This window comes from Tenrec ecaudatus, chromosome 9 (assembly GCF_050624435.1).
Source record: "Tenrec ecaudatus isolate mTenEca1 chromosome 9, mTenEca1.hap1, whole genome shotgun sequence".
NCBI lineage: Eukaryota > Metazoa > Chordata > Mammalia > Afrosoricida > Tenrecidae > Tenrec > Tenrec ecaudatus.
In genome coordinates this window covers 148,525,931-148,585,753 of record NC_134538.1, presented here as the reverse complement: position 1 = coordinate 148,585,753, position 59,823 = coordinate 148,525,931, and the positions used below count along the sequence as shown (strand labels likewise).

Here is a 59,823-nt window from a genome sequence, read left to right as displayed (position 1 = left end):
GGAGGGGGGAGCGGGGAGGGAGGGGAAAAAAGAGGACTTGATGCAAAGGGCTTAAATGGAGAGCAGATGCTTTGAATATGATTAGGGCAAAGAATGTACAGATGTGCTTTATACAATTGATGTATATATGGATTGTGATAAGAGTTGTTTGAGTCACTAATAAAATGTTAAAAAAAGAAAGAAAATACGGTAAGATGCAAATGACTCTGAGGGACAGACTATGGGTGGGTTTCTTCTCTATTTCCAGAGAAACAGAGGCAGAGAGGACCTTCTTTGTTATGACTGCTCCGGGAACAAGCCACAGGCCTGACAACCTCACAGACACAGGACAAGTCTTTGGAATAACTTTTCCCTAGCCCCTGACAAGAACGGAGAGTGAGGAAAACAACACAACACAACACAACACAACACAAAAATCACCGACTTATATCTCCTGAGCCACAACTACCTTGGAAAGATGGCCACTTTTTAAAGTCCTCCTACCCTGAAGAGTATCTTTCATGTTCCCATCTCCAAAGTTGTGCCCCACTCTGTCAGAAGACATCTGAACTGGACCGTTTCTACTAAGCCCATATGTCTGCCAGACTCAAGGGCTTCTTAAGCTTTCTCTTCACACTCTGGCTTCCAGAATTTCCTTCCTGTTAAAATAAACCAGCGTAGCGCTGCATCCTCCAGCTGTCGGGGCAGAGATTAGCGGCTCTATAACTGATTTCTTTCTTCCCCCTAATGCGCAAGGGGCTGTGATACAGACACCTGGCATGTGTTGGAGGTCTGAGGCAGCAGCTGCCTACCTGGACTGCCACTAGAATTACTAGAATTGAGGGGATGAATTAAGTCTTCCAAGGGATGTGGTTACAAAACATAGTGAGTTGGCGCACTGGGAAGAAACTAATATTAACCCTTCCTTTATGCAGGCACCAGTGGCTGATTGTGGTCAAACATCAAGGCACATGCCTCCCCTATTCTCAGTCCCATCCCTACACCCTGCTGCTCCTAGTCTTACTGCTCCTGGGGGACAGGGGCCACAGTTGAAGGTTGAAGTATCATACTGGCAACAGGACTGTCTGGACTACAGGTCTTTCTTCATCTGGCTCATTCAGTTCCCGAACTCTTGACAGGAAAGCATGCATCTTCCACTTAGGAGACTGGGAGAACTTCTCCAAGATATCTGACCAGCCCAAAAGGAAAAAACAAAAGCAAACAAAACCTGAAGATACAAAAAGTGAGAGTGACCCAAGGAACTGCCCGGCTGATTACCTCACAGTGAAGTCACCCCTTGCTCAGAGAGCTTCCGGTAGAGACCATTTACTGCCACATTCATAAGCAGGAGTAGAGTCCCCAGAAGGTGAGACAATCCAGAGACCAAAGTAAGAACACGGTGAAAAGTAATTACATGACGAAAGCAAGCAAGCAGACAAACCTCACTACCGTTGAGTTGTTGCTAACTCAGCAGCCCCTGTGGGTTCCTGAGACTCTAACTCTTTATGGGAGTAGAAAGCTTCATTTTCTCCCAAAAATAAAACAAGACCTTCCCTGTGCGGCCAAAAAGTCACTGATATGCCTAGAGATTTAAGAGACTGACTGCACTGGTGAAAGGAGAGTGCGTGTTGTACATTCAGAAAAAAATACGGGGCCTGAAAATGAAAGCACGGTGGGGTGGTGGGAATGAAACACTCAATAAATGAAAAGAGAAAGAGATTCAAAATAGAAAAGATAAATAAATTATAGAGCTACCCAGGCATTCCAACTTCTGAATAATGGGAATACCTGAATGAAGTACCGAAAAAAACGAAGGGCTGAATTTCATCCAAGAGTTAATTTTTTAATTTCCCAGAACTGAAAGACAAGTATCGGCAATGAAAGGACTCACTAGATGCCCAGCCTAATGGATGAAATTAAACCCCTTCCCATTTAAATCCTTGTGATGTTTCAAAATACACAGGACAACGAGAAAATCGTTCAAATGTCTGGAGTCAATGAAGGATGCATTTTTACACGAGCTCAGTGGTTCTCAACCTTCCTCAGTGCTGTAACCCTTTGATACAGTTCCTCATGTTGTGGTGACCCCCTAACCATAAAATTATTTTCATGGCTACTTCATCACTGTCATTTTGTTGCTGTTATGAATCAGGTGACCCCTGTGAAAGGGTCTTGACCCACAGGTTGAGAACCACTTCACAAGCTCAAGAATGGGAAATACATCAGACTTATTACCATCAAACCTCTTGGAAAATGATAGGCAATGCCTTCACATTTCTTGCCTTCTCTACACAAGAAAGCAACAATTTGCCAATATTAGGAGGGCCACTGATTTGACAGTGGGGAGCTGGGTGGAGGATCAGGGGATCTACTTTCTTCTGAAATTTTAAATCAATCCTCCTGCTTCTATCTCCACCCTCACAATACCTGCTGTCTCTGATTCAGAGCCTTTTGTGGGTCCCAAATTTTCTCCACCTCTGATTAAGACTGTCAAATCGGCCTGATAACTTAGCATTCATCACTGGCTCCTCTTCCCCACCTCTTCTTTTTTCTCCCCATCTCATAAGAAACCAGCAAAAAGAACATATTATTTAGCCTCAGAATTGGGGACTCAAATGATAATGTCGAAAGTGAACATTCAAGAGCATGACTAAGCATGCAATTCAGATATACAGAAGCAAATATGTAAACTGGCAGCATTGCAGGCTGGCCAGCTTCAGGGTGAGGAGAGGGCATAACAATGAGCAGCAGCCCCAAACTGACCCCGATGAGGTAGAACTCAGACATAGCTCCACTCTCGAACCTCTTTACCAATTCCCATACCAACCCTCCTCTTCCCACCACCCCCACACACCTAGCAGAGTATATTCAGATGCGTAGTTTATCAGGGAAGCAGCTGGTTACAGTTTAGGATCAGGATCCACTTGGAAGTTACAGGAACAACTCAGGATAGAGCCCAATCACAACAGCTTCTTTTAAAGAAATAATCTATTATTAATTGGGAGTTAATACATGTATCAATCATTCCATAGTCCAATCACGTCAAGTAGAATTGTACAATTGCTACCATAATCAGTTTCCACACATTGTTTTTCTTCCTGGACTCCTTGACATCATCTTCCCCTCCCCCAATCCCTTATTCTATTTGTTGTCCCTGTGGGTTCATCAATCCTGGGTTTCATATACTGGAAAACATACAATGCAACTTCAAGAGGATGACCCTCGATGGCATAACACCGCTGAGATACACCCTAATATGAACGAAAAAAAAAACACAAAACAAAACAAAAATACAGAAAATGTTCAAAACTAGATCAGGTTCGGTGTGCATCAGAGGGGGAAATCAAAATTTTATTTTAACCATTCAAGTCAGATTGATGCCTTTGATCTTCTATCCTCATCTTTCCAATGCCCTGCCCTCTGTTTAGTAACCACTTTCCCCCATCCCTCTGTTGTGGGTGAAAGGATTTCACTGGAGGCTTATTTCCTATATAGATCCCACAAATGAATCTTGGGCACTGTGTTGGACAGGGTTCTCTAGAGAGACAACACCAGATTGCTAGTAATTATATATAAATATATTTATAAAGATAGATATATAATACAAGAAATGAACTGTTAAATTATATACAGATAGATAATACAAGAATTTAACAGTTAAATTATAAAGCAGTGAGATGCTAGCAGTCCTTTAAGGCTTGAGAGCCGCCAGTTGCCAGCCCTTTCTGTAGAGAGAGCTGGGCTATATATACCCAGGTAGCAAACAGCAAGGCAGGTCACCAACTGTCATCAACTGTCGGTCCCCAGCTCCAGAGATGAACATTCCAATCATGTGGGCTTAAAGGGACCTCAACTTACAGTGACACAGTCCACAGGCTAGGCATCCCACAGGTAGTGTACCCCTTTAAACTGAGGCACAGAACAAGCAAGGCGAGGCTCACCGAGCCATTTATCCCTCTGCCCTTCAGTTAATCCTACTTGTGTTTGTCGGCCAGGCTGGCACAGTCAACTATTGCAGGCGCCCATTGTCATCCATAGCCTTCTACAAAACGGATTCTCACAATTTGGGCTCTGATAGTAGTCCCTCCTTCGACTTCAGATTATATGGTTTACAATCTTTCAGTAACCGATACTGGTGTGCTTCTTCCATGTGGACTTAGTTGACCTCTCACTTAGATGGCTGCTTGTTTGGAGACAAGGCTTTAAGACCCTGGAAGCTATTTTATCTGATAACCGGGCACCATCTAATTTCTTTGCCAAGTTTTGCTACACACCCATATCTTCTGTGTTCCCTTCCTGAGAGCAGGTATCCAGCAGGGTCATGATGTAAGAACTAATTGCTCATAACTTGGAGCTAGGATTTAGTGTGAGCCCAATGCCCATTCCTAGATCTAGGTTTGTGTGTGTGTGTTTTATTATTGTCTTTTTTTTAAATCTGCCTTTGGATCCCTTTCAAAACTTCCTTGTGAATTTATGGTAGAGTCTTATCAACCATCCTCCTGGAGCAAGAGAGCTACTTAACTGTGCCTGCAGGCAGCCCTTGCCGCTGGGTGCTGCTCAGGCCTGGCCTCTGCCTGTTCCAGCAAGTGTTACAGGTCTTCAGCTCTGCTGATAAGCACTTGCAGACACCCTCCTCCTGCCCAAAGGCACTCGGCGCTCTCATTCCACAGGGCAGCAAGCCTTCAGTCATTCCTTCCTACGGGCTTGGTCTTCTGTTTCTGCTGCTGCTCTCTAGGCCGATGGATTCTATTGTGCTTGTTGCTGTTTCTTGCCATCTTGTGCCATCTCCAGTGTTGGAGTTTGACTCCTATGTCTAGAAGTACAGGCACCCTGGGCCCAAGGGACATACTCTGCTCCCAGCTCTTCTTGATGGTAGTGAGGTCTTCCCTCAACCTTTGGGATGGGCTTAAAAATTTTTTTATTAAATTCTTTTATTGGGGGCTCTTACATCTATTATCACAATCCATACATTCATCCATTGTGTCAAGCACATTGTTGCCATCATCATTTTCAAAGAATTTTCTTTCTACTTGAGCCCTTGCTATCAGCTCCTCATTTCCCCCCTCCCTCCCCCACCTTCCCTCTCTCATGAACCTTTGATAAGTTATAGATTATTATTTTCATATCTTACATCATCTTGTCACCCTTCACCCACCTTTCTGTTGTTCATCCCCCTGGGAGGGGGTTATATGTTGATCCTTGTGATCGATTCCCCCTTTCTGCCCCCACCTTTCCCTTTTCCTCCTGGTATCGCTATTCTCATAAACCCTGAGGGGTTTATCTATCCTGGATTCCCTGTGTTGTGAGCTCTTATCTGTAGCAGTGTGCATACTCTGGCCTAATCCAATTTGTAAGGTAGAACTGAAGTCATGATAGTGGGGGGAAGGAAATATTAAAGAACTAGAGGAAAGTTGTGTTTCATCGGTGCTGTACTGCACCCTGACTGGCTCCTCTCTTCCTTGTGACCCCTCTGTGAGGGGATGTACAGTTGTCTACAGATGGCCTTGGGGTCTCCACTCCTTGTCTCCCCCACTCCCTCATGGACTCTTTTTAAGCCTAGCAGGATGGTAAAACTGATCAATTCCCTACAGAGGCACCAGGCGCCTTATTTGCCTAATCCCACTCCCGCAAGGACTCCACACACCTTCTTTGCGGACACCTGAGTGAACACTTTAACAAACTGTCTAAGCTCTGCAAGCTTCCACACCTTATTTGCAGAGTCTTACCCAATTCTCTTGTGGATGTTACAAAAACGTGGCTAGAAAAGCCATATAATATAAAATTGATTCATAGCAGCACCACAGTGTGAGTGGGTTACCAAGACAACTGTTTTAATTAGCAAGACTGTTTAGCTTTTCAGACGACAGCGTGTGTAACTTAGATGAAAGTAAAAACTTAAAAAAAAAAAAAAGAAAGTAAAAACTTTCAAAGCGGCGAAGACGATGCTCTAAGTTGTTTGTAGATGCACAGATGCCCATATGTACATGGGAGCATGAACATGAAGAGCTAAACATTTATTTGTTTTCTCTAGAAGAGGAGAGGAACAGGAGGGAAATGGGACTAGAGAAATCGGTAACAGTAGACTTCAGCTTAGTTTGTCAGAAGCCATCCTTGTGTGAGGCTCCGACGAGCAGGTCTCCGTTCTGTGAAAATCAGCATTTTGAACACACGGAGGAGGATCACATCAGGCCCCAAAGTGAAGGCTGCCCCCATCATTCTATAGCTGCCAAACCACTGCAAATCGTGGTCCAGCCGAGAGACCCACAGCATCACAGACTCCATGGTGCTCACCTCACAGCTTGGCATTCATTATGGCCCATCCACATGTTAATGCTCGAAGCAGTCTGCTAGGAGGTTTTGCCATGATGGCCGGAAATGAGGAGTGTCAGATAAGAAGGTATTCGATCAGCGAGGAGTAGGTGCACTTGAGGGAACCCTGCTGGCGTCGTGGGTCCCTCGTGGGGCTGCTAATCGATGAGCAGTTTGAAACCACCAGCTGCTCCTAGGAGAAAAGTGAGGCTTTCTTCTCCCACAAAGTTTCAGTCTCAGAAACCCACGAAGGCCGTTCTACCCTGTCTTATAGGGTCGCTGTGAGTCGGAAATGACTCAACAGTCATGAGTGTGGTTTGGTTTGGGAGGTGTACTTAATTGAAGAAGAAGAAAGAAAAAGAATGAGGGTGAATATGAGAAAATGACCAGTTACTAATTATGAGTGGTGGGAAGCTGTTATCAAGTTTATTAGCCCACTCTGTGTTTTCCTGTATCTTTTCAGCTCCTTAGAATAAATTAAGCAGGCAGAAGAAGAAGAAGCGAGGCATGGACCACTGGCCTTTGGAAGACACCTGGAAGCCCTGGTAGCGGAGTGGTCACATGTTGGCCTGCAATCTGCAAGGTCAGCAGTCTGAAACCACCAGACCAGCCGAGGGAGAAAGACCAGGCTTTCTACTCCCATAAAGAGTCATAGTCTCACAGGCTGGTGTGCTTCTTCCTTGTGGACTTGTCGCTTCTCTGCTTGTTCAAATTTCAAGCCTTTCTGACCCCAGATGCTATATCTTTTGATAGCCGGGCATTATCCGCTTTCTTCACAACATTTACTTATGCACCCATTTTGTCTTCAACAATCAGGCAGGAAGGTGAGCATCACAGAATGCCAGGTTGTTAGAACAAAGTGTTCCTGCATTGAGGGAGGGCTTGAGCAGAGACCGAAAGTCCATCCTCTACCTCAGTGTATTGCCATATAAATATGTGTACATAGACCAATCCTCTACTTTTATAAATTAGTGTATTTACATATGTACACACCTATGCGTATACCTCTAGCCATAGCTGTGCTTCCTAGATCTTTCCTGTTTCCTTTTAGCTTCCTCCTGCTCCACCATCACGCTCGCCCTTCTTCCACCTCTTAGAAAATCCTCTCAGCTAGATTGCTGTTGCTCCAACATCCACAGGATCTCTGTCCTCCCCATTGTTGATCTTAGTTCCCTAGTTGTCGACGGGATAGGGTAACAGGCATCTGAAGATCCAAAACAAATGAAACCATATTGCTGAGAACAAGGAGGGTTGGAGCAGAGATCCCAAACCCATCTGTAGACAATGGACCATCCCCTCACAGAAGGGTCAGAAGGAAGGGATGAGTCAACCAGGGTACAGTGTTGCACTGATGAGACACACAATATTCCTCCGGTCCCTTGAAGCTTCCTCACCCCTCACTATCATGACCCCAGGCTAGACCAGAGCATGTAGACAGGTACACATAAGATAAGATCTCATGACACATGTAATCCAGGAACAGGAATGGGAGGAGCAAATCCAGGAGGGTAGGGAGATGGTGGGGAGAGGAGGGGAGGAAGGGGGAACTGATCGAAATGATGGACACATAACCCCACCCCCAGGGGGGGACAAACTACAGAAACTGTGGAGGGAGACAGCAATTGGCATAATAATAATCATTTATAATTTATCAAGGGGTTGGTCACGAAGGTGGGAGGGGCGAAGGAAGGTCAAGAAGGAACTCCAGTAGAATGTAAATGTTTAGAAAATAATGATGGCAACATATGTACTAATGTGCTTGATACAATTGATGAGCTGTAAGAGCCCCCAATAAAATATTTTAATTAAAAAAAAAGTCATGGCCGCAGAAACTCTGAGCGGCAGGTCTACCCCGTCCTGTAAGGTTGCTATGAGTTGGCATTCACTCGATGGTAGTGTGTTGTTTTGGGACCATTCAAAGCAGGTCTCTACACCTAGGCGGCTGGACAACTGAGTTTGTGAGAGTGACAAGGGGCCCAAGGGAGCAACTGAGAGCTGAGACACTGGGAGGGTCAACGGGGTCAATGGGGTCCCTGCTCTCTAGGTAGCAACTAGAGACAGGAGGTCCCACAAACCAAGAGTTTCTTCAAGAATGGAGTCCAGGAGCTTTGGGCAGCAGGGTGGCTCTGCTACCCAGCCTGGGCAGTACCTCTTTGATATTGCTTAGACCAGCGGTTCTCAACCTGTGGGTCGCAACTCCTTTAGGGGATGAACGGCCCTTTCACAGGGGTCACCCGATTCATAACAGTAGCAAAATGACAGTGATGAAATAGCAACGAAAATAATTTTATTGTTGGGGGACGGTCACCACATGAGGAACTGTATGAAAGGGTCTCAGCATGAGGAAGGTTGAGAACCACTGCCCTAGACTCAAAAAAACTAAACTCACTGCCATGCGTCATTGCTGACTCACAGGACTCTATTGAGCAGGGTAGAACTGCCTTCGTGAGTTTCCAAGACTGTAACTCTTTACAGACATAGATAGCTAGCCTCATCTTTCTCAAACTTGCCGAGACTTAAGACTGCAGTATTTCTCTGTGGGGGAGACCTTGATCCTGGAGCGTGTGGTCAGGCTAACAGATGCCATCTACAAAGGTGGACTCACATTGCCCTCTAGTGGTCACAGAGTGTCAGCCTCCCTGCCACCGCCATTCTGACTCACTACCCTGAAGCCATCGAGTTGATTCCGATGTCGGGTTTTGGAGGATGTAAATCTTTGCAGAGGCAGACAGCCTCATATTTCTGGTGGGCTTGATCACAGACTGGGTGGTTAGCAAGCCAACGCCCCCAGACAGGGCTTCGTCATGGCCATGCAGCTCCTCTTTTCAAGGCCCAGATTGAATTCTTTTCAGTGACCTCTCCTCTGCACAAGTACTCCCACCATGAAAAAGAGGGACGGAGAAAGAAAGAAGTAAAAGGAATGCAAAATATAACCTTTCTCCGTATTCCAGAAAAGATGATTAGACATGATACATTTTATCGATACAGGCTTAAAACTAGCTAGGAGTCCTGGTGGCCTAGTGGTTACTTGCAGGGCTGCTAACTGCAAGGTCAGCAGTTTGAAACCACTAGCTGCTCCTTGGGAGAAAAATGGTACTTTTTGCTCCCGTAAAGAGTTCCAATCTCAGAAACACACGGGCGGTTCTACCCGTCCTCTAGGGTCACTATGAGTCGGTATCAACTCGATGGCAGTGAGCTTGGGTTTCATAACGCCGCTGACAAGAAGCAGTGATGGCAAGGTGGGCAGATACCAGGGGACCCCAGGTAGCCAGAGGGAACACAAGGGCGAAATTTGGACAGAAATCAACTTTAGGGACCAGAACTAGGCATGGAAAGACAAGAACTTGGAGGAAGATCTTAGCGCCTGCCCCTTACCCGCTGTGAGGACCTGGACAAGTTCCTTTGCTTCACTGAGCCTGGTGCCACATGAAAGTTTCTCTTGGCGTTGTTCCCCTGAGCCCGGTGGTCAGGAACAGACTTGAGCCAGACCGCCCTGGTAGACTCCCAGGACCACCACCCATTGCCTGGCCTGGGCAAGCGGTTTCACCTCTCCACCTCCCCGTCTGGAGGGACATTAGCAAAGCCTGGGAGGTCGGAGGCTTCCATGAGTCACCATCCAGAGTGCCCGGAAGAGCAGCTGACACCTATCAAGCATTCAGTAAGAGGCGGTTAATAATTCCCGTGATTGAGGGGATTCCTACTCACAGTGACCCTGCTAGGAACCACAGAGCTGTCCCATAGGAGTTCTCAGGGTTGTGGGGGCATTGTTAGCTAACCCACCAGCCACTCTGAGGAGAAATCCCAAGACACACAGCTTCAGAAAGCCTGTCAGGTCAATAGCAGTCAGAATCAACCTGACAGTAGTGGGTTTTCATCTTCACAGAAGCGGATGGCCACAGCTGGCCCCTCCCTTTCCTGAGTTAACTGGTGGCTTTGAACCACTGACTTTTTGGTTAGCAGCCAAGTGCTTTGACCTCTGGCTACAAGGGTTCCTGACACATAGGAAGTACCTAGAATAGAATCAGGTGTTCGTTCCTTTTCCTCGTCTCGCATCGGGTTCTAGAAACATGCACGTGTCCCCATCACATGGGAATAAGGGAGAGGATGCGTGCAGTGATTACATAATCTGGCCCTTTTAGCCATGCAAGGTCGTATGACTCTCACCCAGTGGGTGGGTGGGACTATGCACATCGTGTTTGCAGTTCACAGAGGGGAGTGGACCATCTGCTAATAACATAAATAAGGTGTATGGAAAATATACAGGGGCAGGATCATGCAAATAGGGTATATGGAACTCTAAGGAGGGGATCGATCAGTTTGGCCATCTTGCTAAGCTTAAAATGAGTCATCCTAGAGGCAGAACCAAGTGGACCTTGCTATGATCGAGGAAGAAGAGCCCAGGATGGAGAGTCTCCCCCAGACCTGGGATCTCTGGCTAAGAACTTCCCAGGCCCAGGAAAGAGCAAGCGAGCTGCGGTTAAGAAGTGTAGCAAGCATGGCAGAAACCAGCCGCAGAGAAACAGCAGCAGCAGGACCAGAAGACACAAGACCTCTGCGGTGGGCAAGCTGACCCACCGAGGGAGAGAGAGCAGCATCTTCAGGCAGGAGGCTAGTTGCCAGAACTAAAGATATAGAATGCTTGTCTGAAGAGGCCATGGCTCCCCTTTCCTCCACAGACCTCATCTCCAGTAACCCCCAGTCCTTGTAACCCAGCCCTTGGCCTGTTACTACTATCTGGTTGGAGGAGATGGGATAAGGGATTCCCCACAGGAAGTCGGGATTCCTTTGGCCTGGGGTGAGACCTGTACCTGGCCTCCTGACAGCCCCTTAGCAGTCCCCACAGGTGAAGCCCAGGCTTGTACTCAGGAACCATGCCCACCTAGCATCTCATTGTTACGAAGAGGCCAGTCACTCGTCTGCTCAGTTAGCTATCTGTGACCCAGGCAGTTTTGGTCATAAAGAACTTCTCTCAGGGTTGAGGCACCTGGCCAGGGAGGCCAGAGAGCCAGCACATCACACGGACTGCTGAGAGTTGTGACCTTATTGGTGCCCAGCTCCTGGCTTTCAGAACAGCCCTGGGAGGAAGTGGAAAACACTGGACTTTGAGAGTAAGCTCACAGCCCATGGAAAAGCAGCACACCCCGAGTTTATACAAAAGCCTTTTATTTACAGTATTCCTTCTCCCCACCCCTCTTCACACCTGGGGCCCAACCAGCTTCTAAGGTTTCCTGCAGTCTGGTTCTTAATCGTGGGGCCTTGGGGACACGGCCAGGGGGGTGGTCTAAGAGGTGGGCATCCCCTCATCCCTGGGGCGTGGAAGTTGAAGGAACCTTTCCTGCCTGTCTGCTACTTTTAAGGAAAAGTCCCTCAAGTCAGAAGGTCCACCCCCCAGTGGTGGATGTGAGGGAATCTCACCATGGGTCTCTGTGTGGCCTCTCCTAGGCCACACCAGGCCCAGCCTCTCCCTGGACAGGGAGCCCAGTGCAGGGGTGGGGTGGGAGAGAGGGGACGCTGCAGCTCAGGGGCCTAAATCAACAAACAGGGCAGGGGAGTAGGTTGGCCTGGGGAAACTAAAGTGGGGAAGAGGAGGGTGCTGGACAGCCAGGGTGGGGTTCTGTCTGGCCTGGGGTAGGGAGGGTCAGCAGGGTACCTTTCCTGAAAGAGGAAGCAGGAACCCTGCCCTCACTAGACAAAGGGCTAATGAGCCACTAAAACTTTTGGTCTGAGCGAGCCAGAAAGGGTCCCACTTGGTTCACCTGCCAGCCACCTGTCTAGCTACCACAACCCATGGGGGTGGGGGTGCTGTCACCCCCGCTTCCGATGCCTGCCCCACGGTGTAAGCTCGGCGTTTCAGGACCCTGCCAGAAGCTCCGAAGACCCGGCTGATGGGTCGAAGGCGGGCCACAGGGATGCCTCAGCGTCCTAGGGTCTCTTCTCTCTGCCTCTGGGGCATTGGGTCCTCGGGGTTCCTGGAGACCCAGCTCCCCAGGAAGCACTAGCAGCGGAGCGGCGGCGCCTCCAGTAGCTTCGGCTCCGTCCAGTGCCAGGGAGGGCGCTCCAGGCTCAGAAGTCCGAGTCCGCGTCCATCAGCTCCGCCTCCATCAGGTTGGTGCGCGAGTGGATGGGCCCCAGCCCCTGCCCCTGCCCCTGCCGGCGGCCCTGAGCCCAGGCCCCCGGGGCTGGGGCGCTGGGCAGAAACGAGTCCTGCAGCTCCGGACAGAAGGGGTTGGCGACCAGGGTCCAAGTGCCCTGGCGGCAGGGCTCCCCGGCTCCCCAGGGTCCCGCAGCCACCAGGCATTTCTGGCGGGGCAACTGCGGCAGCCGAGGGACGGCGCTGGGGGCGTGGCCGGCCGCGGGGCGGGGCAGTTCGGTGGGCGGCCCCAGTGGACACACCTCCTTCTTCCTCTTTCTCCGCTTTTTCTTCCTGCCCAGGCGCTTCTCCAGCTCCGGGGAGATCTCTGCCTCCACCAGCCACAGGTTGGCCTGCTCCTCCGGGGGCACTGGCGGTGGGGGAAGGAGGCGTGAGAGGCGCCCCGGCTTTGCCCACGCCACCCTGCTCCTCCTCAGACCCCCCTTTTAATTCTGGGGCCCCCAACTCTAAACCTCCAATGCCTCTCCTTTCTTCCCTTCCAGAAACCCAAATCCCCGTACCTGGGGTGGCCACTGGGGTGACAGACACATCCTGGGGCAGGATGGCTCCTCTCCGAGCCACCATCTTGGTGACATGCTGGGCCCAGGCAGAGGACACGTCTGCAGAGGGCTCGTTGAGGTCAAAGGCCAAGCCAGCTGTGGGGTTGCGGGAGGGACATGCAGGGTGAGGCCACAGCCCCTGGCTGGCACCGCCTCATCCTGCACTGCTGACCCTCCCACCCAGCCTCTAACTAAAAGTTCACCCTGGAGTCCACTTTCTGAATCCAGAGAGAGAGAGAGAGAGACAGAAATCCAGTGTCCGGCCCTGGCTTGCTCTGGCCTTTGTGGAGGGCGGCCCTCCAAGCGCCAGGGTGGGCAGGAGGGGTGTCAGTGATGAAGAGGCAGTGGGTGTCTGTTCTTGACGGAATCGAGGGTGGCCGTGAGTGCTGGTGGGTGGGGGTACAGCATGATTCAAGTAGGAGGGTCACTACCTCCTCCGTACACTCCTCCCACGCTAACTTCCCAACGTGTGTGTTCACATGCAATAGTGATGAGAGAAAAAGCCCAAGCGAGCAGACCCAGGGGAAGAAACAGAAGGGACAAGTGGCCAGGGGACCCCAGAGGCAGGAGTGTGTGAAGTAAAAGAAAAGCAATCAAACTCGTTTCTAAGGAGTCCATCCTGCCTCACAGGCAGGGAGAACTGGCCCCAGCGGCTTCACAGAGGCTGACCGCCACGGCGCTCTCTTCTCTCCCTGAGCTGCAGCTGAGCTCCGGCAGCCAGCCGGCCCTACTGGGTTGGCAGCCCCGTGCTTAACCCACCCAGGCACCGGAACCACCCGGGGAGGCGGGCCAGGCTCACCCACGGGCCCGTCGTGGGAGACGGTGTGCATGCTGAAGGACAGCTCCTGGCCCGGGTTCTGCAGCAGCTCGCGCCGCTTGGAAAAGGCCTTTGCGATCATCTTGCTCTTCTTGATCCGTTTGGGCTCGTCGTCACTCTGCCCGGTCAGCCTGCGGGGAGTGGGGAAGGGAGAGGCAAGGGGTGGAGGGTCAACAACCACTGCGGAGTCCCTCCTGGGGCCTCATGGATGCTGCGGGGCCAGGCCTCCTCTGCAGAGCGGGCTTCCCCTAGCTCATCCCTTCACCTAGCCAGCCATTGGCAGCGACCAGAGCACTCGGCCCAGCGTGACACCAGAGGGCAGTGGTGAGCAGCAGGGAAAGGCTTTCCGCGGTCCAGCGCAGGTTCCGCCAGGGGACACTAGGGGACGCTGACGCTGTGCAAGTAGGGCGAGCGCTTTGAAGGGGCTGGCAGCTGACCCCACCTGCACCAGGTGCGCCTCCAGATGAGCAGCGTGGCCTTGGTCCAGACCCAGGTGCTCATGGCGATTCCGGTGCCAAACATGGCAAAGAGGTTGATCTTCTCCACCAGGAGGCTCGGGCGGTTCTTGATCTCACAGTCGGGGATGGGCTTCTTGGTGGGCAGCCCAATGGTCACGTTGGCCTGGCACCTGTGGTGAGGGTCAGAAGGGTAGACAAGCTTTCAGGTCTTCTGGGGAGGTACCCCGACCATCCAGCCTTTCTAAAGCAATGGGCACGGATTCTCATCCCTGGCTGGTCCCTGGAATCACCCGGGAGCTTTTAAGGAACTCCTGGCGCCTGGGCCCCATCCCAGGGATGGAGAGTCTCTAGGAAGCACCCACTATTTTTACAAGCTTTGCACGTGAGTGAGATGGTGCACAGCCAAGCTAAGACCCACTGCCCTGCAGTCCGGGGTCACAGAGTGGGCAGGAGGAGGCCAACCAGTCATATCCTGGAGTCCTGTGCAAGTGGTTAAGCTCTGCCACAAACAGGAAGGTTGGTGCATTCAACACACTCCGTGGTGCCTTGAAGACAGGCCCGGCAGTGTTGCTCTCAAAAAGTCACGACCTTAAAACCTGGAGCCCAGTTCTGCTCTGCACATGTGGGGTCACCATGAGGCGGGTCAACCCCGCTACGGCAGCGTGCTGAATTGCTGTTCATTGGAACACCAGGCGTCTTCCGCGCTCGGACTCGCTGTCCCGGGGACACAACGGAGCGGACTCAAAGCCAGTACCCAAGACTCACTGAGAACTGTGGGAGAGAAGCCACGCCTCCCATGCGGGGGTGGACACTAGACCCTGTAAAGCAATGGTTCCCATCCTTCCTCACGCCGCGACCCTTTCAGACAGTTCCTCGTGTGGTGGGACCCCCCCAACCATCAAATTATTTCTGTTGCTGTTTCATCGCTGTCAGTTTGCCACTGTTATGAATCGGGCGACCCCTGTGAAAGGGTTGTTTGCCCCCTCCAGGGGGTCACGACCCACAGGTTGAGAACCACTGCTGTAAAGACCGCCTAGGAATGACCAACCGAGAGCAACCAGAGAAGCTCGAACAGGAACTGGCCGCAGGGCTTGCAGAGGGAAGTGCGGCGGGGAGCAGACCCGCGGAGGCTGCCGGCCACGTTTGGCAAGTTACAGAGCCAATGATGTCTTGGGCACTGGGAGGAAGGCAGCCAGGCGGCTGGGTGGTTCTCTCACTCACAGCACGTAATCCCGGAAGCTGCGCTCCCACTCCGCCTGGTTGAAGAAGTCGTAGAAGTGGCAGCTGAAGGTGATCAGCACAAAGCCAAAGGCCAGGAAGCCAAAAATGCCTGTGGACGACAAAAGCCATTTCTCCAGGAGACGCGGATGACGGACGAGGCGCTTCAAGTCCACACCAAACTCTGGTTCATTCAGCAATCAGGCACTTTCTGTGTACGGAGTCGCAGGCCTGGGGGGTGTAGTGGTTCTATGTTGGGCTGCAAGCTGCAAGGTCAACAGTTCGAAACCAGCAGCTGCTCTGCCCGAGAACGAGGAGGTTTTCTAATCCTGTGAAGAGTTATATCTTGGGAACCCACAGGAGCAGTTCTACCCTGTTTCAAAGAGTTGCTGTGAGTCCGACTCGACTCAGTGCCGGTGCGTTTGGGGTTTGTGTAAGGAGCCCCCAGAGATTAAGCACTTGGCTTTAATGGAAAGTTCAGCAGTTCTGTGACAATTAGGTTTTTGTGCCAACACGGCACCTGTCAGAAGATATGGGTGGAGTTTAGCCTATCAATCAGGTCGCAGCGTGATAACCTCATTTGCAGGTGCCCCTGAGATAAATAGCTCTCTGGAAGTGAGCCACTCTCTCTCTCTCTCTCTCTCTCCTTCACCTTACTGCCGGCGAGCCATGCTGAGACCTGCAGGAGTCTTGTGATGTTTCCACCACTATCAGAGCCACAAGACTTTGCACCCACTGGCCTGTGATCTTCCTGCATTCTGCATCATTGCATGTGACTGTTTGAGTCTGAAGAGGAACTTATGGACTAGTATCGGACTGAAGGACTTGAGTTGGACTGGGCTGGGATAGTCTCACCATATAAAATTACTCTTTGATACAAAGCTCTTTCTTATACATACATGAGTGTCTCTGGATTTGTTTCCCTCGTCCACCCAGCCTAACAAGTTACTACCCACCAGATGCCGCAGATGTGGCTGTCTGCTTCTGCGAAGACTTACAGCCCTGGAAACCCTCTGGAGAGCTTCGACTCTGCCTGTCAAGTCGCTATGACTCACGGGCACAGGGTGTGCCAAGCATGGGGTTCCTGGGTATTGCGAATGCCGAAGCTCTGGGTTAGTAACCAAAGGGCTGGCACTTTGAATCTACCGGAAAGGGCCTCAGAAGAAAGGCCTGGCTTCCTGCTTTTGAAAGATCGCAGGTATGGACAGCCCTACAGAGCACAGTTGTACTTTGAAACATCGCCCTGGGGTCAACCGTGGAGCAAGTGAAGGAGCCCTGGTGGCTCAGAGGGCAACTGCTCAGCTGCTTCCTGAAAGAGGGACGGTTTGAAAACACCTGTCACTCTGCGGAGGAAAGAGGTGGCCATCGGCTTCCATAACGATGAGAGATTGGAAACCTCTCTCCGATTGGTTGCCATGAGTAGCAATTGACTTGATGGCAGTGTGTGTGTGTGTGTACACCTAGCAGTGTGTACAGTGAAAGACAAGGAACCACCAATGGCCGTGTCGTCTGATATCTGGAAGCTTTATACTCAATCAAAGGGGTGACATAGTGGGGCTGCTAACTGCAAGGTCACCAGTTTGAAGCCACCAACAGATATGGTGGGGAAAGATGAGGCTTGCTGCTCCTGTAAAGACTGACCATCTCAGCAACCCACAGGGCAGTGGGCGTAGTTTGGGTTTTTATGTTAAGTCAGAAGGTCTGTGTGTGAGTCCTTTGCTTTTCAATAACTTTTTTTTAACTACAAAAAAGCATGTTCTAGTGCTACAGCTCTTTTAGAGTTTGTCTAGCAGGTTTTCTGTTTTTTTCTGGTATCCCCCACCCCCACACACAAAAAGCATGTTCCGTGTATGAAGCAAAAAAAAAAAATTGTGTTTTTAAATACAGTGGAGTGGATTCCGACTCGTAGCAACCCCACAAGACAGGGTAGAACTGTCCCTGTGGGTTTCATGACTCTGTTTATGGGAGTAGAAAGCTTCCTCTTTCTCCCTCAAGGTGGCTGGTGATTCTGAACTGCTGACCTTGCAGTTAGCAGCCCAACGTGTAACCACTCACGACCCACTCTCTCCATTGATAATCTAGCATATCTCCTTTTCTCTCTGCTCAAACAAGTGCTTGTAAAGAGAGCAACAGGCTTACTGTACGTTAATGAGCCCATTCAAGAAACACTATCCCTATAACTGCTTTCCTTCCCCAAGGTTGGGAAACACATGGTTGTGGAAGGCGGGGCGGGAGGTTACTGAGCGCCTGAGGGATTGGGGCAGCAGCGGGGCGGAGAGTGTTGGCCCCATGGGACCCCCAAAGGCAGCTGAGGCTGGGGAGGACTCAGGCTGAGCTGCACTGCCCACAGTAAGACAGGAAGGGGAGAGGGACATGGGCGTGAGGAAGCAGTCTTTCCAGGGACCCCAGCATTCTTCTACCTGAAAAACCGCTCTCGGACATCAGCACGCACACACCCATTCACACGTGGGTGCATCAGGCCCTTGTTTCCATGACTGCTGTCCCCACTGAGCCCTGCAGTCGGCGGCTTGTGAGCCTGTCCCCTTGCTCACCCAGGCGCAGCATGGTCTCGTTGATCTTGCTCGCAGCCTTCTCGCTCAGCAGCCCAGGGTGGTTGCTCTTGATGGAGAACAGAGTCATGACTCCTGGACAGGGGGAGACCCCAGACGTTAGCAGGGGGTGAGGCCATACACCAAGGGACATGGCTGGGTGAGGGCGCAAGGGTCCCCCGGCCCTGGAGCAATGGAGAGCCAGCTGGTGGTCAGCCATGGACTGGACAGTCAGTTGAGAAGAGCGAGGGAGACTCGGTCCCAACCTTGCCACCCCAAGGATGGCCTTGAGGTCAAAGCTGGGCTGATGGAAAAGGCATGGCATGGACCGGAGAACGGCGCCACCTGCTGGGATTCCATGAGCTGCATAGAGTAGCTCACAGGTTCCGTTTTTTTTTTAAAAGACATCTGTTCGGAGTGAAACAAATCTTAATGTATTTTATAAACACAATAAATCCAACGCGTTATCATTGCAACGTGTGATTGGGATGACAACTTTATGGGCGCTTTGACATCCTAGTTCTGGTGCGGAGTCTCTGAGGAGTCCTGGGTGTTTGCAGACAGACAGACAGCTCAGTGAACAGATCAGTTTCCCTGTGGGGAGTCAAGGGGTAGGCTGGGGTGGGGTGGGGGGTGGCACAGAACAGATGCCAGAGAGCAGAACACAGCGCCACCGAGAGGGACAAGAGAGTACCGGGTGTGGAAAAGGAAGTTTAGAAACCAATCTCCTACAGACATGGGCTCTGTGGGACCAGAGGCGTATGGTGGAGCTTGGTGGCAGGAGAGGGACACCAGGGGACAGGGAGCCTGTGTGTGCACGTGTTGGAGGTGAGCAATGGCCCAAGGCCTGGAGTCCACAAGCACCTCACATGACTGAGTTCAGCCCCACAGCGCTTCGCAACTGGCGGGGTTTCTATGACCCTGCGTCCAGCAAATCTGTGGGCGCCCATTGTCCCACAGCGCGTGCTCATTTTGTGTCTCAGCGCCACATCCTGGCCATTCTCACACCGTTCCAGAGCTCTCCATCCCACATGGTGACTCGACGGCAGGAGAGTGTTACCATAACTTGTCTTTAAACTGGCAAGAAACCGGAACAATCTGCGACTCACTTGACTGCCTTGTTTGCTTTATTGGGATGGTCTGGAATTGAATCCCCACTGTCTCTGAGGTCTGCTTACACACACACACACACACACACACACACGCACACACGAGCTGGACTGTGCGAACGGGGCAGGGGAGCCTCTACACAAGAGCACTTGGCTAAGGGGTGGCCCAGGTGGGAACCCACGCAAGTTCCACTCACTGAGCCTCCCAGCTTGAGACCGGCTCTGCGGTAAGGGGTGCATTTTTTCTGGCCAGTGCCTGCAGCCCTCCCGCCACTTACACCAGCAGGTGCTCTGCATTCTGATGGCCCACCGGGCCCGGCCTGGTGCCTGCTCACCTCGGATGAGGAAGTAGCCGCCCACAATGAGCACCAGGCCGATGGGGGCCAGCACAAAGCCAGCGCGGTACCGGTAGTTCTTGTAGCCCACGAAACAGATGCCGCTCACCGAGTCCCCGTCCACCTGCAGCAGGAAGCGGGAGGGTGGAGGTGGGTGGTCACTGGGCCTGTGATGCCCAAGCCCACCCTGCTCAGGCCCCGGCCCCTCCCAGGGACTCACCTGGGCCACGGCGAGGATGGCCACCGTCAGCACAAAGGGCAGTGACCATGTGAGCAGGTGGAAGTAGGAGGTCTTGCCCGACAGAGGCTGGTAGGTGGTGCCCAGGGCTTTGAAGGAGGTGTGCCAGGCGTAGGTGAGGACCACAAACCAGACCGCACCGGCCATCAGCGCGTAGTAGACGATGACAAAGATGGTGACGCAGGACAGGGTCTCGTTGGAGCTGCAGAGACAGGTGGGAAGGTGTAATCTGGGGGGTCATTCTAGACTGCCCCCTCTGTGAGGTTCCCCTATCCTGTCCCCAGATCCTTGGATTCTAAGATCTGGGGTCCCCTAGGAGATACGACCCAGGTCAGCATTGAAGAGGACTCAGAAGGGGTCCTTCTGAACAAACCACCAAAACCCAGACGCTTGGGGAGACTGGTGGTGGGGAGGCCGAGTGGAATCCTACACTGGGCTCAGAGACAGGCCATCTCCCCCTTCTGTGGTAAACCCACATTTCAGCCCTCCCCTTCTCCCTCTCTTGCCCTTCCCCCCAGGTCCCCTAAGACACCTACGTGGGCTCCCCAAGCCTCATGGTGCCATCTGCCCGGCAGACAATCTCCCGACGGGCCCCGTCCATGAACTGGGCCAGCCAGCCAATGCTGCCCACGAAGAAGCAGGCATTGACGTAGAAGAGGATCACAGCGGGGTAGCGATTTGAATTCCGCCAGTCGGCGACAAACGTGGCCTAGAGAGAGAATGTGGGGCCTGCCCGGTGAGGCTGAGCTGCCACAGCCGCCTCAGCTGCCTTATGCTGACTCCCCCAAACCAAACCACCCAACTGGGGCTGAGTAACACCCCCCCCTCCCCGACGTGTGGCAAGCCATGTTTCTGATTGTCTTCCGGGAGAATTTCCACAGCTGTGACCTTTCAGAAGGAGCCCTCCTGGAGGCCTGGTTCCAAGTTGGGCTTCGATCTGGAAGGTCAGCAGTTGGTAACTGCCAGCCACTCTGTGGGAGGAAGACGGGGCTTTCTACTCCCGTCACGAGTGATCTCAGAAACTCTCAGGGGCAGTGCTCCCGTCTTATAGGGTCACTGTGAGTCGGCATCGACTCAATGGCAGTGAGTTTGTTTTTTCCCTCCATTTTTGGTGACCTTTTTGGATGCAGATCACCCAGCTTGGATTCCAAGGGCATCACTGTCACTCCGAGGATTTGAACCACTAACCCTTCTATTAGTACCCTGGTGTTTAGCCCTTGATGCCTCCCTTCCTGCCAGGAACTCCCAGAATTCTCTCCCTGGGGAACCAACTCCCCACCCCCAGATCCTGCCTATCTCCCCGACAGCCGGCCCCCACTGACCAGGGTGAAGAGCGTGCAGAGGCCCGTGACGGCTCCGAAGCCGGCGATGTAGCTGTGCATGTCTCGGTGCTCGTCCTCCGTGAAAAGTGGGTTCTGGCACCGGATGCCGCAGCCCTCCACATCCTCGTACCAGCTCTTGGGGTTGTCCGTGCGAACTAGCGGCGCCTCGCACTGGCCCGAGCTGTTGAACTTGATGTTCTGCACTTCGTTCTGCCACGGGAGGAAGGGGAGGAGGCTCAGGGCGGGAGCTTCAGCAGTCCCTGGCTTCCTTCCGGGCCGGGCTATGAGCTCCAGCCTTGCCACTTAGTGGCCAAGAGGCCTTGGGCAGACGATGTGGCCTCTGTGGACCTCACCTAGAACCGTGCCTGGCTGGTGGTGGCATTTAGGGGAGGGCTGCGCCACTGGGAGAGGCTTGCAGGAGCCTGTGCTGATGCTGGCCTGTGTTATCCCCACCACCATGATATGATGGTGGTGACTGTCAACAGAGTCTGTCTCGTGTCTCTCGCCACTGGGCGCTGGTGTGTCATGCCTCCTGAGTGTGAGACAGGTCTCCCAGGAACCTGGCATTCAGTCAGAACTGCCCTAAGTCCTAAGTCCCCACACCGACCACAGGGAGTGGCCCAAAGACCTGGGTGGACACAGCTATTCTTAAGAAATAAGCAGTTAATCCCCGGCTGACTGACCCAGCCCAAGAGCTACCGTCAGGTTTGTGGTCCGTGGACCCCTGGCCCTGCCCCAAGCACTCACCGGGCAGCCTTCGGGGAAGTGGTCGGGGGTGCAGCGCAGGAAGTCGGGCCAGCCCCGCTCCCGCTCCACAATGGCGCAGGGGCCGCGGGTGGCCTGGCAGAGGGTGCGGCTGGGCAGCTCCACGCGGTCATTCTCACACTTGGGCATGTACACAGCGCACAGCAGTGGCTGGATCACTGCCCAGCAGCGAGGGGCATTCCGGAGGCCTGCAGTGGGCAACAGCACGGACACACCACGGTGAGGACCCTTCCCAACTCCGACTAGGTACCACCACCCGAGCCCGAGTCCTGTCCCCCAGGCCCCAGGCATCTCTCCGCCACACCATCAAAGCTGTCAGGCAATGGTGCTGCTCAGCAGGGTACTTGGGGTGGCCTGGTCTTTGGGCTTTGGGCGAGATGTCCCTTCACCAGAACCAGGGTTCCCCATGCCCAGACCCCCAGGCCCCTCATTCTTACCACACCGAGCTGAGACAGAGAAGAGGTGGGAGCTTAGGAAGAGGTAGTCAGAGGAGCAGGTACGCCCAAGCCAGAAGAGGAAACAGGAAATCAGATGGAGAGAGACAGAGCAGATTCTGTGTGGCGCAGAGGGAGGAAAGGCGTGGTCAGCAAGGCAGAAATGGGCCAGGGCTCCTGGCCCTCCAAACCCTCACCCCACCCCTTGTCCCCCCATACCTCCACCCTGCTTGGCCCAGGAGTTCCGCCAATCACCCTGGCTTCAAGAACACCCATCTCCTAAGCAGGAGCTTGTCTCCGGAGAAGCGTCTGAGAAAGTGCTGCCCATGCGCGTACCTGTCCTGTGGCCAGGCTGGGGCAGGTAATAGAGAAGGACCTGTTCCTATAAAGATGACAACCTTACGGATGTGCTTTATACAATTGATGTATGTATATGTGTGGATTGTGATAAGAGTTGTATGAGCCCCTAATAAAATGTAAAAAAAGAAAATGATTAGGGCAAAGAATGTACAGATGTGCTTTATACAATTGATGTATGTATATGTATGGATTGTGATAAGAGTTGTATGAGCTCCTAATAAAATGTTTAAAAAAAAAATGACAGCCTTAGAAGCAGGTCCATCCTGTCCTCTGGAGTGGATGCGAGTGGGGATCAACTCCACCGCACATGACCCCCCAGATAAGGAAGGAGCCCGAGGGGCACACTGGTTAAGTGCTTGGCTAACTGAAAGGTGTGTGGTCTAAACCCACTGGCATGGGGAAGACCCGACGGCCTGCCTGTAGTGGGCAGCGCTCTGCCACCTGCCCCTGTGGCTATGAATCCAAAAGATAGAGAGGCAGCACCTGCCCGCAGCCACGGAAACCGCGGGCAGCCTGTCTCAGTTCCTGTCTTGACTCTACCTAATCTCAACCCCCAGCCTCAGTTTCCTCAGCTGTCAAGGGGGGCGGGGGGGTGAGATAGGACATTCGGTGTCGCCGTCATCAAGTCAGCGGGCCTGCTTCTCTCACAGCCCCCACGGAGCGGGGAGCAAGCTTCCACCCGAAGACCCTCTCAGGTCGCGCTTCTCACACCAGCCTCAAGTCAGAATCACCTGGGGAACTCCTTTCACGCCAGAATTTCTGCCCAAAGTCAGGGGCCCAGGGCCCTGTGCCTGCCAAAGAGCCAGCACGGGGAAGAGCTGGGGGTGACGCGACACTGTCCTGCCTTGATTGTGGTGGCCATGTTTACACGCCTATCGATTGAGCCAGGGAGCCCCGGTGGAGCAGAGGTTAAGCAGCTTGGCTGCTAAGCCAAAGGCCAGCGATTCAAATCCACCAGCCTGTTCCTCAGTAGAAAGAAGTGGCAGACGGTTTCTAGAAGGCCTTGCAGTGGAAGACCGTGGGAGCCCAAGACCCATGCAGAGCTTCTGGTCAGACTAAGCGGCTGGCAGATCCCCTCTAGCCACAGGCAAGGGTCTGCAGCAGCTTCACTGTCAGACGTCGATCCTGGTCATCCTGATTAGGCTGGATCAAACTTGCTCCTCGGCCAGTTGGCCTCCCGCTGGACCCAACCTGACTGTGTTCTAGGTGCAAGGATCTCTTGCTTGTTCCATGACAAAAATTCCTTCCCTGGCTTTTAAACTCTGGATGGAAGTCTTTTCTTTCTTGTTCATGGTTGGTATTTTTGTTGGGTTTCCCAGCTTGTGAAGGAGGAGTGGAAGCATCGAGATAATAACGGATGAGAGGGTTTGTAGGGGATGCAGGGGTGGGGGCGGGGAGTGGGGAGGGTGAGGGGATAAAGTGGGCGGGTAAAGGAGAATTAGAGCTGAATGGGATTGGACAACTCATTTTAAAGGTGATTTAATCACGGGGGGAGAAAATGTTTTGTTGAAATAATCATTTTGTTGGGGGCTCGTACAATTCTTATCACAATCCACACGTACATCCATTGGGTCAAGCAAAGAAAACGTTTTAAAATTGCGGCAATGATGGTACAATTCTTGACATGACTGAACGATTGAATTGGATGCTGTGGATCATGTGCCAATCAAACGGAAGAAAAAAGAACTGATTATAGCTCTGGAATGGGGCAGGTCTGCCCTGTCCTGTGGGGTCACGATGAGTTGAACTGACTCTATGCATACAGCATGTATTCATAAGAACTCACAGAACTCTACAGCCAACAAAGGGAACTTCACTGCACGGTTGTTAAAGGATGCATTTTAAACCGGGGGTGAGGGCAGTTACCTGGAGTAAAATATATCAATTAACTAATAGTATTGTGCTTCTCTGGAATCTGTGATCTCACTGCCATCAAGTAGAATCTGACTCAGAGAGCCTGCTACAGTGGTTCTCGACCTTCCTGCTGCTGCGGCCCTTTGATACAGCTCCTCATGTTGTGGTGACCACCCCCTAACCATAACATTATTTTCCTTGCTACTTCATCACTGTAATTTTGCTGTTGTTATGAATCATCATGTAAATATGTGCTATGCAGGTTGTATTTTCTTTTCTTTTCTTTTTGTTTTTTTAACATTTTATTAAGGGCTCATACAACTCTTATCACAATCCATACATATACATACATCAATTGTATAAAGCACAACCGTACATTATTTGCCCTAATCATTTTCAAAGCATTTGCTATCCACTAAAGCCCTTTGTATCAGGTCCTCTTTCCCCCCCTCCCTCTCTGCTCTCCCTCCCTCATGAGCCCTTGATAATTTATAGATTGTTATTTTGTCATATCTTGCCCTATCCGGAGTCTCCCTTCCCCCTCTTCTCTGCCGTCCATCTCCCAGGTAGGAGGTCACATGTGGATCCTTGTAATCAGTTCCCCCTTTCCAACCCACTCACCCTCTACTCTCCCAGTATCGCCACTTACACCCCTGGTCCTGAAGGTATCATCCACCCTGTATTCCCTGTGCCTCCAGCTCCCATATGCACCAGTGTACAACCTCTGCCCTATCCAGTCCTGCAAGGTAGAATTTGGATCATGGTAGTTGGGGGAAGGAAGCATCCAGGATCTGGGGAAAGCTGTGTTCTCCATCGATACTACATCGCACCCTGACTGACTCATCTCCTCTCATAAACCCCTTTATAAGGGGATCTCCAGTGGCCGACAAATGGGCTTTGGGTCTCCACTCTGCACTTCCCCCTTTATTCACTATGGTATATATATATATTTTTTGCATAATGCCTTATACCTGGTCCCTTTGGCACCTTGTGATCGCACCGGCTGGTGTGCTTCTTCCATGTGGGCTTTATTGCTTCTGAGCTAGATGGCTGCTTGTTCACCTTCAAGCCTTTAAGACCCCAGACACTATCTCTTTTGACAGCCGGTCACCATCAGCTTTCTTCGCCACACTTGCTTATGCACCCAATTGTCTTCGGCAATCGTATCGTGGAGGTGTGCAGCCAATGATATGATTTTTTGTTCTTTGATGCCTGATAACTGATCCCTTTGGAACCATGTGATCACACAGGCTGGTGTGTTCTTCCATGTGGGCTTTGTTGCTTCTGAGCTAGATGGCCGCTTGTTTATCTTCAAGCCTTTAAGACCCCAGATACTATCTCTTTTGATAGCCGGGCACCATCCGCTTTCTTCACCACAGTTACTTGTTCACCCGCTTTGGCTTCAGCAGTTGTGTCGGGAGGGTGAGCATCGTAGAGTGCCAATATAATAAAAGAAAGTATTCATGCATTGAGGGAGTGCTTGAGTAGAGGCCCAAGGTCCTTCCGCCACCTTAATACTAAACCTATAAATATAGACGCATCGATCTATTTCCCCATCCTCATATATATATTTGCATGTACATGTCTTTGTCTAGACCTCTATAAATGCCCTTTGACTCCTAGCTCTTTCCTCCATCTCCCTTGACTTTCCTCCTGCCCCGCTACCATGCTCCGTCCCCAGCTGGGTTCCAGCTATACCTCTTCTCTACGTAACCTTACGCAGGTTGTATTTTCATGGTTACAAATTGAACATAATTAAAGCATAGTGATTAATCACAAAACAATATATAATTATAGATTGTGAAATATTTATTCCTAATGACAAATAAATGAAAGTTTGTCTTGAAGCATGGTGCAATATGGGTAACAGTCTTCACACCAGGCACTCGTATATGGGCGTATCTGCATGTGAGCAGACCCGCCTGGAGATGGATAGAGGAGCGGTGTCTCGGTTCCTAGGACCATTGGAAATGTGTTTTCCGATGGTCTTAGGTGACCCCTGTGAAAGGGTCATTCGACCCCTCAAAGGGGTCTCTACTCATGGGTTAAGAACCGCTGCTCTAAAGGATCTTGTAACTGGCCCTGTGGGTTTCCTGGGCTGTAAATTTTAATGGGAGCAGAAAACCTCATCTTTCTCCATCAGAGTGGTTGGTGGATTCAACCCGCTGACCTTGGGGGTTAGCAGCCCTGCGGGAAACCCCTACTCCAGGAGGATTTTTGTGATATTTGTGGTAATTATCAACTTTAAAAAATATAAACTTTGTTTTTATGCATAGTCTATTTTAAACTTAAAAACTCCCTAAGGAAAAGATAGTTAAATAAATATTAAAGGGTTTTTGGAGGCCATCTAGTAAAAAAAATTAAGTAGGCGCCTTACCCCTTCATTATATTGAAATAAATTCTGGAACGATCAAAATGGGAATATTTTTAAAAGGAACTATTAAAATACTAGATGACAGCATGGTAAATGGTGTTTAGATTTTGGCCTGGAAAAGGGTCTTTGATAAATGACAGAAAAACCAGATGCCTTGAAATAAAAGACTTAAAATTCAGAAAAATAGACAAATTCAGTAGGGTGAAACCAAACCAGATCATAAAGCAACAAACTGAGAAAATAAACTTCTAATCCTATTTGGAGCTGAAATCTATCTGTGCACCAAGCTCCTCCAAGTCAGTAAGAAACATACAACTTGAACTGAAAGATTCAACCCCCTCTCCCCCCACCAACAGCTCTGTAGAAGAAAAGGTCGGGCAATCTCTTTCCACAAAGATTACAGCCTAGAAAGTCTATGGGGTGATTCACTCACATGGGCAGGCCAAGAGTCACAATGGACTGGGCAGCACCCACCAACAGGACAGGTCACGTTGAAGCAAAACAAACGGTCTTCCAACTCAAAAAGAGATGCTCAGCATCACTTAGGAGGAAAGAAATATGCCACAAACCACATCAGGGTACCAGTTATAACTTTCCGAGTGGTTAGGGAGCATCGAGGCACGGCTGACCTACAGACACCCCATGTGGAACCGGAGACACAGCCAGTCCTGAGCCATCCTCGCAAGAGCTCCTAAGCTTGCAGCCACGGTGTCAACCCACCTCCGTGAGGGTCTCCCTCTTTTCACTGCCAACTGTAGAGTGGAAAGGATACAAATACTGTATTGACAAGAGTTTGAAGGAACTGGCATGCTTATGGATTATTGATGGGATTAAAAACGAATAATGTTCAACATAATGAATGATAATATTCAATAATATTATTCATATGAATACCAATATTCATTGGTGGGAAATATTTGGCATTACCCATCAAAATTTGAAAGATGCAATAAGCAACGATGCAGGCAGCATCAAGGGAAGATGGGAAGAACATGCAGAATCACTGTGCCAAAAAGAACTAGCTGACAATCTATTTCAGGAGGGAGCATGTGAGCAATAACTGCTGGTACTGAAGGAAGAAGTCCAAACTGCATTGAATACATTAGCTGAAAACAAGGCTCCAGGAAGTGATGGGATACCTGTTGAAATGTTTCAAAAAGCTGCAGAAGCACCGGAAGCACTCATTCGTCTATGCCAGGAAATCTAGAAGACAGCTATTTGGCCAACTGATGGGAAGAGATCCACCCATATTGGTGCCCATTCCAAAGAAAGGTGACCCAACAGAATGCTCAAGAACGTCATTGGTATTGTACACAAGTAAATTTTTGCTTGACATCTAGGGTCTTAAAGACTTGAAGGTAAACAAGTGGCCATCTAGCTCAGAAGCAACAAAGCCCACGTGGTAGAAGCACACCAGCCTGTGTGATCACCAGGTGTTGAAGGGATGAGTTATCAGGCATCAAAGAACAAAAAATCCTATCACTGTGAATGAGGGGGAGTGCAGAGTGGGGACCCAAAGCTCATTTGTAGGCAACTGGACATCCCCTTATGGAAGGGTCACGGGGAGGAGACACGCCAGTCAGGGTGCAGTGTAGCAATGATGAAACATCCAACTTTCCTTTAGTTCCTAAATGCTTCCTCTCCCCCACTCCACCCCACTATCATGATCCCAATTCTACCTTGCAAGCCTGGCTAGACCAGAGGATGTACACTGGTACAGATAGTAGCTGGAAATACAGTGAATCCAGGACAGATGATCCCTTCAGGACCAGTGGTGAGAGTGGCGATACCCAGAGGATGGAGGGAGAGTGTGTTGGAGAGGGGGAACTGATTACAAGGATCTTCATATAACCTCCTCCCTGGGAGATGGACAACAGAAAAGTGGGCGAAGGGAGATGTCGGACAGTGTAAGATATGACAAAATAATAATTTATAAATTATCAAGGCTTCATGAGGGAGAGGGAGGGGAAAAATGAGGAGCTGATGTCAGGAGCTTACATGGAGAGCAAATGTTTTGAGAATGATGAGGGTAACGGATGTACACATGTGCTTTATACAATTGACATATGTAGGGATTATGATAAAAATTGTATGAGCCCCCAATAAAATGATTAAAGAAAAACATTTTTTTTGCTTAAGATCCCCCAACAATGATTGCAGATCCATTGACAGGGAGCTGCCAGAGGTGCAGGCGGGATTCAGAAGAGGACGTGCATCAGGGACATCATTGCTGACATCAGATGGATCTTGGCATCCGATGTTTACTTGTTTTTTATTGTCTATGCCAAGGCATTTGACTGCATGGACCATAATGAACTGTGGATAACTTTGAGAAGAATGGGAATTCCAGAACACTTGATTGTGTTCATTCAGAACTTGTACCTGGATCAAGAGGCAGTTGTGTGAACACAACAAGGGAATGGTTTAAACAGCATGGCTTAAAATCAGGAAGAGTGTGTCAGGGTTGTTTCTCCTCATCAAACTTATTCAATTTGTATGCTGATCAAATCATAAAGAGAAGCTGGATTATATGAAGAAGAGGATTGGGAGATTGGAAGAAGGCTTATTAACAACCTACAATATGCAGATGACACAACTGAAAGTAAGGAGCAATTGAAGCACTTGCTGAAGAAGATCAAGGACCTTAGACTTCAGTATGGATTACAATTCAATGAAAGGAAGACCAAAATCCTCATAACTAAACCAATAGGTAACATCATGATAAATGGAGCAAAGGTTGAAGTTGTCAAAGATTTTGTCTTACTTGGATTTGCAAGAGATGCTCAGGGAAGCAGCAGTCAAGAGATCAAAAGACATATCGCATTAAGTAAATCTGCTGCACAGACCTCTTTAGGGTACTGAAGAGCAAGGCTGTTACTTTGAGGACTAAGGTGTGCCTGACTTAAGCCATGGTATTGCATCAATATGCATGTGAAAGTTGGACACTGAATAAGGGAGACCACAGGAAAATAGATGCATTTGAATTGTGGTGCCGGAAAAGAAAATTGCAAGTCTCATGGACTGCTAAAAGGACAAACCAATCTGTCCTGGAAGAAGTAAGGCCAGAGTGCTCCTTGGAGAAAAGGGTGGCAAGACTTTGTCTTACGTACTTGGGACATACTGTCGTGAGAGACCAGTCCCTGGAGAAGGACATCATGTTTGGTGAGGTGGAGGGGCAGTGCCAAAGAGGCAGGCCCTTGATGAGATGGACTGACCCACTGGCTGCATCAATGGGCTCAGGCATAGGAACAATTTTGAGGATTAGTTGACAGTCCTCCACAGATCCGGCATCACCACCCAGAGTTCCTGCTAAAACCCTATTTCTTGGCAAGTCCACTCCTCTTAAGTATGTACCTGAGGGCACATTGGAGACTCAGTGGTAGAATTCACCCTTCCAGCCAATTTTCTCAACTGCAGCTTCCACTCATTTGTTGGACGCCATGTTCAAACCCAAACCAAACTCATGGCAACCCGGCAGGACAGAGTAGAACCACTCTGTGGGTTTCTGAGATGATAACTCTTTACGGGAATAGGAAACCCCATCTCTCTCTTGTGGAGCGGCTGGTGGTTTTGAACTGCTAACCTGGAGGTTAGCAGCCCAGTGCACAACCGCTAAGCCACCAAGTTCCTTGGATGGCATGTTAGGCTGAAAAGACAAAACAAGAAACCACCCTCTGCCATCGAGTAGATGCAGCTTCATAGCAACCTTCTAAGGCAGGGTGGAACTTACTGCCTCTGGGAGTTTTGAACTGCTGACCTTGCAGATCTCAGTCCAAGGCATAACCACTACCCCACCAGGGATGGCGGTGCAAATCCACCTAACATTTACAATACTGCCAACCCAGCCATAGTGTATTCTACCATGCCTGGGAGATTTAATGCTGGGCACACCAGAATCCACTGAAGAGCATGCTGACAGCCATGTTGTTCGTGACCCCAAATCAGGGGCAACCGAAATGTTTACCAGGAATAAAATGGCTAAGTAAATTATGGTGTTTTCATTGTATTCATGCAATGAAATATTACTCAGCAATGAAAATAATGAGCTACAATAAGATGGATAAATCTTACAAAATAATATAGACTATAGTAAGATGAAAAAATCATAGATAATGCATTCCTGTTTGTATAAAGTTCAAAGACATGCTCCCTTGAACAATGAAGTGACATGAGAACAATCGTCAACATTTCCCCCAAAGTGTAGCTCCGAAGGCAAGGAGGGGAAGGGCAGCTAGATCCGTGGCAGCAAGAGGGACAGAATGGAACTGTGAGAATGCGGAAACACTGTGGAAACCATAACCCAAAGCACAGAACAATCTCATATGACAAACATTAAAGGGAAACTTGGCGTGCTGTGTCCGCCTTCACCTGAAAGGCAATCAAGGTTTGTTTGTTTGTTTGTTTGTATGCCAGGAAGGTGGTTACCTCTAGAGGAGGCAGGGAGTGTGGGGAGGAAGACCAAAGCAGGGTTCCTGGGGGGCTTGTGGGGTTCTCTTTCTTCCCTCAGATGCCCCTTTCATCAAACTCAGTACATCTGTGCTCCGGAGGCCTGGATGGTGCAAACAGCTCGTGCACTCTGCCTACCAACCACCCAGAGCAGTGGTTCTCAACCTGTGGGTCGTGACCCCTTTGAGGGTGGGGGTGTCGAATGACCCTTTCACAGGGATTGCCCAATTCATAACTAGCAAAATGACAGTGATGAAATAGCAAGGAAAATAATTTGCTGGTTGGGGGTCACCACCCCATTAGGAACTGTATGAAAGGGTCACGGCATGAGGACGGTTGAGAACCACTGCCCCGGAGGCTCCTCAAAAGAGGGTGCGGTGCTCCCTTTTTACAAATGTAAGGTCACTGTGGGCCGGCACAGGGCACTGCCTGCAACAAGTGGGCGTGGCAGCTCCATACGAACCAGCAACCCTCCTCTGGGTGTCTGCCGGAAAGAAGCAAGGGCCATCCACGGACATGTGTGCTCTCCACGTGCCTCGCTGCAAATGGCGCAGACGCTCAACAGTGGAAGAATGGGTCCCTACCCACAGTGGAGGACTACACACCCAGATATGATGACAGCGATGAGACCACAAATCACTCCACGGTCCGGAGGGTTCCAGAGGCCATTATGCTGAATGAAGTTAGTCGATCACAAAAGGGCAACCATGGGTGAGGTGGAGGGGTGGTGCCAAAGAGGCAGGCCCTTGACGAGATGGGCTGACCCAGTGGCTGCATCAATGGGCTCAAGCATAGGGACAATCTTGAGGCTGCAGGTGACAGTCCTCCACGGACCCGGCATCACCACCAGAGTTCCTTCTAAACCTAAGGTGACCAGATTTCAACATTGGGACACCACTGACAAAGCTCAGATCCTGGCGAAATAGGCACATGGCAGCCGAAAACCATATACCCTAGCCTGTCCTGCATTCTTTCCCAAAATCGGGACTTTTTAAAAACACCGCGGGACGCGGGACAAATTGTTAAAAATCGGAACTGTCCCGCCAAATGCGGGACATCTGGTCGCCTTATTCTAAACCCCTATTGCTGGCAAGTCCACTGCTCTTAAGCATGTACCTGAGGGAACAGCCTTTGGAGGGTCCCCAGGGAGGAAGACCAAGATGGCAGCTGAAGCCACACCTGGAAGGCTGCCAGGTAGCCAGGACGGGGTGGGATGGATTAGGGGGGTCGGGGTGGCGTTTTAATGAGTGATTTGAATTGGTGAATAGAGAGCTGACAGCATGAAATGTAAACCCCCCACCTAATTCACAGTTAAAAGTTCATTTAAGAAATAAATAACCAGTCATTTCGAAAGCCCTGGGGAGCATTCCGCTAACACATTGAGTTAGCTTGAGTCAGAACTGACTGGTGTATGGTTTATCAGGGCAACTGATAAACATCGATGCTTTCCCTGCTGTTGTCCCTGTGTGTGCCACACTCCACCGCTACGGTTACAGATCCGTAGCAGAAATGAAAGCTCAGATCCCTGAATGTGTCTGTAGGTTTCTGCTTTCCAAAAGAAACCCCACCCCCAACATGGTGTGGTTTAACTCAGTGGTTCTCAACCTGTGGGTCGTGACCCCTGGGGGGGGGGCGCATCAAACGACCCTTTCACAGGGGTCGCCCGATTCATGACAGTTATGAAATGGCAACAAAAATAATTTTATGGTTAGGGGGGGTCACGACAACATGAGGAACTGTAATAAAGGGTCGCAGCATTAGGAAGGTCGAGAACCACTGGCTTAACTGCTTCTGATTGTCAGTCAGGTCTGCTGAATTGCTCCCGGCCTCCGGCCAATAAAAGACCATCACCACTCAGCCCTCTACTCTGCCTCTGGGCGGCAAATGAGACATCCCTGTCCAGCATCTCTGCTTTTTCTACGGGCTGCTCCCGGTGGGCAACAGGCCTGCACCCAGCCTTGGGCACCCATGGAGCAATAGCAGAGGGCAGTGCTACGTGCTGGCCCTCAGGGATCCGCTGCCCACGCCAGCTGCAGGCCTCTGGTATTTCCCCCATTTACCAAATCTGAGTTGGCCGAAGCTGGACCATGATGTGCTTGGTCAGCTTGGAATGCCTGGCCAGCTGTAATGGAAAGGGGTGCTGGCTGAGAAAAGAGGCCCAAGTCATGAACGCCTGAAGAAACAGGATGCTGACCTTGGTCCAGAATCAATCTAGAAACGTCGATCTCCAATGGCATCTTTCTAAAGCCTCAGTTGCTGGGCCAACGGAGCACAGTGGCTGCCTGTCTTCATCCACTCACATTTCTTGGCCAGTTGGGCACCCATCCGTAAATGTCCAACGCACACTTCAAATCCACGTAGCTGCCCACCCACGAGCCCACCCGCTGCCACCAAATCCTTTCTGACTCACAGCGACCTTTCGTGAGAAGAGTAGGCCTGCTCTTTAGGGTTTCTGAAGAATGCAGGTAACCTTGGCAGAAGCAGGTAGCCTCATCTTTCTCCTGGGGAGTGGTGGGTGGGTTTGAATCACTGATCTTATGGTTAGCAGCCCAGTAATTAATCCACTATGCCACCAGCGCTCCTTGCACGTCCACTAACTAGGAGCACTAATATGAGACGCGCAGAAAATAAATGTTGGGAGGACATGGAGAAATGAAATCCTCCACTGCTGGTAGAAATGTAAAATGGTACAGACGCTGCGGCTCCACAGCTTCTCAAAGTTACACATGGAATGACTCGCTGCCCCGGCAATTCCACTCCTGGGTACATGCCCCAAAGTCTGCAAAGCGGCAACACACACAATACTTGTAAGCTAGCATTCATAGCAGCATTATTCACAATATCTCATAGGTGGAAACCACCCAAGCGTCCACCAACAGATGAACCTTAAACAAATGTGCATACGACCAACACCCACTCCTCACTCGTTGACATGGCTCTGTTCCAAAGACCAGGCTGCTAGGCAGAAATGGAGGATGATTACATCAGATCACCAAATAGAAGATAACCACATCATTGACATAACCGCCACATGAGAGCCTTCTCTGACTGCCCAATCGGACTGGTGCATCACTGTGGATACACTGAGAAGCAGGGCCCAGCCAAGTTGATACACAATAACCTTAATCATCACAGCCAGCCCAGCATCTGTTACTTCCAGACAGTCTTCCTGAACATGCACTATTTTTGGTTATGGTGATAAGTATGACATGTCAGACAACCAGATAGGTGATGAGGGATTTTAGCCACAAAGAAACGAAGTTCTCATACATACTCCAGCAAGGGTACCGGTGGACAAAGTTTAGGGCCCCACTTAGGTGAAATTCTTGGAATAGGCAGATGCCTTGGGCCAAAAACTCATTAGTGGTTACCAGGTGCTGGGGGGAAGGGGAAATGAGCTTTACCGCAGACTGAGTACAGAGCTTCTGTGTGAGACCCAGGAGCCTTCTGGTGGACTCTCTCTTAGGCAAACCCAAGTCTATCAAGAGCAAAACCATGCTCCAGTTTTCAGTGCCCGATCACCAGGCCCTCCTCCTAAGGGGGCTTTTTGGTGAGCAGCCTAGCAGGGGAACGGTTGGCACCCCCCAGACACGTATCTGGACGAGTCGTGGTGATGGTTCCATAACATGATCGTTGGGCCTTTGCAGTCATGAACATCTCTGAATTGTAAACTCTACGACTCTCTGGTTGCATATATTTGATCACAAGAACGAAATCGGCCCCTGCTCTCCTCCTCCAGCCTCCCCTCTTAGGGCTGGAAATGCAGTTGGGAGTCAAGCCAGCAGTGCAGGGCCTCAAGCTCACTCTGGGTTAACACCACCACCACCCCTACCATGCCCCGAGGCTCCCATTTTCCCTCCTCCGTGGCTTCCTCACACAGCACCTGTTACACAGCTGTACAACCATGATACCATGATCACATGTGGTCATTATCTCATTTCCCTGCCATCGAGTCAATTCTGACCCAAGGTGACCCCCTATGACAGGGTAGAACTGCCCTGGGGGCGTTGCTGAGACTGTAAATCTTTATGAGAGTAGAAAGCCCAGCCTTTCTCCTGTAGAGCGGTTGGTGGTTTTGAACTGCTGACCTTCTGGTTCGCAGTCCATTGCTCAATCACACATGAAGGGACTTCCATCATCTTTGGATTCCATTTGTCCATAGACCATGTTGCTGTTAGGTGCTCTCATTCATAGCGACCTCTTCTCCAACACAAGGAAACATTGCCAGGTCCCGCACCATCTTCTCAACTCTTGGTAGGTTGCAGCCACTGTGTCAATCCATCTTACTGAAGTCTTCCTCTTATTTGGCAATGATGCTACTTTACCAAGCATAATGCCTTTCTGGGGACTGGTCTCTCCTGACAACACGCCTGACTGTATATCAGGCTAATGTATAGATTTCCAAAGAGACCATGTATGTGTGCAGACTTTAGAACCTGATTCTTCACATGACCTGGGGCTCTACCCTAAGGGTACCATCCTCCAGCACCTTGGCCATGGATGGCAATGTTGTAAAGTCCAGTGGCCAGGCTGACAATGACAGGTAACCTACACACCCCCTCTCTTCCACGCTGGGCCCTTGGGCAGCACTATGAGATGAGGCACCCCAGAGCTGTCAGAAGAGGCTGCCAGATCTGCCCCTGCTTGGTTTTTCCATTTCTTTTTCCAGGAGAGTTTCGGGATCACTAAAAGTGGGAACCACAAGGCCGGTTTGCTTCCAGGGTGCCTGCAGGTGTTCAGCCCTACATTCCGCCCACACTGCGGTTTTGATTTCCCACGGCAGTTTTTCTGGCCCTGCCATAATCCCAGGAGGAGGGGAGGCCTCTGGAAATACCCACAGGCCCTCGTTGTCCCCAATTTACGGGTCCTTCACGGTCCTGAGCAGCGGGGGCAGAGAACACACAAATAACGGATGTAACCACTTCATCCATCCATCACACACCCAGGCAAGCAGCAACGGGCCCATTTTCCAGATGCGGAAACGGAATTCTCTTGTGAAAGCAAGACAAGTTCGGTACTTCCTGTCTGCCAAATCAAGAGTTCCCCAACTTTCCGTTACCTTTAATTGTTCATCACACGGATTCTACTCCATTCTCCCCGCGCCCCACCCCGCCCGCTTCCCTGCCAACTTGATATCCCTCCGAGGGTTAAACACCTCGGAGTCGACAAGGCTCCTCCCTTGGTGGAGCATCTTTTAAAAAATGCCCCTGGCTGTGGCTTGGCTCCCGGTCCTCGCGGTCCCCAGCATCTACTGTTCACCCACCAGGCTAGGGCCCTTTGTGAAGGACCGACTCCTCCACTCCATCCCCCATCACCAAGGGTCCCATCTGGCACGTACGTCCCTGCCCCAAAGTTTCAGCCTCTCCGGGCGTCCCCTCCAAAGCGCAGGCTCTGAGCCAGTCCTTTCCACGTCCTCACCCCGCCGCCGCCGCCGCGATCCCCCGGGCCGCTCCGCTGCGCTCCAGCGCGCTTACCGGACCAGAGCAGGAGCTTGCCGTGCGCTTCCTCCTGGGAGTCGGAGTCCCCGGCCAGCAGCGTGGAGGTGGCCCCGTAGGGCAGCGTCGAGCCCAGGCACACGTTGTAGCGCAGCGGCTCGCAGGGGGCTGCCCGGCCGCAGTGGCTCAGCAGCGGCGGCGGGCCGGTGGCGGCCGCGCTCCTCCTGGCGCTGCCGCCCTCGCCCGGCGGCCCAGGCCCGGTGGCGTTCCCGCTCGCCGCGGCGCCCCGGCCCGGGCCCCCGAGCAGCAGCAGCAGCAGCCCCAGCAGTGGGAGCGCCGGGCCCCGCGCCGCCCGGGCCGCGGCCATGGCCCGCCGCGCCAGCTCAGCAGCCCCGGCGCCGCCGCCCCCCGCCCGCGCCCCGGGCCACGCGCGCTCGCCTCGCCGCTCAGGCCACCGGGGCGCCCCGCGGGCCCGGCACGGGATCCCCCCGCACGCGACGCGCGCCACGACTCTTCGGCGCCCGACTTGGCGAACTTGGGGCGCCTCGGCCCATGGCGGGCGGCGGAGCCCGGGCCGCGGTGAGCGAGCGACTCCCCAGCCCCGGCGCGGCGATCCGAGTCTTCTCAGCCTCGGGGGCCCCCCGGCCCCCCAGGACCCAGCAGCATCTCCCCGCCCACCATCAACGGCCCCTCCAGGCCCCGCGGCCGAGGCCAGGCGCGGGCGGGGTGCGGGCGACGTCCCGGCTCCGCGCCCGCCCGGGCCCGGCCGCCCCTGGCCGAGCGCGCGCAGCCCCGTCCCGCCGACCACCCGGCTCCTTTGTGCTCGCCCCGCTCGGCTCTGGAATGCACGGGCCTCGCCGCCAAGCCCGGCCCCTCGGCGCCGGGGGAGGGCCCGGCCGGGGGAGGAGCGCCGCGCGGCCCAGGCGCCCGCGGGGCCCGGGCTCGGGGGCTCGGGGGTGAGGTTGGGGGGACTGCTCCAGCCCCCGCCCTCGTCCTTGGGCCAGAGGCGGGGCTGGGGTGGGGGGCAAAGGTGGCCCCGAGCGGCCCGAGACCCAGCGGGCGCCTAGACTGGCCAGAGGAACTAGGGGCTTGGTTTGGGCCTCCGCGGAGTGAGGGCAGTGGAGTGGGGGCCCCTTCCACCCTCCCGACCCCCAGCTCTGCCAGTCCCCCCTGCTTTGGGTTCGCTGTTTCAGTGTCTGGAGAAGCAGGGGACTGGGGTGTGGCAGTGGCTCTGTTTCTCCCGTTGCTTCCCGCCAGATCGGGTGGCTCCTTTCTGGGGACCTAAGAGATGGCCTCAGGGTCACTCAGCAGCTGCCCGAGGGCTCTTTGTTACCCGTGGAAGACGGCCTGTGCACTCCCGGTGTACAACAGCAAGTCTTTATTGCTACACGTGAGGAGTCTGACCTGGGGTGCCCACGGACAGACCCTGGTGTTCCTGCCCCCTTCTCTCCCCGGGGCATTTTGTCCCCCACAGGGCCTGCCAGAAGAGTGGACTGGCACTGAACAACTTTCCAGCCCCACTGACATGTCGCCCTGGAAGACTAACTCGTGGCCCAGCAGAGTCGGACTAGCTGTTAGGTTTGACCTTTTAGGGGCAAATATTAGCTTTTATACTTCAGTTACCGGCCCTAACATTTAGCAAGTCTTTCTGAAATCCTAGTGCGGAAACACCTGTGACCATGGAGTGGAATCAAACTGGCAGCACCCCGTGGATCAGCCAAGCTGCGCTCTGGGGGCTTTCTGACGGCTGGTGCTTCTGAAGTAGGCTCCACCCTGCAGTCTTTCTGCTTAGCTGCTGCACATGCTGACCATTGGTACTACCTGTTACCATTAGATACCTGCGGTAGGTGCCATGAAATTGGTTCTGTGTACAACAAAAGGAAACACTGCCCAGTCCTGTGCCATCCTCACAAATGTTCTAATGTTCGAGCCCATTGTTGCAGCCACTGTGTCCATCCATCTTTTTCGCTGGGCCTCTACTTTACCAACCATGATGGCCTTTTCCAGGGACTGGAGATGAAGTCTCACCATCCTTGCATCTAAGAAGCATTCTGGTTGTACTTCTTTCAAGATAGATTTTGGTCCTGTTGACAACCCATGGTACTTTCGATCTTTCCCACCAGCACCATAATTCAAACACATCGACTCTTCTTTGACCTTCCTCATGCAATGGCTAACGTTCACATGCACAGTGGAGAACTACCCTGTGGGTTGCTGAGACTGTAACTTTTTATAGGAGTAGAAAGCCTCACCAGCTCCCTGGAAGCGACTGGTGGCTTTGAACTGCTGACCTTGTGGTTTGCAGCCCAATGTGTAACCACTATGTCACCAGAGCTCCCCCAGAGAGCTAGGACTATGATAAGCAAGACGTGCCTGGAGAACTTGAATGCTTGCATTTTACTGGGGAGGTAAGACTTGCTCTTAAGAAATAGTGATGTATCACAGCAAAGCAGTAAGGGCCCCGCCTTCAGGTCAAGGACCTTATTCTACTTACTCTTCCTGGGTCTCCAAAATGTCTAGAGTTGCCCCACAAACATATCAAGCACCCGAGAAATAAACTGCCAAGATGAGGTGTACAGTGTATGTGCTACAGGAATTTATAGCAAGGAGAGATGAGTATGGACAGAAGTGGAAGAGGTGGGACGTGAATGAGTAGGAGGGGCTAGAAACTTGTAGAAACCATGATTATAGCTCAGAGCATGACTTGCCTGGCTACCAGGGCATGGTAAGAGATAAATGAAGAGTAGCCAGCTAAGCCCACAGAGAGGAAGCACAGCAGGCAGCATGATCCCAGGATTATCAATAATAAAATCCAAGACTGGAGGAGGGAATTGTATTAGAGTTTAAATTCTGAGCATCCAGTTTGCAGAAGACTGTGATGACAGTGAAAACCCAAAATCCCTTTGCAGATCTTGTAATCCATATCTAGATTAATCTAATCCATAGATGGATTCAGTCTCCAGAGAATTCCCTCAGACAATTGATCAGGAATATGGATAGGTCTTGCTATCAGACAAAGTGAATTGGAAAGTGGATTCATACAATGTAGTTAGGTTAATGTAATACCTTATCCTTTATTTTCCCTTTTGACCCACTTTAAATTTGCTTTGTTCTAGCTTTTATTATTTTCTGCTTTCTTTTTTATTGGGGTTCTTCTGTGGGTGATTTTTGTGGGGAGGATATTATTTTCTTCATATGAAATCCAGAATAGGTATGTATATAGAGACAGCAACTGTATTCGTAGTTTCTTAGGGTTATGATGTGGGGGGGGGTTGAGGGGAAGTGGAGAATTAATAATAATGAGCACAAGATGAAGAAAACATTCTAAGGTTAATTGTGATGATTGCCCAACCCTTTTAAATATCTTTAAACCACTTAATTGTATGGTATATGAATTATATGTCAATAAAACTGTTAATTTTTTAAAGTAACGATAGGCACCATGGGGGGCAGTTTGAATAAAATATATACAATGAATACAGTAAAACAAAAAAGACAAGTGGGAGAACTGATTGGTAGAAAGCCTTTGAATAATAACACACAGTATGGCTTCTTGGTAGTCAGGAAAAACCGTGTTGTTTTCAAAATAGTGCTATTTTAATTTTTATTATTATTTTAAATCATATTACTGGGGGCTCTTACAGCCCTTACCCTAATCCATACATACATTCATTGGGTCAAGCATATTATTTTTTAAAATAGTGCTACTTTTAAAGGTAAATGGAGAAAAGTCTGAAGTTGTCAAGGATTTCACCTTTTTGGGGCCCCCAATCGATGCCCGTAGAAGCAGCAGTCCAGAACTCAAAGGAAGCACTGCACTGGGTCAATCTGCTGTGCAAGACCTCTCACAGTGCTGAAGAGCAAAGCAGCTGCTCTGAGGGCGGGGGTGCACCTGACCCAAACCACGGTATTTTTACCAGCTGGTCTGCTGACTCCAAGGTCGGCAGTTGGCAGCCACCAGTCGCTCTTCAGGAGATAGAGGCTTCAGGAGGCTTTCGACTCCCATGAATGGTGACTGTCTCAGAAACTGACAGGGAAGGTTCTGCCCTGTCCTGTGGGTCATCATCAGTCAACATCAGCTGGATAGCAGTGGATTTGGTTTGGTTTATAGGCAAGTGAAAGTTAGGTATTGATGAAGGAAGACCGAAGAAGAATCCATGCATTTGAATTACGTGCTGATACAGACTATTGAAAGTACCGTGGACTGCCCAAAGAACAAATAGATCTGTCTTGGGAGAAACACAGCTGACATGATCCTTAGAAACAAGGATGTCAAGACTTCATCTCCTGTACTTTGGCTGTGTTACCAGGAGAGACCAGGCCCTGGAGAAGGACCCATGCTTGGTAAAGGGGCCACCATGTGGATTGACACCGTGGCTGCAACAATGATTTCAAACCAAAGAACAATTGTGAGCATGGCACTGGACCGGGCAGTGTTTCTCCCTGATGTACAGAACGGGGTTGCTATGAGTCGGAAGTGACACAAATCGAGTGAAACAAGGGTGACATGAGGGCAAGAGGCCGAAAGCAAGGAATGACTTGGAGGGAAGTGGATGGTGATTTATGGAAGAAGTGGGAATGTGATGACTATGTCATCAGGCAAAGTCATCCCACTGGGAAAATAATCAAAACCATCCTGACCTCCTCCAGTTCCTGTCATGTTACAGTCTCACAAGTGGGAGCCACAGTGGAAGTCGCCCTGGTGTGGAAGCCCCTTCTAGAGCTTGGCTTTGTGCGCCTTCACTTACTTTCTCGCTGATGTGACTGTGGCACCCTCGGGACATTTTCTCAATGTCCCTGGGGTTACAGAAACTTACATGTGGTCCCGGCAGGCTCCTTAGTTCTCTGCTTAAAAAAAAAACAAAAAGCCACTGCGTGGTCAGTGGTGATGGAGAAATCACACAGATGCGGCACCGCCTAGTTTCGGAATTGCTGTCCACAAGGTTGCACACCTGTCAAAAGTTGAATCAGCAAAAGTTGTGTGATAGGGATATGTACAATAACGACCACGCGCATTCACAAAAAGAGTAGCTTCTGAGGTGCTTATATGCAAGCAAACACCTCATGGGATTTGGTTCCTGGGCTTGGAAGTTTAGGGATGTGGGTTCATAAGTCAATTGGCCTAATATCGGGTTTAGTGCTTCTGTTCTGTCTCCGGGTTTGTTGCACGGCCCCTGAGGTCTTCAAGACTCGCGAGCAACCATCCAAGGTACGATTGACCATTATTCTCCGGGAGCAGCAGGAGAAAGGGGTAGAAAAATGAGGAGGCTATGGAATACGCAGTTCATTGTCCCCCTTTTCCACGAGGCCAGAACTGGCTGGTGCCTTGGCTACCAGACTGACTCTTTTTATTCTATGTCTCATAGAAGAGTCCTGATCAAAAGGAGGAAAATGTAGAACAGAGTTTCAAATTCTCATAGGCTCCAGACTTTCTCGATTGTATCATGAAGGTAGATGAACCCCTGAAGCAACTGTCCTGAGATTACCTTTAACCTTAAACCAAAAATGTCTCCGGAGTCATCTTGTGGTTTGTGTTTGTATTTTAAAAGAGGGCATTTATCAAGTCTTCAATGGGACAAGGACAAGACAAAGACATATTATCCAGATGAGGAAGACCATTAGCACAAGGTCTTAATGGTGTCCAAGGGTTTGCTGATATACAAAGCTTCAAAAGGGACTCCAGAGGTCAAGGAAAACTGCCACAAATGTATGGTTGGTGGCAGATCAATGCTTCATAGTTACAGGTGGGGTTGCTGAGTGGGAATGGGGCTACGATTGGGACATGTACATTGTAGTAGACAGAAGAGCTTACAAGATTGGTCCTGGGGCCTCCCCCAAGGTAGTTAGGGCGTGACTTATAATTATGCCACCCCAGAACCGTGATCTCCATCAGGGACATGCACAGGCAAGGCTACTTAAAACCCAACAATAACCCGCTACCACCCAGTAGATTCTGACTCACAGCAACCTTACATGGGGTTTCTGAGGCTGGAGATCTTTTTTAAAAAAAAATATTTTATTAGGGGTTCATACAACTCTTATCACAATCCATGCATATACATACATCAATTGTATAAAGCACATCTGTAAATTCTTTGCCCTAATCATTTTCTTTCTTTCTTTTTTCTTTTTTTACATTTTATTAGGGGCTCATACAACTCTTATCTCAATCCACACATATACATACATCAATTGTATAAAGTACATCCGTACATTCTTTGCCCTAATCACTCTCAAAGCATTTGCTCTCCACTTAAGCCTTCTGCATTAGGTCCTCTTTTTTTTCCCCTCCCTCCCCGCTGCCCCCTCCCTCATGAGCCCTTGATAATCCACAGATTGTTATTTTGTCATATCTTGCCCTATCCGGAGTCTCACTTCCCCCACTTCTCTGACGTCCATCTCCCAGGGAGGAGGTCACATGTGGATCCTTTTAATCAGTTCCCCCTTTCCAACCCACTCACCCTCCACTCGAGGCTGGAGATCTTTACAGGAGGAGATAGGCTCCTCTTTCTCCCTCAGAGCTGCTGGTAGGTTTGAACCACTAACCTTGTGATTCACAGTGCAGCTTTTACTTGATAGGGAAAACCCAACAATGATTTAGCTTAGCGCGTAAAACCATCTGTCTTGAGTATTATGCTCTATTCAGAAATATCTATAAGGGATCAAAGTCACAATAGCATCTGGAGAGATTAGTTAAGAACCATAAGGAGCAGCGAGTTTGTGTCAACGGAGGAGGAACAACTAAGAAAGGAGGATGAAATGATTGTACAACTGGAAGAGTGAAATCCGTGTCACTAAATTGTACTTGTAGAAACTGATGAGTTGGATGGGTTTTTCTGCATACCTTCTCAACAACCACAAAATAAATTTTAGGAGGCGGGTGAAAGTCAGTAGGTAATTCCACAAGCAAGAAGGCACTGCTGGGCCCTGTCTGGGCACAACGGCGAGTTCTAGGGGGGTCTGTTCTAATATGGCAGTGGTCCTCAACTTCCCTCATGCCGCGACCCTTTAACACAGTTCTTCATGTGGTGGTGACCCCCAACCATAAAATTATTTTCATTACTACTTCATCAATGTCATTTTGCTACTGCAATGAACCGTCATGTAAATATCTGATATGCAGGATGTATTTTCATTGTTACAAATTGAACATAATAAAAAGCATCGTGATTCATCATAAAACAGTATGTAATTATAGATTGTGAAATATTTAGTTCTAATTACAAATAAATGAAAGTTTGTCTTGAAGTATGGTGTAGCATGGGTAATAAATAGTCTTCACACCTGGTACTCATATGTGGGTGTATCTGCATGTGGGCGGACCCGCCTGGAGACGGATAGAAGAGCGGTGTCTTGGTTCCTAAAACAATCGGAAACATGTGTTTTCTGATGGTCTTAGGTGACCCGAAGGGGTCGCGACCCACAGGTTGAGAACCACTGTCATATGGAGAAAAGATGGGAAATCTAGGAACCCTGGTGGCGTAGTGGTCATGCATTCTTTTGCTAACCACAGGGTCAGCAGTTCAAAGCCACTAGCTGCTCCGAAGGAGAAAGCTGGGAGTTTTCACTCCCGTAAAGAGCCGCAGTCTCAGAAACCCACAGGGGCAGTTCTACCCTGTCCTTTAGGGTTGGTATGAGTTTGGTTTTTGAGTTTGGGGAATACAGCAATCAGTTTGCAATTGCTGCTAAGCTATAGGTTGGGGTTTGAGCCCCCACATCGTGTCTGTGAAGGAAAGGTCTGGGGAATTGCTTCCGTGGGGAATACAGCCAAGGAACTGCCCTGGGGGAGTTCTATTCTGTAACACCAGGAGTCTGGGGCTGAGGCCCCGGCAGCTGACAACAACCATTACAACCATCTCTCCATGGAAGACAGATGATTCAAAGTTAACGCTTGTGGTCCTCCCCACCCCACAAACTCCAGCATTCCTTTGTGGGAGTCCTGGTGGCCTGAGCACAGGGAAGGCAGATTGGGGAAATTCTCACAGGACTCTCACAGGCTGCTGGGCCAAGTGGGCCAGGTTCCCATCCACAGAGCTGCCCAATAGCCTTTGGATGGGCGTCTGAACACACAACTGTGCCTCTAGTCCCCGTCCTGTTTCTCAGATACAGAAGGAGAGGGAGAGAGAGTCAGGAACCCAGCTGGGCAGCAGGGCTGGACAAGGAAGGAAATCTTCAACTCTCCAGTGGGCACTGTGGGGAGAGAGCATTTCCTGGGGGTTCCTGGTGGCATCCAGGGTCTTCGAACACCTCCCACCCCCCTGAGCTGGCACTCTTGGCCTCAGCCTGGTGAGCAGCGCGCCTCTTCTCCGCCTGGGCCACCCTCCACGCAGTTCCCCGAGTCTACGTGTCCCGACACAGGCCTATTGTCAGGGCCCTGGAGGCTGTTCTGTGTTGACAGTACCACGGTACCTGCTTTGCTACATTCTCATGAGCTATTTCAGCAGTTTGAGGTCGCACACTCAGTGTTGACGCAGCTATTTTCCAGAGAGCCCTGCACTCCGAGGGGAAGGACATGGAATGTTCCACGGGCTCTTTGCAGCTGTTTGTAAGCCCTTGGCTGCTGGCTTGTGGTGCAGATGGCCACAGTGGCCAGGATCTGGAGCGCAACTGAGGCAGCATGCCCATTTCTTCTTTTCCCGCTGCCTGCGGGGTGACACGAGGAAGGGCTGGTAGCAACTCCTGAGGAAGCCAGCCCATAGATGTGGAGGTACAGATCCCAGTCGGGCCTTTCTAGTCAAGTAACTTTGAACAACCGATTTGGGGCCTCAGTTTCTGTCTCTGGATAGATGAGGGTGCTACAACTTAGCTACCAGGAGTCTAACAAGATGAGGTAACAGGAGAAAGGGCGTGGTCCTTACGTGCTTAATAACCGTCCCTTTCTCTCCATCTCCCAGGTCCTTCCTACGGTGCCATTTCAGTGGCTCCCGAAAGTGCATCTAGTAAGTAGCACAGTGGCAAAGTGGGCAAGGGCAGGCCGACTGCATTCCAGCCTAGAATGGTACACTGTGGTGGCAGGTTTGAGGTCTCTTCTGGGTAGTGCTGTTCTGTTTTCGATCAGTGGAATGTCGTTTTCCTCTGCTTGGTAAACAGTACCACTTACCCAGCTGCACAGACCAAGACGAGCGGAGTCTTCCTGGATTTTTCTCTTTCTCTAACATCTCACACCCAACCCATCAGCAAACCCCGTCCGCGTCACCTTTGAAATATGTCCAGACTCCTCATCTATTTCTCAGAGGGCACCCTGATCTGTACTACCACTGGTTCTCACCTGGGTCACTCTAGATCATGGGCCCTCAACCTGTGGGTCACGACCCCTTTGGGGGTCAAATGGCCCTTTCACAGGGGTCGCCCGGTTCATAACAGTAGCAAAATTGCAGTGATGAAGTAGCAACGGAAATACTTTTATGGCTCGGCGGGGGGGGGGGGTCACCACAACATGAGGGACTGTATGAAAGGGTGGCGGCATGAGGAAGGTAGAGAACTACTGCTCTAGACACTTCCCCACAGAACTCCCTGCTTCCCCTTGCCCTCCCACAGCCTATTTATCTCAGGTCACCAGGTAACCCCACTGAAGTAGATGTTGGACCACATCATTCTGGCGCTCAATGCTCTGACGACATCTCATGACTAGAATAAAATCTTAAGGTATCATGGCCTCACCAAGGCCCTGCTGACCCCTGACAACCCTCTGGATCTTATTGTTGCTAGCTTCTTCTCTAGATCACGTTACAAGGAATTCCGGTGGGGTAGGGAATCTACACACCCAGCCGCTGACCGCCTAGATATAACACTCCCTCTGACATACTCTTCTTTTTACTGGTCTTTGACGCATCAAGCAAGCTTCTGTCTTAGGGCCTTTGACTAGATTGGCTCACGCTATGGCCTCATCCCACTCAGGTACCTGTTCAACTATTCCTAGTCTTACTTAGCTAGTGTTGCTCTTATAGATATGCCACACGTGGGTGGCTTCAATGAACAGAAATGTACTTTGTCTAAGTTTAGGAGGCCAGACATCTGAATTCAGAGCACCAGGTCTAGGGGAAGCCTCTCTGTCTCTGTTGTCTCTAGGAAAATCCTTGTCTCAGCTCCTCTAGCCCCTGTGTTCTTTGGTTCCATGGTGATCTTCACATTTAAAAAAATCTATTTTGGGGGAGGGAGGGGAAGGGGAAAAAAAAGGGAAACCGAGCTGATTCCAGGAACCCAAGTGGAAGGTGAATTTTGAGAATAACGAGTGCAACGAATGTATAAGGGTGCTTTGCTCAATTGCTTTATGTACGGATTGTGATAAGAGTTGTATGAGCCCCAATAAAAAAGATTTATTAATTTTAAAAAATCTATTTTTAATATAAAAAAATTAACCCCCCCCAATTGGAGGTTCTTTGCTTAGTATATCCGTTTCATATCTCAAACGTGATTAGGTTTAAGACACACTATACACTAGTGTGTCCTCAATCACATACCAAAGAGAACCCCATTCGCAAATGGGATTACACATGGATTGGGATTTCAAAACATACTTGAGGACAGGGAGACACAAATTCAATCCATAACATTCCTCCCCTTACAAATTGCTCCAAAGAAAATGAAATGCTTATGTATTGATTTTACAAAATGTATGCAGAACCTGCATGATGGAAATTAGAACATGTTGAAGAAAGAAATCAGAGTAAACCTAAGTCCTTGGGGGAAAACAATACCGTGTTCCTGTATTGGAAGATTCAACATTGTAAGAATGTTACTTATTCTTAAATTGATCTATAAATTTAATACAACTCCTATCAAAATCTCATAAAGCTTCTCTGTAGACATAGACAAATAGATTTTAAAATTTATATGAAAAAGGAAAGGTCCTAGAATAGCCTAAATAATTTTGAAAAAAATTATTTTTTTTCAAATAATTGAGTGGAAGGAATCACTGTTTCCAAATATTAAGCAAGATGGCACAGTGATTCACTTACCTTAGCTCTTCTAGTCAGTGTATTATAACTACTAGAAAACAATTGCTTTCCTACTTGGTCTACGTCAGGGAAGATGCTGGTCGGATCATACAATTACACTGTGAGTGATAACAGGGCTCATTTTCATTGTAAAACCTTGGAACTAACGTGGGCATTGGTCAATTTTGCCATTCCACTGAGTGTAAAATGAACCATCTCAGCAGCAGAAAGGACATTTCAGTACCAACAAGAAAGAACAATCCTTGGGACCCTGAGCTTCCTGCACATTGACCTTCCTAGCTGCAGGGGCAGAAAGCTGCAATATCAGAGAAGCATCAGAGGAGGCCAGAGGAACGGTCTCAGCAGAACCAAGAGCCAGAGCATGAGACAGAGAGATGGGCTTCCTGTCCACAGAGAGAGTATTGCTGAGTGTTTAGGACAAGAGGCCCCCTTGAGAAATTGGGTGCCTCCAGGCACTTAATGGAGGGAGTTAGGCTTGTTGACCCACGAGCTAGAACTGTGAGTCTTCAGGCTCAGGCTTATGACAGAATGAGTTGCCTTTTGGGCTTTATCCGCAGCATTAAGAGATGTTTAACACTGCCTGAGCAGGGCAGAGGCAAAGATGGCTGTGTGGCTGAGAGCCAACCACCAGGAGCCTGTGAGTCCAGCTGAGAACAGATTATCCTGGCTGGAAGAATTGTGTCCCGAGCATTTCAGATCGTGAGCTGTAACCTGTTAACTTCCCCGCTAAACTATAATTGTGAGTATGGTCTTTGAGTCTGTCTGACTGTTGCAATGCATTACTGAACCCCCCTGAGAAGAAGAGAGTGCCGTGGGGAGGGTGAATGGTGTCAGAATGAGGGAAGAAGGTTGGAAGGTGGAGGCATGTCTGATCCCAGTCTCATAGGAACTGGGCTGAGGCTACGGTGTTTCTTCTCCTTCACCCTACTTGTGATGTCAGAGGCAGCCAGCATTGCTCCCAAGCCCTTCCTGGAAGATGTAACCATATAGCTGCAGTACAGATAGTGTGGTCCTGGCCGGCAGACAGACACAACGATCAATGCTCAGAATAGAGAACCCAGAAATAGCACCACGCAAATATGCTCAATTCATTTTCAACAAAGGAGCAAACACAACTCAAAGGAGAAGGGCAAGGTTTCTCAAGGAATGGTGCAGGAGAAATGGGACATCCATTGTGATGTCTTTAGGCACCATCAAGTTGGTTCCACCCCATAGCAACCCTAAGCACAACAGAGCGAAGCACCACATGCCCTGCACTATTCTCACAATCACTGCCATGCCCGAGACCACTGGGACAGCCACTATGTCAAGCCATAGACAACCATAGATGGAAAGATGAGGCCAACCCAAACCTCACCCTTCCGCAAACAAAGAGCGAGCTCTAAATACACCACAGACTTAAAGTTAGAAAACAACACAGGAGGCAATCTTCAGGATCTAGAACTCGGCACAAACCTCTCTGATTTGACATCAAAAGCACAATCCTTACAAGAAAACACAGATAAACTAACGCTCATCAAAATCCAAAACTATTGGCTTTGCAGAGACCTTGTTAAAAGGATGAACCGACAAATTACAGCTTGGGAGAAAAGATTTGCAATTCACACGTCTGCAAAGACCTTCTATGTAGAATCGATAAGAAACTCAAAACTCAGCAGTAAAAAGAAAAAATCCAATTAGAAAATGGGCCAGACAGGCACAGACATGTCACCAAAGATCTACAGACGGCAAACAAACACATGAGCAGATATTCAACATCACTAGTCATTAACGAAATGCAAACGAAACCACAACGAGACTGCCGCCACACAGTTATCAAAATGGCTAGCGTGAAAAACAGTGAAAAACAGTGATTAACACCAAATGCTGACAAGGCCGAAGCACCAAACACGCGTGAGGAGGTGAAGAAACCGGATCTCTCACACGCTGATGGTGGGGATGTAAACTCACGCGTACACTTACACTGGGAAAACGCCTGGAAGTTTCTTAAATAACAAGAGGAACATCTACCTGAGGAGTTACTGTACAACCTAGCCATCATAGTTCTGGGCACTTACTCAATGGGGGGTGAGGGGGGAGACAAATTCACATGTAGAAACGTGTACAAAGTTTTATTTTTAATAGCTCAAAACTGGAAATTAACTAAATATCCCTCAACGGGTGACTGGTTTAGCCAACTGAGGTCCATCCACATCACGGACTGTGCTTCAGAAATGAGGAAGCAAGGAACGGTTGCTCCGTACGACAACTTGGACGGATCTCAAGGAAGGAAGGCTAATCTTGGACGAATACCTACTCTCTGATTCCAGTTTGTAACTTCCAGGAGAGAACATCATGACAGAGCTGGAGAACAGAGCAATAGTTGCCAGAAGTCGGTGGTGCTGGGGGGAGGGGTGGGTGTGTCTCATGACGATGGCACAGTTGAGTCTTTTGGGCAGCAGCTTTATTGAGATGTAGCTTCCATGCACCGTTGCGTATCTCGAGCAATCATGCTTACCCAGAACTACACACGTGGTAACAGCACACAGACTTAGTTAGGCACGCACACGCAAGCACGTGCGTGTGTTACTGGTGAACTCTGTCTAAGTTCAATGGGTTGTAGCAATGTCAGTTCCTTGGTTTTCCTAACTTTAGAATTGAATTTACTGAATTTGTACTAAATTTGCATATCATTGCACAGGATGGGGAGGCAGAGGGAAAGGAACACAGGTCGTCCCTACACACTTTCTTCACAGTCTCCTGTGCATCTAGAATGATTTCAAAGCAACATGTTTTCTAAAATTTAGAGGCATTTTAACGGCTTCATCCCAAATAGCATCACTCTCTTTAAGCACCATAGAGCTGGTTCCGACCCGTAGCAATCCAAAGCACAACAGAACGAAGCACCACATGGCTTGCCATGCCCAACACCATTGGTACAGCCACTGTAGCAAGCCATGGACATCCAGAGATGGAAAGATGAGGCCAACCAAAACCTCGCCCTTCCGCAAACAAAAAGTGAGCTGTAAATAAACCACAGACTGAAAGTTAGAAAACAACACAGGAGACAATCTTCAGGATCTAGAACTCGGCAAAAAACCCCTCTGATTTGACATCAGACTCACGAAACACATGCAATGACACCGAATGCAGGAAGATCACAGGCCAGTGGGTGGAAGGTCTTGTGGATCCAGCGGCGATGGAAGCATCTCAGCGTTGGCAAGGGTTTCCATGTGGCTCCTCCGGATCCAGAGCTCTAGCGTAGCTCAATGTGTCTTGCCAGTTTCAATGTCTCCCAGGGAGTGAGCATGGGTCCCGCCTCCAACAAGCTATTCATCAATTTAGGGCTTCCAAATGAGATCACCAAGCTGTGACCTGATTGACAGGAGTTTAGCCTGTCAGTCATAAATCTCAAATTGACAAGAGATTATATAACTCCCACACCAACCATCCCGCCCACAGCACTCTCCTTCTCTGCTGCGTTCCACCAGCCATTGCCACGGCCGCAGAACTCACAGACAATACCCACAATTATGGGGTTTATTAGAGAAGTTTACAGGTAGTAAAAAGTTAATGAGACAGTTCTTTGGTCCACAGCACCTTTTCTCTGCCATGTTGGCAAGCACGTCTCTCCCTGGTCTTGGACCTCTCAGCCACATGGCCCCTTGGCCTTTACCCCGCACCAGCAAGTGTGACAAAGCTCCGTTAGCAATAACAAATGCCCAAAGGCACCCCGCTCTGCAGGGCAGCCTCCTGACTGAAGTCACTGGGTTTTACTTGCTCCATGGCCGCGGAGGGCCACTGCTCTGCCTCACGATCCCTGTACTGCTCCTTGGTTCTGTCTCAAGGCCTAGGTGCTGCGGCCTCTGCTGCCTCCACCATGCCCAGGGATCTCCCCTGTACTCTTCTTCCTTCATGGCTGAGTGATTTCTCTGGTCTTGCTTCTGGGTGGCTCAGTTTCATCCTTGCAGAATGGTAGCACTCATCAATGCCTTCCTGTGTGACAGGAGCCATCGCAAGCCATCTCACTACCACAATATGTTTCAAGTAGCGATAACAAGTGTTTGGACTAATCCGTTTCCTCCAGGAAAAAATTAATATGGCAGGCACAGTCTTATTTTGTTCCCCACAATACCCTAGTGCGGAGCCTTGGTGGTACAGTGAGGTCAGCAGTTCAACACCACCTGTAACTCCTTGAGAGAAAAATGGGGTTTTCTACTCCCATAGAGAGTTACAGTCTCAGAAATGTACTCAGGTCTATCTGAGTCTAGAGATGCTGAGTCAGCATCTACTCAATGGTAATGAGTTTGGCTTTGGGTCTGTACCTCAGTGCTAGAATGACACCTGGTGCATTATATTTGCTGAGCGAAGGCTGACTTCCTGTAGGTGTCTATTTGGGTGAATTCACTTATTATGTAGATCTGGTATGCAAATCAAGCCCTCAGGGGCTAAGTGGAAAGTTGGTGGACGGAACCAGGTTGCCATTCCCACAAGAAAGATGTGGCAGTCTGCTTCTGTCTAGACCACAGCCACCTTGGAAATTCCAGGGCAGGTCTACACTGCCCTGTAGGGTCGATTTGAGACAAAATCGACTTGATGGTGATGGGTTTTTAACACACAAACTGGCACTGACAGCCTCCTGTTGGAAACAACATCTTTAAACAAGGTTCTCTCTTCAAAGGAAATTTCAAGTTCTTTTTCCAGAAATTAATTTTTTAACTCAGAAATCATATTTTAACAAATGAAATTCATCGTTGCATTTGTAGTTAGCTGCATTTTAATAAATGCAGTATGGAAACTGCATGCGGCATGGGAACAAACATTTGATTCCATCCTGTTCATTCCTCCCTGACTTCAGCAACACAGGCTTTCGGGACTCTGGCCTCCTTAAATGTCTTTCTGGGAGAGTTAAAATTTCAGCTGTGAGAAGGTCTCTAAATAAAGACCCTTATATCACAAAGGGTTGATGCTGTGTCCCCCACAAAGAGCTTGAGTCTGTCAGGGCTTCAGACTGAATTGGTCAAATGAAACGAAGCAAATGGATGAGAAAAAGAAATAGCACAATTAGGAGGCACTACAAATGGGCACGATCGATTGTGCAGCAGTGGTCGGCAAAATGAGAGATCCTATCGATGTCTTGGGAGAAGTACAGCCAGGAGACTCCTTAGAGGAGAGGGTGGAGAGACTTTGTCTCACATACTTTGGACTTGTGACCAGGAGGAATCGGTCCCTAGAAATGGTATCATCGCGTTTGGAAAACTAGAGGACCTGCGAAAAAGAAGATCCTTAGTGAGATGGATTGACCCAGAGGTTACAACCATGGGCTCAAACACACGGCAACGATTGTGAGGATGCCACCGGACTGGGCACCGTTTCTTTCTGTTGCATGCAGGGCGTCTATGAAGAACAAAGAGATGTTTAGACCCTAATCCCCAGACCCTGTGAATATGTTACCTTACGTGGCAAAAGGGACTTTGTAGGTGTGTTGAGGACCTGGAGACGGGGAGGCTATCCTGATTATGACCCAGGGAGACCCAATCTAATCCCATGAGTCTAAATGAGGACCCCCCCCCTCTCTGTCCCAGCTCCTGGGAGCCAGAGAGATGGTTTCGTGTGAGGAACTCCACCTGTGGTGACTGGCTTTGAACATGAAGAGAGGGGCCGGCCAGCCTAGGAATGCAGGTGGCCTCAAGGAGCCGAAGCAGGTAAGAAAGTGGACTCTCCCCTGGAATCTCCAGAGAAGAAGACATCAGTGTCGCATGCACCTTGATTTTAGCCAGATTTCGGACTTCTAGAAGGGGTAAGGTAACAAATGTCATTTTAAGCAATAGAAGCGAATACAACATCTTACTCAGATGATAGTTTTTTTTGGTGAGCTTTGTTTGCAAGGAACAGAAAGCAAATTGTTACCCTAAGCAAATAAAGCAGGTGTTACTGTAAGCTTAAGGAGTCATGGTGACACAACAGTTAAGCACTTGGCTGGTAACCCAAAGGTTGGCAGTTCAAACCCACCCACGGCTCTGTGGAGAGAGAACCAACCGGAGAACCAGAGAGCTGTGGACGGGTTCCAGGGCTGCATCTGGAAAGCTGTCTGTCCCCCCACCCCCAAAACCTGGATGTCGCTTTCCTCTGTCCCTTTCGCCTCTGCCTCCACCCATTTCCATTCTTCTGCTTTTGCAAACAGACACTCTCTGTGACTTCATCCACTGGGGACAACCTCCGCACCCCTGGGCCTTCTTTTTCATGAGCCCAGCCCAGGCTGGGGCTAGACTCTCATTCTCACTTCCACTGTCTGGGAAGGAACACAGCTCAGGTTGTGCCAGCCTTGTCCACCCAGCCACGTCCAAGGGTCTAGAGATCCTCTCGTACACAGTTGCTCCCTCAGCTTCAGCTCTGTGGCTAGTGGGTGGCAACGAGGTTCTAAAGGCAGACAGGCTTCTGGTGAGCTGGGCAGATGCATAGAAAGCGGTCCTTCGAGCTCCCAACTCCCCACTTGTCTGTCAGTGTGTCGTGCTGTGGTGGCTTGTGTGTTGCTGTGATGCTGGGCGGTGTCACTGGTATTTCCAATGCCTTCAGGTCATCCGCAGTGAACAGGCCTAATGAATGGGGGCAGATAGTCCCCGAGGCAGGGCCCTCAGGTGGGAAGGCGCTTGAGATGTGACTGAACAGGGGCTGCTTCTGCAGTCGTGGGCCATGGGATGTGAATGAAGTGAAGCCCGTGGGAGCCAAGTCTCCGGGGTCTTCACTGGCTGATGGGGCACAACTCAAAATGAGAAACAGCTGCAAAAATTTACGACGGGTCAGAGCTTGCTTGGAATGTCTAAAATATGAATCTAGGAAAGTTGGAAGTCATCAGAAATAAAATGGAGTGCTTAAAGATCGATATCCTAGGTCTTAATGAGCTGAAATGTCCTGGTATTGACTTTCTGAATCAGAAAATGGCACGGTTTACTATGCCTGGGACACTTCAAGATCTATGTTGAAGTACAGTGCCTTCTGTGATAGGATAATAGCTATCCCCCTCCAAGGAAATCCAATCAATACAACTATTATTCACATCTATGCACCAACCACAAAAGCTAGCGGTGAAGACACTGAAGAGTTCTACCAGTGTTTTCAGTCAGAAATTGGCCAACATGCAAGCAAGATGCATTGACAATCATTAGCAATTGGAATGCAAAAGTTGGGAACAAAGAGGAAGGAACCATAGTTGGAAAATAGACTTGGGGGGCAGGGCACAGCACCTCATCAGACTTGACTGGAAAACACTCATGAAGGTCAGCAAGCAGACCTGGGACTATTTATAGGCTTTTCTTTTTTTGTTGCTGTTTTTGTTTGTTTTGCTTTATTTTGTTTTTGTGCTTTCATTATTGTTTTTGCATGTCTATCTAGATAAGATAGGTGGGATAAACAATCTGGAGGGGAAAACAATGGGACCCATGGTTCCAGGGGACCAGGGAGAGGGGGAGGCAGGGGAAAGGAGCGGGGGAGCCAACAAACCCAGGGACAAGGTAAGAACAAGTGATCTAAAATCGATGAAAGGAGGGTATAGGATGCCTGGTGGGGAATGATCGAATGCAATGTAGCCAAGAGGACTTAATGAAAGCCGAATGAAGGTCGAACATGATAGTGGTAGGGCAAGAATGTAAAAGAAAATAGAGAAAAGAACTAGGAGGCAAAGGACATTTATAGAGGTATAAACATGTACACATGTAAATGTATTTATATATCATGATGGAGAAATAGATCGATGCACATATAAGTATATGTTAAGTATCGAGGGAGGAGACAGACATTGGGTCTATACTCAAGTACTCCCTCAACACACTTGGTTCTAATCGCCTGGCATTCTGTGATGCTCATCTTCCCAACACTATCGCTGAAGACAAAGCTGGTACATAAACAAATGTGTTGAAGAAAGCTGATGGTGCCCGGCTATCAAAAGAGATAGCATCTGGGGTATAAAGGCTTGAAGATAAACAAGCGGCCTTCTAACTGAGAAGCAACAAAGCCCACATGGAAGAAGCACACCAACCTGTGTTATCATGAGGTGTTGATGGGATCAGGTATCAGCCATCAAAAACGCGGAACAAAAATTTATATCATTGTGAATGAGGGGGAGTGCGGAGTGGAGACCCAAAGCCCATTTATAGATAATTGGACATTTCTTTACAGAAGGGTCACAGAAGTGACGAGCCAGTCATGGTGCAATATAGCACTGCTGAAACATACAACTTTCCTCTAGTTCTTTAATGATTCCCGCCCCCCTCCCCCAACTATCAGGACCCTGATTTTACCTTACAAATCCGGCTAGACCAGAACATGTGCACTGGTACAGATAAGAGCTCACAACACAGGGAATCCAGGACAGATAACTCCCTCAGGACCAATACCAGAAGGGTAGGGAGAAGGTGGGGGGAGAAAAGGGGAACTGATCACAATGATAGACATATAACACCCACCCACTCTCTAGGGAGGTGAACAACAGAAAAGTGGGTGAAGGGAGACAGTGGTTGGTGTAAGACATGAAAAAAAATCATGAAGGGTTCCTGAGGGTGGAAGGGTGGGGGAGGGAGGGAAAACAATGATGCCCTGATACCAAGGGCTCAAGTAGAAAGAAAATGTTCTGAAAATGATGGCAGTGTGCGTACGAATGTCTTTGACACAATGGATGGATGGATGGTTTGTGATAAGAGCTGTAAGAGCCCCCAATAAAATGATTAAAAATAAATAAATAAGAAAACAACCAAACAAAATCATTCATAAAGAAAGCAAAAGGTCATTAAAAAGACAGGAAAGAAAGAAAGAAAAGATCAAAGTGAATGTCAAAAGGACACTGAAACTCGCTGTTAATTGTAGAGACGCTAAAGCGAACGGAAGACATGGCGAAGTCAGAGAGTAGAACAGAAAATGTCAAAGGGCAGCCTGAGAAGAGAAAGTAAAATATTTTAAGGAAATATGTAAAAAAAAAAACCTAGATTCAGAAGACCAAAGTGGAAGAATACACTCAGCGTGTCTTAAACGGAAAGGACTCAAGAAAAAATTCAAGCCTTGAGTTGACATATTGCAAGATTCTACGGGTGAAACATTGAACGGGACAGGAAGAACCAGAAGAAGATGGAAAGTATACACAGAGTCACGACCAAAAAGAACTAGTTGACATTCTGCCATTTGAAGAGGTGGCACATAAGCAAGAACCAATTGTACTTAAAGAACAAGCTCAAACTTTACTGAAAGCATTAGCAAAAAAATAAGGCTCAAGAATTGATAGAATACCAACTGAAACGTTTCAACAAGCTGATGAAGCACCGGTGTATGCCAGGCAGTTTGGAACACAGCTACCTGCTAACTGACTGGAAGAGACCCATATTTGTTCTCATTCCATAGAAAGGTGACCCAACAGAATGCTCAAATTATAGAACAGGATCATTGATAATGCATGCAAGTAAATTTTGCTTAAGATCATCCAACATCGGTTATAGGAGTACATTGACGGGGAGCTGCTAGAAGTTCAGGGAACTGCCGGATTCAGAAGAGAATGTGGAACAAGGTGACATCATTGCTGATATCAGATGGATCTTGGCTCAAAGCAGAGATTATCAGAAAGATGTTTACTTGTGTTTCATTGACCATGCCAAGGTCTTCAACTGTGTAGATCATAACAAACTCTAGATCGCTTTGAAAAGGACACTCCACTGGGCTTTATGGGGAATTTGCACATGGACCAAGAGGCAGCTGTGCAAATGGACCACAGCAATGCTGCATGGTTTAAAATGAGGAAAGGTGTTCCTCTAGTTCTTTAATGCTCCCCCCCCACCCCACTATCGTGACTCCAATTCTACCTTACAAACCCGGCTAGACCAGAGAATGTACACTGGTACAGATCAGAGCTGGAAACACAGGGACTCCAGGACAGATAACCCCCTCAGGACCAATAATGAGAGTACTGATACCAGGAGGGGAAGGGGAAGGTGGGGGGAGAAAGGGGGAACTGATCACAAGGATCTACATATAACCCCCTCCCTGGGGGACGGACAGCAGAAAAGTGGGTCAAGGGAGACATCGGACAGTGTAAAATATGGAATAATAATAATAATTTATAAATGATCAAGGATTCATGAGGGAGGGTGGGGAAAAATTAGGAGCTGAGACCAAGGACTCAGTAAAAAGAAAATGTTTTGAGAATGATGGTGGCAACAAATGTACAAATGTGCTTGACACAATGGATGGATGTGTGGATGTGATAAGAGCTGTAAGAGCCCCCAATAAAAAAAAACGAGGAAAGGTGTGAGACAGGGTTGTATCCTCTCACCACACTTATTCAATCTGTATGCTGAGCAAATCCTCAGAGAATCTGGATTATATGAAGAAGAGTCTGGCGTCGGTAGCAGAGGGAGGCGTATTCACAACCTGTGATATGCAGATGATACGGCCCTGCCTGCTGAAAGTGCGAGCTTCAAGCACTTGCCGACCAAGACCAAGGATTGCAGCCCGCAGCACGGATCACAACGCAAAGTTAACGGAGACCAACTTTCTCAGAACTGCATGAATAAGAGTTATCAAGGATTCTTGTCTTGCTTGGCTCCACAATCGGTGCTCATGGAAGCAGCTGTCAAGAGCTCCAAAAATGCATTGCACTGGGCAAAGCTGCCGCAAGACAGCACAGCTCTCGAGAGTGTTGAGGAGCTGGGAGGTAACTCTGAGGACGAAGGTGCGCCTGACCTAAGCCAGGATGTCTTCAGTGGGCCTCCTGTGCTGGTGAAAGTTGGACCCTGAAAAAGGAAGACCGAAGGAGAATCAATGCATTTGATTTGGGGTGCGGGCAAAGAATATTGCAGGTACCATGGACTGCCAAAAGGACAAGCACATATGTCTTGGAAGAAGGACAGCCAGAGTGCACCGTCAAGGCAGGGACGGCGAGTCTTCTTACATACTTTGGACATGTTGCCAGGAGAGACCGGTTCCTGGAGATGGGCAACATGTTTGGTAGCGCATCAGTTAAGAAGAAAAAAGGCCTTCAGTGAGACAGATCGACACGGTGGCTTCAACACTGGGCTCAGCTCAGGAATCATTGTGAGGATGGTCCAGGACCACACAGTGTTTCCTTCTGTTGGGCACCAGGTCACTGTGGGTCAGAACCAACTTGATGGCACCTAACAACTGGATCCCCACAGTTGGGACAAATAAGTCTGGTTTTAGGGTTCTTTTGTTTTGTTTTTAAAATTCTTAGCACTTCTACCCTTCTTGAATTCTCAATTTACGTGCATAATGAGATACAAATGTTACTTATTTCCCACATCGCAACCCATTTGTCCTGACAACTGTTCTTCTGGATCACTGCTTCGTCCCATTGCTGAGTTGCGTCTGGCTTATTTATGGGTCCATTTCTGGAACCTCTCCGCTATGCCATTCATCTGATGGATTTACCGGGTTCCTGGCACGGCAAGAAGACAACTTAGAGGCTTAATTTCTAGCGTGGCTTCTCCACTGGTTACCCTTCCCTTTAGGCCTCCCAGTGTCCATGGCACTGTGGACTATCCAGTCAGTCCTAGGGAGCCCTGGTGGCATAGTGGTTACGTGTTGGTCTGCTAACCACAAGGTTAGCAGTTCAGAACTACCAATCTCTGTGAGGGAGAAAGATGAGGGTTTCTACTCCTGTAAAAAGTTACAGGGACAGTTATACCCTGACCGATAGGGTTGCTATGAGTCAGAATTGACTTGATGTTTGAGTTTAGTTTTTTTTCTGCAATAATTCTTATTGGGTCATGGTGTGATGCTAATAAAATGTTTCTTTTTGAATGATGGAAGGGTGAAACCATGCAGTCCCCGCTTCTTGAAACTGGTTCCTGACCTTGTAAATGCACCTGGCTCAGGCTGAGGAAGAGTCACAAAACAGTAAAGGACACGAATATTAAATGATATAACAAGTTTGCCACACAGTAAGCACTAAGTGCGAGATGCTTATTACAATTAAGGCCAGAGCTCACACAACTCAGGCTCTTGCTAACAGCCAGCATTAGCTCATGCCCACAGTCCACTCCTTCCTCCCAAATCATAGTGAGGTTGGCAAGGGGGTGGGGTATGACAGGCTGAATAATGCCCCTCCCCCAAGATGTCCACATCCTAACCCCTGGGTCCTGTGTACTTGCTAGTTCAGAGGGTAAGAGGGCTGGGCAGGTGTGCCAGATTAAAGG

At 49.6% G+C, this 59,823-nt stretch overlaps 1 protein-coding gene and 1 non-coding gene across 2 annotated transcripts; one reads left to right on the top strand and one right to left on the bottom strand.

Moving 5' to 3' along the window:
• Positions 1-11,434: 11,434 nt before the first annotated feature.
• SMO (smoothened, frizzled class receptor) lies at positions 11,435-37,074 on the bottom strand. The gene is made up of 12 exons (XM_075558649.1): positions 36,732-37,074; positions 21,772-21,977; positions 21,025-21,234; positions 20,239-20,411; positions 19,685-19,904; positions 19,465-19,588; positions 18,024-18,116; positions 15,475-15,583; positions 14,238-14,423; positions 13,778-13,926; positions 12,940-13,074; positions 11,435-12,788 (listed from the first exon to the last, which is right to left on the bottom strand). Exons 1-12 carry the CDS (start codon positions 37,057-37,059, stop codon positions 12,352-12,354), a joined length of 2,370 nt encoding a protein of 789 aa, XP_075414764.1. The 5' UTR covers positions 37,060-37,074; the 3' UTR covers positions 11,435-12,351.
• On the top strand, positions 17,231-17,291 carry LOC142457536 (U7 small nuclear RNA). Its single transcript, XR_012786253.1, has one exon. It is a non-coding gene; the product is annotated as a U7 small nuclear RNA (small nuclear RNA).
• Positions 37,075-59,823: the final 22,749 nt, after the last annotated feature.

Bases quoted from the DNA above. Each gene is read 5' to 3' on its own strand.
- SMO (XM_075558649.1), bottom strand. From the start codon at position 37,059: ATGGCCGCGGCCCGGGCGGCGCGGGGCCCGGCGCTCCCACTGCTGGGG. The intron at 13,927-14,237 runs GTGGGGTCAGCT...CACTCCCCGCAG, and splicing joins TGGAGGCGCACCTGGTGCAG to GCTGACCGGGCAGAGTGACG. The intron at 12,789-12,939 runs GTACGGGGATTT...CCCCACCGCCAG, and splicing joins CACCCCAGTGGCCACCCCAG to TGCCCCCGGAGGAGCAGGCC.